Source organism: Oncorhynchus masou, unplaced genomic scaffold (assembly GCF_036934945.1).
Source record: "Oncorhynchus masou masou isolate Uvic2021 unplaced genomic scaffold, UVic_Omas_1.1 unplaced_scaffold_1586, whole genome shotgun sequence".
NCBI lineage: Eukaryota > Metazoa > Chordata > Actinopteri > Salmoniformes > Salmonidae > Oncorhynchus > Oncorhynchus masou.
The window spans coordinates 44,662-116,750 of NW_027005935.1; the positions used below are offsets into that span (position 1 = coordinate 44,662).

At 41.7% G+C, this 72,089-nt stretch overlaps 3 protein-coding genes, 1 long non-coding RNA gene and 1 pseudogene across 5 annotated transcripts in view; 3 read left to right on the plus strand and 2 right to left on the minus strand.

Moving 5' to 3' along the window:
* The first annotated feature begins 9,969 nt into the window (after positions 1-9,969).
* On the plus strand, positions 9,970-12,242 carry LOC135531428 (uncharacterized). Its single transcript, XR_010454003.1, has 3 exons — positions 9,970-10,286; positions 10,844-10,964; positions 11,765-12,242. It is a non-coding gene; the product is annotated as an uncharacterized LOC135531428 (long non-coding RNA).
* A 6,849-nt stretch (positions 12,243-19,091) lies between these two features.
* On the plus strand, positions 19,092-37,809 carry LOC135531431 (uncharacterized). Of its 2 annotated transcripts, none has more exons than XM_064959477.1 (5): positions 19,092-19,304; positions 22,858-23,175; positions 23,738-23,858; positions 24,287-24,389; positions 37,166-37,809. In XM_064959477.1, the coding sequence occupies exons 1-5, from the start codon at positions 19,238-19,240 to the stop codon at positions 37,256-37,258; spliced, it is 702 nt and encodes a 233-aa protein (XP_064815549.1). In that variant the 5' UTR covers positions 19,092-19,237; the 3' UTR covers positions 37,259-37,809. The 2 variants fall into 2 exon arrangements, with proteins under 2 accessions (XP_064815549.1, XP_064815550.1); XM_064959478.1 differs by having other exon boundaries at positions 24,287-24,323.
* Positions 37,810-37,832: 23 nt separating this feature from the next.
* On the minus strand, positions 37,833-42,896 carry LOC135531432 (OX-2 membrane glycoprotein-like). Its single transcript, XM_064959479.1, has 10 exons — positions 42,772-42,896; positions 41,228-41,563; positions 40,641-40,925; positions 40,516-40,548; positions 40,239-40,344; positions 40,069-40,134; positions 39,746-39,853; positions 39,577-39,594; positions 39,390-39,421; positions 37,833-39,138 (listed from the first exon to the last, which is right to left on the minus strand). Exons 1-9 carry the CDS (start codon positions 42,824-42,826, stop codon positions 39,394-39,396), a joined length of 1,035 nt encoding a protein of 344 aa, XP_064815551.1. The 5' UTR covers positions 42,827-42,896; the 3' UTR covers positions 37,833-39,138; positions 39,390-39,393.
* Positions 42,897-50,119: 7,223 nt separating this feature from the next.
* Positions 50,120-62,192, plus strand: LOC135531430 (zinc finger protein 665-like; annotated as a pseudogene).
* A 5,829-nt stretch (positions 62,193-68,021) lies between these two features.
* Positions 68,022-72,089, minus strand: part of LOC135531433 (OX-2 membrane glycoprotein-like) — a 12,862-nt gene continuing 8,794 nt past the window's right edge. The window contains exon 6 of the mRNA XM_064959480.1: positions 68,022-70,284. The gene's annotated coding sequence lies outside the window, so the exon portion shown is untranslated. The remainder of the gene's footprint in view (positions 70,285-72,089) is intronic.

The following is a 72,089-nucleotide window of genomic DNA, read 5'->3' on the forward strand; positions in this document are numbered from 1 at the left end:
TAAGGACACTGCATTGTAAAGATAACCACATTGTTCACTACAGTTTTAATGTAGTTAGTCAATAGGAATAAACTTTACTTCACTAGCTACTCATGCACTGTATTGTAAAGTGTAATTGCTAACTACAGTTTTAATGCAGTTACTCAACAAGAATAAACTTTAATTTTTACTTCACTACCACTAGCTACATTTACATTTACATTTAAGTCATTTAGCAGACGCTCTTATCCAGAGCGACTTACAAATTGGTGAATTCACCTTCTGACATCCAGTGGAACAGCCACTTTACAATAGTGCATCTAAATCATTAAGGGGGGGGGTGAGAAGGATTACTTATCCTATCCTAGGTATTCCACTCATCTTATGTTTTATCACAAGCAACACAAAAACAAAATGGCAACTATCCAAATCATTCTTTAAGATGGTCAACATAACATTTCCAAATTCTATTAAATATGTATGGTTTAATGTGTATGGTTTAATGTGTATGGTTTAATATGTATTTTTAATGTGTATGGTTTAATGTGTATGGTTTAATATGTATGGTTTAATATGTATGGTTTAATATGCATGGTTTAATGTGTATGGTTTAATGTGTATGGTTTAATGTGTATGGTTTAATATGTATGGTTTAATGTGTATGGTTTAATGTGTATGGTTTAATATGTATGGTTTAATATGCATGGTTTAATATGCATGGTTTAATGTGTATGGTTTAATGTGTATGGTTTAATGTGTATGGTTTAATATGTATGGTTTAATATGTATGGTTTATTGTGTATGGTTTAATATGTATGGTTTAATGTGTATGGTTTAATATGTATGGTTTAATGTGTATGGTTTAATGTGTATGGTTTAATGTGTATGGTTTAATGTGTATGGTTTAATGTGTATGGTTTAATGTGTATGGTTTAATATGTATGGTTTAATGTGTATGGTTTAATGTGTATGGTTTAATGTGTATGGTTTAATATGTATGGTTTAATGTGTATGGTTTAATGTGTATGGTTTAATGTGTATGGTTTAATGTGTATGGTTTAATATGTATGGTTTAATGTGTATGGTTTAATGTGTATGGTTTAATGTGTATGGTTTAATATGCATGGTTTAATATGCATGGTTTAATGTGTATGGTTTAATGTGTATGGTTTAATGTGTATGGTTTAATATGTATGGTTTAATATGTATGGTTTATTGTGTATGGTTTAATATGTATGGTTTAATGTGTATGGTTTAATATGTATGGTTTAATGTGTATGGTTTAATGTGTATGGTTTAATGTGTATGGTTTAATATGTATTTTTAATGTGTATGGTTTAATGTGTATGGTTTAATGTGTATGGTTTAATATGTATGGTTTAATATGTATGGTTTAATATGCATGGTTTAATGTGTATGGTTTAATGTGTATGGTTTAATGTGTATGGTTTAATGTGTATGGTTTAATGTGTATGGTTTAATATGTATGGTTTAATGTGTATGGTTTAATGTGTATGGTTTAATGTGTATGGTTTAATATGTATGGTTTAATGTGCATGGTTTAATGTGTATGGTTTAATGTGTATGGTTTAATGTGTATGGTTTAATATGTATGGTTTAATATGTATGGTTTATTGTGTATGGTTTAATATGTATGGTTTAATGTGTATGGTTTAATATGTATGGTTTAATGTGTATGGTTTAATGTGTATGGTTTAATGTGTATGGTTTAATGTGTATGGTTTAATGTGTATGATTTAATGTGTATGGTTTAATATGTATGGTTTAATGTGTATGGTTTAATGTGTATGGTTTAATGTGTATGGTTTAATGTGTATGGTTTAATATGTATGGTTTAATGTGTATGGTTTAATGTGTATGGTTTAATGTGTATGGTTTAATATGTATGGTTTAATGTGTATGGTTTAATGTGTATGGTTTAATATGCATGGTTTAATATGCATGGTTTAATGTGTATGGTTTAATGTGTATGGTTTAATGTGTATGGTTTAATGTGTATGGTTTAATATGTATGGTTTAATATGTATGGTTTATTGTGTATGGTTTAATGTCATGTCTTGTTATGTCTGTTCCTGTCCTTTCTCTTCATTCTCTCTCTCTGCTGGTCTTTTTAGGTTACCTTCTCTGTCTCTCATTCCTCAGCTGTTCTACATCTGCCCTAACTAGCTCATTCTCTCTTTCCCCACCTGTTCTCTCTTCCCCCTCTGATTAGGTCTCTATTTCTTTCTCTGTTCCTGCTACTTTCAGTGTCTGATTCTTGTTTGTGTTTTTTGATGCCAGAAGCAAGCTGTCGTCTCGTTTGCTTCCACCTTGTCCTGTCCTGTCGGAGTCTGCATGCATGGCAGGTGCAACCTGCATTATACTACGTTCTTTGGTTCCATTGACTACGTTGGAAGAGGATTTATGCCATTCCTGTTTTTTATTAAAGAACTCTGTTTTCTGTTAAAACCGCGTTTGGGTCTTCACTCAAGTTCCTAACAGAAGAATCAGACCAAGAATGGACCCAGCGGCTCCGGACCCTTTTCACTCCGCCGTCGAGATCCAGGGAGCGATGCTAGGCAGACACGAGGAGGAATTGTCTGCTGCTCAACATGCCGTTGAGACCCTGGCCGTCCAAGTCTCCGACCTCACAAGACGGGTTCACCAACTCCACCTCGATCCACCGCCCACTTCCAGGGTTTCCGAGTCTCCGGAGCCCAGGATCAACAACCCGCCGTGTTACTCTGGGGAGCCCACTGAGTGCCGCTCATTCCTCACTCAGTGTGATGTGGTGTTCTCTCTCCAGCCCAACACTTACTCCAGGAGCGCAGCCCGCATCGCCTACGTCATTTCTCTCCTTACCGGACGGGCGCGTGAGTGGGGCACGGCAGTCTGGGAGGCGAGGGCTGAGTGTATTAACCAGTATCAGGACTTTAAGGAGGAGATGATACGGGTTTTTGACCGTTCTGTTTTTGGCGAGGAGGCTTCCAGGGCCCTGTCTTCCCTATGTCAGGGGAATAGATCCATAACGGATTATTCTATTGAGTTTCGCACTCTCGCTGCCTCTAGTGACTGGAACGAGCCGGCTTTGCTCGCTCGTTTTCTGGAGGGTCTCCACGTCGAGGTTAAGGATGAGATCCTCTCCCGGGAGGTTCCTTCCAGTCTGGACTCCTTAATAGCTCTCGCTATTCGCATAGAGCGACGGTTTGATCTTCGTCGCCGAGCTCGTGGAAAGGAGCTCACGTTCTCCGTTGCTCCCCTCTCCACATCACTGCCACCTGCCGCATCACTGCCACCCTCCCCCGCCGGCTCGGATGCTGAGCCTATGCAGCTGGGGGTATTCGCATCTCGGCCAAGGAGAGGGAACGGAGAATCACCAATCGCCTCTGTCTCTACTGCGGCTCCGCTGGTCATTTTGTCACCTCATGTCCAGTAAAAGGCCAGAGCTCATCAGTAAGAGGAGGGCTACTGGTGAGCGCAACTACTCAGGCCTCTCCTTCTGGATCACGCACTACCTTTCCGGTCCATCTCCGCTGGCCCGGTTCATCTGCTTCCTGCAGTGCCTTGATAGACTCTGGGGCGGAGGGCTGTTTTATGGACGAGACCTGGGCTCGGGAACATGACATTCCTCTCAGACAGTTAGGGAGCCCAGGGCCTTGTTCGCTTTAGATGGTAGTTCTCTCCCCAAGATTCAGCGTGAGACGCTGCCTTTAACCCTCACTGTCTCTGGTAATCATAGCGAAACCATTTCTTTTTTAATTTTTCGTTCACCTTTTACACCTGTTGTTTTGGGTCATCCCTGGCTAGTGCGCCATAACCCTTCTATTAATTGGTCTAGTAATACTATCCTATCCTGGAATGTTTCTTGTCATGTAACCTGTTTAATGTCTGCTATCCCTCCTGTTTCCTCTGTCTCTTCTTCACAGGAGGAGCCTGGCGATTTGACAGGGGTGCCGGAGGAGTATCACGATCTGCGCACGGTGTTCAGTCGTTCCAAGGCCACTTCTCTCCCTCCACACCGGTCGTATGACTGTAGTATTGATCTCCTTCCGGGAACTACTCCCCCCCGGGGTAGATTATACTCTCTGTCGGCTCCCGAACGTAAGGCTCTCGAGGATTATTTGTCGGTTTCGCTCGACGCCGGTACCATAGTCTCCTCCTCCTCCCCCGCCGGCGCGGGGTTCTTTTTGTTCAGAAGAAGGACGGGTCCCTGCGCCCATGCGTGGATTATCGAGGGCTGAATGACATAACAGTTAAGAATCGTTATCCGCTTCCTCTTATGTCTTCAGCCTTCGAGATCCTGCAGGGAGCCAAGTTTTTCACCAAATTGGACCTTCGTAACGCCTACCATCTCGTGCGCATCAGGGAGGGGACGAGTGGAAGACGGCGTTTAACACTCCGTTAGGGCACTTTGAATACCGGGTTCTTCCTTTCGGCCTCGTTAACGCTCCAGCTGTCTTTCAGGCACTAGTTAACGACGTCCTGAGAGACATGCTGAACATTTTTGTTTTCGTTTACATGGATGATATCCTGATTTTTTCACCGTCTCTCTCGATTCATGTTCAGCACGTGCGCGCGTCCTCCAGCGCCTTTTGGAGAACTGTCTTTATGTTAAGGCTGAGAAGTGCACTTTTCATGCCGCCTCTGTCCCTTTTCTCGGTTCCGTTATTTCCGCTGAGGGCATTAAGATGGATCCCGCTAAGGTCCAGGCTGTCATTGATTGGCCCGTTCCTAAGTCACGCGTCGAGCTGCAGCGCTTTCTGGGCTTCGCTAATTTCTACCGTCGTTTCATCCGTAATTTCGGTCAGGTGGCAGCTCCTCTCACAGCCCTTACTTCTGTTAAGACGTGCTTTAAGTGGTCCGTTTCCGCCCAGGGAGCTTTTGATCTTCTTAAGAATCGTTTTACATCCGCACCTATTCTTGTTACACCTGACATCTCTAGACAGTTTGTTGTTGAGGTTGACGCGTCAGAGGTGGGCGTGGGAGCCATTCTTTCTCAGCGCTCTCTCTCTGACGGCAAGGTCCATCCTTGCGCGTTTTCTCTCATCGCTTATCGCCGTCAGAACGTAACTATGATGTTGGTAATCGCGAACTGCTCGCCATCCGCTTAGCCCTAGGCGAATGGCGACAGTGGTTGGGGGGCGACCGTTCCTTTTGTCGTTTGGACTGACCATAGGAACCTTGAGTACATCCGTTCAGCCAAACGACTTAATGCGCGTCAGGCTCGTTGGGCTCTGTTTTTCGCTCGTTTCGAGTTTGTTATTTCTTATCGTCCGGGCTCAAAAAACACCAAGCCTGATGCTTTATCTCGTCTCTTCAGTTCTTCTGAGGTCTCCACCGACCCCGAGGGATTCTCCCTGAGGGGCGTGTTGTCGGGTTGACTGTCTGGGGAATTGAGAGGCAGGTAAAGCAAGCACTCGCTCACACTCCGTCGCCGCGAGCTTGTCCTAGGAACCTTCTGTTCGTTCCCGTTCCTACTCGTCCGGCCGTTCTTCAGTGGGCCCACTCTGCCAAGTTAGCCGGCCACCCCGGCCTTCGGGTACGCTCGCTTCCATTCGCCAGCGTTTCTGGTGGCCCACTCGGGAACGTGACGCGTCGATTTGTCGCCGCTTGTTCGGTCTGCGCGCAGACTAAATCTGGGAACTCTCCTCCTGCCGGCCGTCTCAGACCGCTTCCCATTCCCTCTCGACCGTGGTCTCACATCGCTTTAGATTTTATCACCGGACTGCCTTCATCAGCGGGGAAGACAGTTATTCTTACGGTTGTCGATAGATTCTCTAAGGCGGCTCATTTCATTCCTCTCGATAAGCTCCCTTCTGCTAAGGAGACGGCTCAGATCATTATCGAGAATGTTTTCCGAATTCATGGCCTTCCGTCTGACGTCGTTTCCGACAGAGGCCCGCAGTTCACGTCTCAATTTTGGAGGGAGTTTTGCCGTTTGATTGGGGCTTCCGTCAGTCTCTCGTCCGGCTTTCATCCCCAGTCTAACGGTCAAGCCGAACGGGCCAATCAGACTGTTGGTCGCATTTTACGCAGTCTTTCTTTTCGTAACCCTGCGTCTTGGTCAGAACAGCTCCCCTGGGCAGAGTACGCCCACAACTCGCTTCCCTCGTCTGCTACCGGTCTATCCCCTTTTCAGTGTAGCCTCGGGTACCAGCCTCCGCTGTTCTCATCTCAGCTCGCCGAGTCCTGCGTCCCCTCCGCTCAGGCTTTTGTCCAGCGTTGCGAGCGCACCTGGAAGGGGGTCAGGTCGGCACTTTGCCGTAATAGGCGCAGACTGTGAGGGCCGCTAATAAGCGTAGGACCAAGAGTCCTAGATATTGTTGCGGTCAGAGAGTATGGCTCTCCACTCTGAACCTTCCCCTTAAGACAGCTTCTCGCAAGTTGGCCCCGCGGTTCATTGGTCCGTTCCGTATTTCCCAGGTCATTAATCCTGTCGCAGTGCGACTTCTTCTCCCGCGCTATCTTCGTCGCGTTCACCCGGTCTTCCATGTCTCCTGTGTTAAGCCCGTTCTTCGCGCCCCCGCTCGTCCCTCCCCCCATCCTTGTCGGCGCACCCATCTACAGGGTTCGTAAGATTTTGGACATGCGCCCTCGGGGCCGTGGTCATCAGTATCTAGTGGATTGGGAGGGGTACGGTCCTGAGGAGAGGAGTTGGGTTCCCTCTCGGGACGTGCTGGACCGTTCGCTGATCGATGATTTCCTCCGTTGCCGCCAGGTTTCCTCCTCGAGTGCGCCAGGAGGCGCTCGGTGAGTGGGGGGTACTGTCATGTCTTGTTATGTCTGTTCCTGTCCTTTCTCTTCATTCTCTCTCTCTGCTGGTCTTTTTAGGTTACCTTCTCTGTCTCTCATTCCTCAGCTGTTCTACATCTGCCCTAACTAGCTCATTCTCTCTTTCCCCACCTGTTCTCTCTTCCCCCTCTGATTAGGTCTCTATTTCTTTCTCTGTTCCTGCTACTTTCAGTGTCTGATTCTTGTTTGTGTTTTTTGATGCCAGAAGCAAGCTGTCGTCTCGTTTGCTTCCACCTTGTCCTGTCCTGTCGGAGTCTGCATGCATGGCAGGTGCAACCTGCATTATACTACGTTCTTTGGTTCCATTGACTACGTTGGAAGAGGATTTATGCCATTCCTGTTTTTTATTAAAGAACTCTGTTTTCTGTTAAAACCGCGTTTGGGTCTTCACTCAAGTTCCTAACAGTTTAATATGTATGGTTTAATGTGTATGGTTTAATGTGTATGGTTTAATGTGTATGGTTTAATGTGTATGGTTTAATGTGTATGGTTTAATGTGTATGGTTTAATGTGTATGGTTTAATGTGTATGGTTTAATGTGTATGGTTTAATGTGTATGGTTTAATGTGTATGGTTTAATGTGTATGGTTTAATGTGTATGGTTTAATGTGTATGGTTTAATGTGTATGGTTTAATGTGTATGGTTTAATGTGTATGGTTTAATGTGTATGGTTTAATGTGTATGGTTTAATGTGTATGGTTTAATGTGTATGGTTTAATGTGTATGGTTTAATGTGTATGGTTTAATGTGTATGGTTTAATGTGTATGGTTTAATGTGTATGGTTTAATGTGTATGGTTTAATGTGTATGGTTTAATGTGTATGGTTTAATGTGTATGGTTTAATGTGTATGGTTTAATTCCAGTTTGTTATTGAGGGTGGATATGGAGCTTTCCAATTGATGGCTTTATTTTTTATTGCAGCAAGTCGATCTAGATCACCAATATTTACATTTCCCAACAAACATAATCGTGGAGATGAATGGATATAAATTCCTAGACCTAATGAAATGGTAGCACATACATTATCCCAGAATGGTGTCAGTTTGTCACAGGACCGCAGCATATGTAATAGAGTTCCTTTGTGCTTTTTGGGTGACATTACACACATTCTGGCAGGAGTATAGTAAGTCCTATGAATGATCTTACATTGCATTAGTTCATGTCTTTGTAGGAGCAGGTATGAACATTTTAACATATCTGTGACCAATGGTTCCCCTTAAATTCTTCATTTAGATCTGTTTACCATTTGTTCATTATAGGTTCTGAACCATCAGGTAAAGTTTCAATCAGCCCTTGATATAACTTGGCAATCAACTTATTTGTCGTAGCAGCTTCTTTCAGTATTTAATCTATGCTAGATGCCTTAGGTTCATCCAGATTCTGTTGAAGTGACTGAATATGATTTCTGAGTTGTAAGAACTGAAAGAAATCGGCCTTGGATAATGTAATTGATTGAATGACAGTATAGATCCATCATAGTAAACATGTTAAATGAATGATGCCCCTTTGGAACACGACTTAAAGACGTCATCACTAAATGCTGGAGGTAAGGTGGGGTTATAACATAGAAGGGTGCCTGGCAATGTTGTTTCTTTCCACCTCATGAATTTGATGGTGGTATGATAGATTACACTGAAAAAACTGTGGCGATTGTCTGGACATCCTTTTTCTTATAAACCCTGTTTGATCTGAGTGAATTAACTTTTACATGACTGTTTCTATGCCAATGAAAAGCCAATACTTCAGCAATGATTTTTGTAATCTACATTCAAAAGTTATCCTGGGCAGAAGGATCCACATGTGGATCATTATCTTTCTTTTGAAGTAGGGTGATTGTAGCCAAACATGGTGACTGGGGAAGTTCATTTTTCTCTAGAGCTGCTGTGAGCATATAGGCCTTAGTAATTTGGAATGAAGGTGTCTATAACATTCCACTGGGAATCCATTATTACTAGGAGATTTCCCAATATGTAGATTATAGATGCCCTTCAACAGTTCACCTGGGGTGATGTTTTTTCCATACTCCTTTTCTCTGGTTCATTTATAATTGGTCAAATGGCCTTATTGGAAAATGTTTATATATTCCTTGCAACTTTTGTTTTGGGATTGATACAGGTTGTCATAAAATGTTTTAAAGACTGAGCTAATTTCAAAGGAACCATTGAAAAATTAGACCATCTGGTGTTTGAATACTATGGATGGTACATTACTCTTTCTTAATTTACCAAGCAAGCATTTCCCCTGCACTTTCACCATGCTCAACATATTGTTGCTTGGATTTTATGGCAGCAATCTCTGCAGATCGAGAGTTTATTGTGTTATATTCAAGCTTAAAAGTGTTCAACTGTTGAAGGGTGTCAACATTTCTATCTAAACTGTGTTTTCTTTCTAAGTCGTGGATTTTCTGTTCTATTATTTCTGATTCTTTATTGGTCTAATTTTTCTAATGTGAAGAGTAAGACATGATACAACCTCTCATGTATCGATTTAAGACCTTCCCAGACTACAGTTGGGCACACTTCATTGCCTACATTTATTTCCAAAAACATGTCTATCTGTGTGTTGAGGTAATCTCCTTATCTCCAAGAAACATTGTGTTGGATCGCTATGTCTCTGCTATTGGCATGGGAGGTTTGAGCTTAAACGTGAAAGACAATGGGCTATTGTCCGTTATTATTATAGGAAGCTATTTACATTCAGAAACACAGTCAATTAAAGCCAAGTTTACAATGAAAAAGTAACTTCTTGAATATGAGTTTTGGAGGTGAGAGTAATAGGAGTATTGTCTTTCAGTTGAATGTTTCTATCCCCACAGTTCACACAGACCCATCTCTTTGATATTGTGGTTTAATACCTTAGACATGTTAGGAAGAGGATTTAGTTTAGTTGATGACTTGTCTAGAGTTGCATCCCGTACACAGTTAAACCCCCATATCATTGTCCTGTTACGTTGAGATAGTTTTACTATACGGTCATGAATTCACTTTGGGTCGTCTTCATTTGGACATTAACAGTTCAGTAAAGTGTATTTTTCTTGTGCCAGGTTTCTTTCTACCATTGTAAAACGTCCATTTGGGTCTATAGTAATTTCTGTAGACTGAAATGGGACTTTTTATTAATGAGAACTACTCATGCTCAATCAAACCGATCTCATGAAATAATATACTCACAATCTGTTTCTCTTCCTGTTTACAGTGACTCAAGAGAAAACATTGGAGACCGGAGGAGCAGATTCCACTCTTCTCTGCCCAAACCAAACACTCACTGACATCAGTACTGTAGTATGTCACAAAAATAGAGTTACACATGAGGGTCAAGAGTGTATAGTTTCACACGACGTTGAGACAAATCATACCAACAGCACTTGTGACCCCAGAGTCACACTGCAGACAGAGAATGACAGAGTGTTTCTACACATCACCAACATACAACCATCTGATGAAGGGAACTACACCTGTGATTGTACATATTATGAAGGCAATTCTGATATAAACATACATATTTCGGTCAATGGTAAGTGTTTTGGTCTGATGGGATTGTTCACAATCATTTTAAAATGAACCCCAGCATATCTTATCATCACATATTTAGTGGAATGCCTGTCATGTGGTAATGTAACGGATGTGAAACAGCTAGCTTAGTTAGCGGTGGTGCGCGCTAAATAGCGTTTCAATCGGTGACGTCGCTTGCGCTGAGACTTTGAAGTAGTAGTTCCCCTTGCTCTGCAAGGGCTGAGGCTTTTGTGGAGCGATGGGTAACGATGCTTCGTGGGTGTCAGTTGTTGATGTGTGCAGAGGGTCCCTGGTATGGGCGAGGGGACGGTCTAAAGTTATTCTGTTACACTTACCTTGATGTTCTGTCAGTGTTTTGTGTTCTTGTTTTGTAACGTCTGTCATAGACGTTACATCTGACAGAACTGAGCATTTCTGTAGTCACAATATTGGATTTTGTCATCAGTTCATGTAATAAAGTCTTAAAATGTAGATACTGTCAACAACACGTTGGCTTAATGTAAATGAACAAGATGGCAGAAGAGAAACATATAAGATATATATTTTCCCCTTGCTCAGGACACCAAGTGCAACAGGCCACAGACAACCGTCTCTTCTATTGGGGGATGATAACAGGCGTTGCAGCATGTGTAGCTGTCCTGGTGTTTGGTGGCGTAATCATGAGGAAAATTCATCTCAGGTCAGATGATATTAATACATTGGTCAAAGAGTTGCTGTAATGAGTGTTTGACAGATTTATGGTATTTGAATAATTACTTGGAAGCACCGTAGTAAAAATGGTGCATTCTCAAATACATATTAGATCTACAACGAGGATAGAGTACAACAATGATGAAAAGCATGAAAAGGCTTACCAAGAAAAACATCCAAAAGGACTAATTTGAGGCAGAAAGTAATTGGAGCACTCAACAAGGAAGGCAGAGATGGATTTATTTTAGCTCAGTGTAATTCATTGTATAGGATGATAACAGTTGATTGTTCCAACTCCTTTCTGTCTCGAATTAGTCCTTCTGGAAATGTTTCTATGTAAGCCCTTTACACGCAATGCTCTATATCAAACTGACACATTTTTAAATACCCAAACACCATGTATAAAATACAGGCTACTTGACCTACTTTAAGTCTGATTCAATGAGTTTGTACTGATCACTACCCACGGAGAAAAAACTGGTTGAATTAATGTTGTTTCCACTTAATTTCAACACACAAATGCAATGTTGAATTCACGTTAGTTGACAACTCAACCAAAATGTAAATCGAAACTAGGCTAGATGTTCAACTGACATCTGTGACCAGTGAGTAGTTTCCAATAGCTGCACTGTTGTGGCTTCTCACGTCTCATTTCCTGTCAAAAACGAGTGTGGGGAAAAAACCAGATACGCTGCACACAATCATTGTGCTCTGGGAAGTGTCTTGTGTAAAACATGTTTCAGTTGGTGCTATATGTTAATTCAATCTTGTTCTTTTTTTGCTCAACAGAACACAGCTACAAGTGTCTGGAACCGTCAACGAGGTGCCACAACACTGCTTGCTGTTGCCTGTTAGTCAGATGACAGCAGCTGGGTCCCCATTTGCAACAGTTGCGTACATTTCACAATAAATATCTGCGCGCTCCATACCTGAAAAGACCGCACACGTACAATCACATTGAGATTCATCAACTTGGGCGGATGCAATACGTATGCATGTTTCCGCTATAAATCAGACCCGTCCTGAACCTGTGCGCGCCTGAGTGAGAATCTGCCTGAAAAATGGCCTTCATTCACCATTTATAGTGAGAATAACGCCTTTTTTCACTGTATACTTTGGAAGTATTGTAATTATACCATGGTAGTTTCCAAATAGAAATGGTAAGCTTGATCAAATGTCTCTGGAGGTGTTGGCAGAATGTTTAAATCTTTTACAGTGACATTTGCAGTATCTGACCATTTCTGAAATAAAAAACTATTGCAAATGGTTGTAGAAATGTAAACAGATTGTTTGATTTCAATTACCTTTTAATATGCTGCACTGACCTCAAATTCTGAAACATTTGGAAACAAATGACAACATATTTGGAAACAAATGACAACAACAGTACAGGCCTACTTATGCTGGTAGCCTACCCAGTTGGCAAAACCTGGTTGAAAAGACGTCATTATGACATCTTTGTATGACATTTTACTCTGTTGCAAAGTGGTTGACAAATGATGTTTTTTTAATGTCGTTTTACTGACCAGAATATCATGTATTTTTCTAACCCCCATATGACCAGTGGGCAAAACCTGGTTGAAAATAAGTATTTTCATGACATCTTATTCTGGTCACAAACTGGTTGAAAAATTACATTCTTTTACTGACCAGAATATGATGTATTTTTCTGCCCGCCAGCGACCAGTTGGTCATAATTGTGACCTCTATCTGACCAGCTGGTCATAATTCTGACCACTATATTATGTGCTATATTATGGAGCCTCCTGGTCATAGTTCAGACCTCATCATCACCTGGTAATGACCAGCTGACTACAGCTTATTGCTTAGACTCTTAGAAAAAAGGAATCCAGAAGGGTTCTTCAGCTGTCCCGATAGAATAACCCTTTTTGGTTCTAGGGAGAAGCCGTTTTAGTTTCACGTAGAACCCTCTGTGGAAAGGGTTCAACATAGAACCCAAAAGGGTTCTACCTGAAACCAAACAGGGTTCTTCAAAGGTTCTCCAATGGGGACAGCCAAATAACACATTTTCCCCCCTGAGAGTGTACTGTAATAAGTATTGCAGAGGATAAAGTTGGATATTGAAAACATTTTTCCTTACATGTTTCCAGAGTCATCAGTGAAAGATAAACAAATATTTGGGAGTACTTTTTACCCATTTCTCTCCCTAATTTCGTGATATCCAATTAGTTGTTAGTCTCGTACCATTGCTGCAACTCCAGTACGGACTCGGGAGAGGTGAAGGTCGAAAGCCGTACGTCCTCCAAAGCACGACTCCTTCAAGCCGCACTGCTTCTTGACTCACTGCTCGCTTAACCAGGAAGCCAGCCGCACCAACCCGTACAGCTGGCGACCAAATTCAGCATGCATGCGCCCGGCCGTCACAAGGAGTCGCGAGATCGAACAAGGACATCCAGGCCGGCCAAACCCTCCCCGAACACGGACGATGCTGGGCCAATTGTGCACCTCCTCATGTCTCCCTGTCACGGCCAGCTGAGACACAGTCCAGGAACAAACCCTGATCTGTAGTGACGCCTCTAGCACTGTGATGCAGAGCCTTAGACCGCTGCGCCATTCGGGAGGCCCATCAATTAAAGTTAATCTGCAACATATTCTTACGTTTAAAATAGATCAAGCAATGGCAAAACAAATATACATAACAATTTTTCATACATCTGCATAAAATAATTGTTTCATAATTCACCCACAGAAATCTCATGCATAGAAATAAAGGCCAATTGTTTTATTTGATTGATTATTAATAAGAGCTGTGTGATGGGCGAGATCCTCATCAGGGACATCTGAGCACAGAAGGCAATCTGGAGCATAGTGGTCCTCTTGAAGAGCTGTGTGATGGGCGAGATCCTCATCAGGGATCTCTGAGCACAGAAGGCAATCTGGAGCATAGTGGTCCTCTTGAAGAGCTGTGTGATGGTCGAGATCCTCATCAGGGATCTCTGAGCACAGAAGGCAATCTGGAGCATAGTGGTCCTCTTGAAGAGCTGTGTGATGGGCGAGATCCTCATCAGGGACCTCTGAGCACAGAAGGCAATCTGGAGCATAGTGGTCCTCTTGAAGAGCTGTGTGATGGTCGAGATCCTCATCAGGGACCTCTGAGCACAGAAGGCAATCTGGAGCATAGTGGTCCTCTTGAAGAGCTGTGTGATGGTCAGATCCTCATCAGGGACCTTTGAAGAGTGGTGTGATGGGTCAGATCTGGAGCATAGTGGTCCTCTTGAAGAGTGGTGTGATGGGTCAGATCTGGAGCAGAGTTGTCCTCTTGAAGAGTGGTGTGATTTGTCAGATCTGGAGCATAGTGGTCCTCTTGAAGAGTGGTGTGATGGGTCAGATCTGGAGCAGAGTGGTTCTTTTGAAGAGTGGTGTGATGGGTCAGATCTGGAGCAGAGTGGTTCTTTTGAAGAGTGGTGTGATGGGTCAGATCTGGAGCAGAGTGGTTCTTTTGAAGAGTGGTGTGATGGGTCAGATGTGGAGCGTAATGATCCTCTTGAAGAGTGGTGTGATGGGTCAGATCTGGAGCATAGTGGTCCTCTTGAAGAGTGGTGTGATGGGTCAGATGTGGAGCGTAGTGATCCTCTTGAAGAGTGGTGTGATGGGTCAGATCTGGAGCATAGTTGTCCTCTTGAAGAGTGGTGTGATTTGTCAGATCTGGAGCATAGTGGTCCTCTTGAAGAGTGGTGTGATGGGTCAGATGTGGAGCGTAGTGATCCTCTTGAAGAGTGGTGTGATGGGTCAGATCTGGAGCATAGTGGTCCTCTTGAAGAGTGGTGTGATGGGTCAGATCTGGAGCATAGTGATCCTCTTGAAGAGTTGTGTGATGGGTCAGATGTGGAGCGTAGTGGTCCTCTTGAAGAGTTGTGTGATGGGTCAGATCTGGAGCGTAGTGATCCTCTTGAAGAGTGGTGTGATGGGTCAGATCTGGAGTGTAGTGATCCTCTTGAAGAGTGGTGTGATGGGTCAGATGAAGTGAAGACAATCAGCACATTACAACTTTATCAAGTTTATATTTATAAGCAAACTAGAAGAGGAAACTCTTGAAAAAACGTTGTACTCAGCTGGCTAAAAGTATTTCCATGGTACTAGTTGAATAATGTTGTGGCAGTTACAGCTTAGAGACGTCTTTAAAAAAGAGCAACTTGATCATATACATACTTTGCGTCCTTCTCCAACACGGCTCAGGGACATATTTTAGGACTTTCCAAAAGGCACCAAACACATCAACCTCCTGACTCTTCTGGCTTTTCATGACACTTTCTGTAAGCATCAAATATATGTTTTCCATAATGTGGGCTTGTAGGATATAACAGTAACACACAGGCAAATATATTTAACAGTCAGAATCTACTAAAAGTGGTAGCAAAGGCATGTTTGAAGTGGGACATTAATTCATTGCTCATCAATCTGAAGCATTTTAAGAAAGAGGTGATCTGAACTCCTCTTTAAATGGTCAAGTTTAGCTTAATCCTAATACACATTGTAATATTCAAACAACTTATTATAAGCACAGAGGTACCCCAATATAGGACAGCTTGGCAGTCTTAAAAAAATAATGCAAAAATTTAAGTATGTGTAAAGATACAATAAAACATTATATTGTTCAAAAGTTATGCGTCTCTCATATCATTCCTGCAACAAACAGTGTTAGAAATGGGTGTAACTGCACGTGTGTGAGTCTGACTGAGCAACAGAGAGAATGAGCAAGAGAGAAATGGAAGAGATTTACATGACTCACCAGGGGAGGTGTCTGTTGAATCAGGAAACTTTACATGACTCACCAGGGGAGGTGTCTGTTGAATCAGGAAACTTTACATGACTCACCAGGGGAGGTGTCTGTTGAATCAGGACACAAGGCTCTTACAAAGTTGGTTCGTAGGAATCAATACACATTGAAAATCTCAGTACCAAACAACATTTTTCACACATCTTACTGTCAATGACTATGGATTTAAGGAGGGGTGGTTCAGCACTCTCCATTCCCTGGGATGTGGCAGAATAGGTCACTGGTAACTGAGTGGGTGGCCATAGACATGTTTCAGGAACTGTAAAGACAGAGATGAATCAAGGTCTTCACTAAGTTAGGCTTGGCCTAGCAGGTACATTGACTATGTGGCCTGTTAGCAATATGTAAGCCATTTTCTATAAGAAATCCTCTCCAGAAATAAAAGCTTCTCCCAAGTGGGTGTGACACCTTCTCACGTTGCCTGCTGATATCTGCTTTGGTGATTGCTGCTCTCGTAAAAGCCTGGGTTTTCAGCTCGTTAACACTAGAAGCTTATTACCTAAAATGGATCAATTGAAAGTGTGGGTTCACCTTAAATCCAGATGGTTGGTCATTCCTGTGATTATAAATACTGATGTTAACCTTTCTTTATAAACTTTTTCGTCAAGACAGATCTTCCAAAGGTGGGGGAGTGGCAATCTTTTCCAAGGATCACCTTCAGTGCTCAACCAAGACTGTCCCCAAACAATTTGAGTTGCTGGATTTTATCGTTAAACTTTCAAATAGCTCTTTGTTGACTGTTGCTGGGTGCTATCGTCCTCCATAAGCACTGGCCTGTACCCTACATGGCCTAAGCTCTCTCCTGGCCCCCTTACACTAAGTCTGAATATCCTGCTAGGTGACCTAAACTGGGACATGCCTAAACCACCTGACCAAGTCCTAAAGCAATGGGACTCCCTAAATATTTCTCAGATTATTAACAATCCCACAAAGTATGACTCCAAACACCCAGAAAAGGATACTTTGCTCAATGTTATCCTCACAAATAATCCCGAGAGGTATCAGTCTGGTGTTTTCAGTAAGGACCTTAGTGATCACTGTTTTACAGCCTGTGTTCGTAATGGCTGTTCAGTGAAACGTCCTGTCATGATTTGTCATAGACGCTTGGTAAAAAAACTTTAATGAGCAAGTCTTCCTTCATGACGTGGCCTCTGTAAATTGGTATAGAATCAGCTTGATCCCCTCTGTCGAAGACACTTGGACCTTCTTTTTTTTATATGTCAGTGGTATTGCTAACAAACACACGCCCCCATAAAGAACATTAGAATTAAAAACAGGTTCAGCCCCTGGTTCGACCGTGATCTTGCGGAGTTACCCCACCTCAAGAATTGCATTTGGCGAAAGGCTTGGCACACATGTGCTCAGGTTGACTGGCTCTCGTTCAGGCAAATGAGAAATAAGTGCACTCAGGCTATCCGGAAGGCCAAAGTTAGTTACTATAAGGAGCAGTTCTCTCTCTGTGGGTCTAACCCCAAGACGTTCTGTAAACAGTTAAAGACCTGAAGAATAAACCCTCCTACTCACAGCTGCCCATGTCCCTTAAAGTTGATGATGTGGTTGTTACTGTCATGAAGCACATGGCTGAGCTCTATAATCACCACTTCATTAAGTTGGGATTCCTATTTGACTCAGCCATGCCTCCTCGCCCGTCCAACATTTCCTAATCTCTCACCTTTTCTAATGCGACTAGCCCCTCTTTTTTCCTATCCCCACTACAAAGTTTCTCCCTGCAGGCGGTCACTGAGTCCGAGGTGCTAGAGGAGCTCCTTAAACTTGACCCCCAAAAACTTCTGGGTCAGAGGGTTTAGACCCTTTCTTTTTTAAGGTTGCTGCCCCTATTATCGCCAAGCCCATCTCTGACCTTTTAACCTGTCTCTGCTCTCTGGAGAGGTTCCCATTGCTTGGAAGGCAGCCACGGTTTGTCCTTTATTTAAAGGGGAGATCAAGCTGATCCTAACTGTTACAGGCCTATTCCTATTTCACCCTATTCCGGCTTTCTTGATGCCTATAGTATTCTCTCTGGTATGCAAACTGGTTTCCACTCAGGTTATGGATGTGTCATTGCAACCTTAAAGGTCCTCAATGATGTCACCATTGCCCTTGATTCTAAGCAATGTTGTGCTGCAATTTTTATTGACTTGGCCAAAGCTTTTGATACGGTAGACCATTCCATTCTTGTGGGCCGGCTAAGGAGTATTGGTGTCTCTTTGCTAACTACCTCTCTCAAAGAGTGCAGTGTATAAAGTCAGAACATCTGCTGTCTCAGCCACTGCCTGTCACCAAGGGTGTACCCTAAGGCTCGATCCTAGGCCCCCCGCTCTTCTCAATTTACATAAACAACATAGCTCCAGCAGTAGGAAGCTCTCTTATCCATTTATATGCAGATGATACAATTTTATACTCAGCTGGCCCCTCCCCGAATGTTGTGTTAAACACTCTACAACAAAGCTTTCTTAGTGTCCAACAAGCTTTCTCTTCCCTTAACCTTGTTCTGAACTCCTCCAAAACAAAGGCTATGTGGTTTGGTAAGAGAAATGCCCCTCTCGCCACAGGTGTGATTACTACTGAGGGTTTAGAGCTTGAGGTAGTCACATCATACAAGTACATGGGAGTATGGCTGGATGGTACACTGTCCTTCTCTCAACACATATCAAAGCTGCAGGTTAAAGTTAATCGTAATCGCTCCTCTTTCACCCCAGCTACCAAACTAACCATGATTCAGATGACCATCCTACTCATGCTAGATTACGGAGACGTAATGTATAGATCTGCAGGTAATGCTACCATGTGTTTTCATGTTGTATTGCTAACATGCTGTGTTGTCATGTGTTGCTGCCATGCTATGTTGTTGTCTTAGGTCTATCTTTATGTAGTGTTGTGTTGTCTCTCTTGTCGTGATGTGTGTTTTGTCTTATATTTTATTTTATTTATTAATATTTTTAATCCCAGCCCCCAACCCCACAGGAGGCCTTTTGGTAGGCCGTCATTGTAAATAAGAGTTTGTTCTTAACTGACTTGCCTAATTAAATAAAGTGAAATAAAAAATAAATTTAAAAATCAGTTATAAAGCACCCTTCAGCCTTGTGGTGGTGCAAAATCTATACTTTTTTGTGTCTAAAGAAGGAAGTGGACCTGTTGATGTGTCTGTGGTTGATCATAAGACCTCTCTGTGGTGCTCTACAAAGACCCCAGTCACAAAACTAGTTTATTGCACTATAACAGACAGGTGCCATTGTTTCTGCATAGGAGTTAACACGAATACAAGCTAGACACAGCAGAACTTCTTACACTCAGCTCTGAGGGCCCATTATAACCAAATCAACTAAGTAAAAGGAGCATCACTTTGGTTTGATTTAGTTTTATTTTGTTCCTCTACTGAGTAAATAACGTTGCATTGACGTCACATCTGTAGTCGGTCTGAGCAGGCAGTGTTGGGTCAACGTTTGGTTCTGCAGTTGGTCAGTATGTGTGGAGGCGTATCCAGACTTGCTCTGCTTCTGGTGCTGTGGGGTCTATGCACAGCTGTTAACGGTAAGAGATCCCATTATGTATTTAATTTGTACACTAACCCTGAACCTAACAGGACTACTTACAGGGTTAGACCTACACAGTAATAAGGACACTGCATTGTAAAGATAACCACATTGTTCACTACAGTTTTAATGTAGTTAGTCAATAGGAATAAACTTTACTTCACTAGCTACTCATGCACTGTATTGTAAAGTGTAATTGCTAACTACAGTTTTAATGCAGTTACTCAACAAGAATAAACTTTAATTTTTACTTCACTACCACTAGCTACATTTACATTTACATTTAAGTCATTTAGCAGATTTAGCTCTTATCCAGTTCGACTTACAAATTGGTGAATTCACCTTCTGACATCCAGTGGAACAGCCACTTTACAATAGTGCATCTAAATCATTGGTGAGAAGGATTACTTATCCTATCCTAGGTATTCCACTCATCTTATGTTTTATCACAAGCAACACAAAAACAAAATGGCAACTATACAAATCATTCTTTAAGATGGTCAACATAACATTTCCAAATTCTATTAAATATGTATGGTTTAATGTGTATGGTTTAATGTGTATGGTTTAATATGTATTTTTAATGTGTATGGTTTAATGTGTATGGTTTAATATGTATGGTTTAATATGTATGGTTTAATATGCATGGTTTAATGTGTATGGTTTAATGTGTATGGTTTAATGTGTATGGTTTAATGTGTATGGTTTAATATGTATGGTTTAATGTGTATGGTTTAATGTGTATGGTTTAATATGTATGGTTTAATATGCATGGTTTAATATGCATGGTTTAATGTGTATGGTTTAATGTGTATGGTTTAATGTGTATGGTTTAATATGTATGGTTTAATATGTATGGTTTAATATGTATGGTTTAATGTGTATGGTTTAATATGTATGGTTTAATATGTATGGTTTAATGTGTATGGTTTAATATGTATGGTTTAATATGTATGGTTTAATGTGTATGGTTTAATGTGTATGGTTTAATGTGTATGATTTAATGTGTATGGTTTAATATGTATGGTTTAATGTGTATGGTTTAATGTGTATGGTTTAATGTGTATGGTTTAATGTGTATGGTTTAATATGTATGGTTTAATATGTATGGTTTAATATGTATGGTTTATTGTGTATGGTTTAATATGTATGGTTTAATATGTATGGTTTAATATGTATGGTTTAATATGTATGGTTTAATATGTATGGTTTAATTCCAGTTTGTTATTGAGGGTGGATATGGAGCTTTCCAATTGATGGCTTTATTTTTTATTGCAGCAAGTCGATCTAGATCACCAATATTTACATTTCCCAACAAACATAATCATGGAGATGAATGGATATAAATTCCTAGACCTAATGAAATGGTAGCACATACATTATCCCAGAATGGTGTCAGTTTGTCACAGGACCGCAGCATATGTAATAGAGTTCCTTTGTGCTTTTTGGGTGACATTACACACATTCTGGCAGGAGTATAGTAAGTCCTATGAATGATCTTACATTGCATTAGTTCATGTCTTTGTAGGAGCAGGTATGAACATTTTAACATATCTGTGACCAATGGTTCCCTTAATTTCTTCATTTAGATCTGTTTACCATTTGTTCATTATAGGTTCTGAACCATCAGGTAAAGTTTCAATCAGCCCTTGATATAACTTGGCAATCAACTTATTTGTCGTAGCAGCTTCTTTCAGTATTTAATCTATGCTAGATGCCTTAGGTTCATCCAGATTCTGTTGAAGTGACTGAATATGATTTCTGAGTTGTAAGAATGAAAGAAATCGGCCTTGGATAATGTAATTGATTGAATGACAGTATAGATCCATCATAGTAAACATGTTAAATGAATGATGCCCCTTTGGAACACGACTTAAAGATGTCATCACTAAATGCTGGAGGTAAGGTGGGGTTATAACATATAAGGGTGCCTGGCAATGTTGTGTCTTTCCACCTCATGAATTTGATGGTGGTATGATAGATTACACTGAAAAAACTGTGGAGATTGTCTGGACATCCTTTTTCTTATAAACCCTGTTTGATCTGAGTGAATTAACTTTTACATGACTGTTTCTATGCCAATGAAAAGCCAATACTTCAGCAATGATTTTTGTGATCTACATTCAAAAGTTATCCTGGGCAGAAGGATCCACATGTGGATCATTATCTTTCTTTTGAAGTAGGGTGATTGTAGCCAAACATGGTGACTGGGGAAGTTCATTTTTCTCTAGAGCTGCTGTGAGCATATAGGCCTTAGTAATTTGGAATGAAGGTGTCTATAACATTCCACTGGGAATCCATCATTACTAGGAGATTTCCCAATATGTAGATTATAGATGCCCTTCAACAGTTCACCTGGGGTGATGTTTTTTCCATACTCCTTTTCTCTGGTTCATTTATAATTGGTCAAATGGCCTTATTGAGGAAAATGTTTATATATTCCTTGCAACTTTTGTTTTGGGATTGATACAGGTTGTCATAAAATGTTTTAAATACTGAGCTAATTTCAAAGGAACCATTGAAAAATTAGACCATCTGGGGTTTGAATGCTATGGATGGTACATTACTCTTTCTTAAATTACCAAGCAAGCATTTCCCCTGCACTTTCACCATGCTCAACATATTGTTGCTTGGATATCATGGGCAGCAATCTCTGCAGATCGAGAGTTTGTTTTATATTCAAGATTAAAAGTGTTCAACTTTTGAAGGGTGTCAACATTTCTATCTAAACTGTGTTTTCTTTCTATGTCGTGGATTTTCTGTTCTATTATTTCTGATTCTTTATTGGTCTTATTTTTCTTATGTGAAGAGTAAGACATGATACAACCTCTCATGTATCGATTTAAGACCTTCCCAGACTACAGTTGGGAACACTTCATTGCCTACATTTATTTCCAAAAACATGTCTATCTGTGTGTTGAGGTAATCTCCTTATCTCCAATAAACATTGTGTTGGATCGCTATGTCTCTGCTATTGGCATGGGAGGTTTGAGCTTAAACGTGAAAGACAATGGGCTATTGTCCGTTATTATTCTAGGAAGCTATTTACATTCAGAAACACAGTCAATTAAAGCCAAGTTTACAATGAAAAAGTAACTTCTTGAATATGAGTTTTGGAGGTGAGAGTAATAGGAGTATTTTCTTTCAGTTGAATGTTTCTCTCTCCACAGTTCACACAGACCCATCTCTTTGATATTGTGGTTTAATACCTTAGACATGTTAGGAAGAGGATTTAGTTTAGTTGATGACTTGTCTAGAGTTGCATCCCGTACACAGTTAAACCCCCCATATCATTGTCCTGTTACGTTGAGATAGTTTTACTATACGGTTATGAATTCACTTTGGGTCGTCTTCATTTGGACATTAACAGTTCAGTAAAGTGTATTTTTCTTGTGCCAGGTTTCTTTCTACCATTGTAAAACGTCCATTTGGGTCTATAGTCATTTCTGTAGACTGAAATGGGACTTTTTATTAATGAGAACTACTCATGCTCAATCAAACAGATCTCATGAAATAATATATTCACAATCTGTTTCTCTTCCTGTTTACAGTGACTCAAGAGAAAACATTGGAGACCGGAGGAGCAGATTCCACTCTTCTCTGCCCAAACCAAACTCTCACTGACATCAGTACTGTAGTATGTCACAAAAATAGAGTTATACATGAGGGTCACGAGTGTAGAGTTTCACACGACGTTGAGACAAATCATACCAACAGCACTTGTGACCCCAGAGTCACACTGCAGACAGAGAATGACAGAGTGTTTCTACACATCACCAACATACAACCATCTGATGAAGGGAACTACACCTGTGATTGTACATATTATGAAGGCAATTCTGATATAAACATACATATTTCGGTCAATGGTAAGTGTTTGGTCTGATGGGATTGTTCACAATCATTTTAAAATGAACCACAGCATATCTTATCATCACATATTTAGTGGAATGCCTGTCATGTGGTAATGTAACGGATGTGAAACAGCTAGCTTAGTTAGCGGTGGTGCGCGCTAAATAGCGTTTCAATCGGTGACGTCGCTTGCGCTGAGACTTTGAAGTAGTAGTTCCCCTTGCTCTGCAAGGGCCGAGGCTTTTGTGGAGCGATGGGTAACGATGCTTCGTGGGTGTCAGTTGTTGATGTGTGCAGAGGGTCCCTGGTATGGGCGAGGGGACGGTCTAAAGTTATTCTGTTACACTTACCTTAATGTTCTGTCAGTGTTTTGTGTTCTTGTTTTGTAACGTCTGTCATAGACGTTACATCTGACAGAACTGAGCATTTCTGTAGTCACAATATTGGATTTTGTCATCAGTTCATGTAATAATGTCTTAAAATGTAGATACTGTCAACAACACGTTGCCTTAATGAAAATTAACAAGATGGCAGAAGAGAAACAAATAAGATCTTAATATATATTTTCCCCTTGCTCAGGGGCCCAAGTGCGAAAGGCCACAGACAACCATCTCTTCTATTGGGGGATGATAACAGGTGTTGCAGCATGTGTAGCTGTCCTCGTGTTTGGTGGTGTAATCATGAGGAAAATTCATCTCAGGTAAGATGATATTAATACATTGTTAAAAGAGTTGCTGTAATGAGTGTTTGACAGATTTTTGGTATTTGAATAATTACTTGGATGCACTGTTGTAGAAATGATGCATTCTCAAATACATTTTAGTTCTACAATGAGGATATAGTACTGAATTGGTGTCAGAAATACATGCAATGCTATGAGTTCATGGGGGCTTCAACCAAAATGTAAATCGAAACTAGGCTAGATGTTCAACTGACATGTGACCAGTGAGTAGTTTCCAATAGCTGCACTGTTGTGGCTTCTCACGTCTCATTTCCTGTCAAAAACGAGTGTGGTGGGAAAAAAACACAAACACTGCTCACAATAATTTTACTCTGGAAAATGTGCGGTGTAAAACATGTTTCAGTTGGTGCTATGTTAATTCAATCTTGTTCTGTTTTGCTCAACAGGAGAACACAGCTACAAGTGTCTGGAACCGTCAACGAGGTGCCACAACACTGCTTGCTGTTACCTGTTAGTCAGATGAAGGCAGCTGAGTCTTCATTTGCAACAGTTGCGTACATTTCACAATACATATCTGCGCGCAGCATTTCTGAAAAGACCGCACACATAGACTGCGCACTTATATTGAGATTCATCAGCTTGGCGGATGCATACACACGTTTCCTGTTATAGATCAGACCCATCCTGAATTCGTTCGCTTGTGAATGATCATTCAAATCAGCCTGAAAAGCCTCTTATGGTGACAGTAACGCCCCTTTTCGCTGTGTACTGAAGTGAAACCATTGCCGTTTCTAAATAGCAGTTCGCGAGCTTGATAAAATGTCTCTGAAGGTGTTGGCAGAATCTTTTAAACTTTTACAGTGACATTTGCTGAAAAAAAACTATTGCAAATTGTTGTGGACCTGTAAACATATTGTAACTTTTTAATATGCTCCACTGGCCGTGAATTCTGAAACGTTGTCTACTCGGAAAGTAATGACAACTACAGTACTTACAGTGGTAGCCTACTCACTTCAATACAAAAGATCAACTGTCTGTTCTTCTGTTAAAGTCAGCTGTTATAAACCACACTCCCTTTCACATGTTATTATAGCTTAATAGGCTCAATTAAATTGCCATTTATATTATGTTCATATATTAAATATTGTCTTTGAGAAATTTGTCAGGACAGTATTCAGACGTAGCCTACAAACGTCAATGGAAAAGGTGAACCTTCTGTTCTTCTGTTAAACTGTTCTTCGGATCGTATAGAGCAAAGTAGCTTATCCATTTAGTACTGTGAAGTGGGTCTAATTATATTTACGATTCAGTCATTTAGCAGAGGCTCTTATCCAGAGCGATTTGTGAGAATCGAACCCACAACCCTGGTGTTACGTCCGTCGTCAGATGAATGAGACCAAAGTGCAGCGTGGAAAGTATTCATGATTTTTAATATTGACCTCCAACAAACTACAACCCAACCGTAAAGTTCTGCAGGCTACACAGCACCTATACAAAATCAAGATCCCACAACTCAAGGTGGGAAAACGGGCTGCCTAAGTATGATCCCCAATCAGAGACAATGATAAACAGCTGCCTCTGATTGGGAACCATACATGCCCAACAAAGAAATAGAAACATAGATTTGCCCACCCAAGTCACACCCTGACCTAACCAAATAGAGAATAAACAAGGCTCTAAGGTCAAGGCGTGACACCTGGCCATGCTCTACCAACTGAGATACATGTGACTTAAATAACAGATGCGATGAATGGTAGCCTATCCTAACTTGTTGTAAGCCTCTAGGCAATGAAACCATCACAGTTTGAAAAGGTGAGGAAATTATTCTGCAATGATCATGGAAATGAAATAAATAGTAAAAATATACCTATTTCTAACTAGAAAATGGCATTTACTGAAGTAAATGTGATGTGTTTGCTAGTCTTGAAATACGTATGGTTGTGAAATAGTAGTAGTAGTAGTAGTGAAGGCAGTAGTAATGTTATTTATTTATTTATTTTTATTTACCGTTATTTGACCAGGTAAATTGACTGAGAACACATTCTCATTTGCAGCAACAATCTGGGGAATAGTTACAGGGGAGAGGAGGGGGATGAATGAGCCAGTGGTTGTGTGGTTGTGGTCAGTAGTTGTGGTCAGTAGTGGTGGGGTTCAGTGGTTGTGTGGTCAGCAGTTGTGTGGTTGTGGTCAGTAGTTGTGTGGTCAGTATTCTGTGTTTCTGGTCAGTACTTTTGTGGTTGTGTTGTTGTGGTCAGTAATTGTGTTCAGTAGTTGTGTGGTTCAGTGGTTGTGTGATTGTGGTCAATAGTTGTGTGGTCAATAGTTGTGCGGTTGTGGTCAGTAGTTGTGTCGTTGTGGTTAGTAGTTGTGGTCAGTAGTTGTGTGGTCAGTATTCTGTGGTCAGTCGTTTTGTGGTTGTGTGGTTGCGATCAATTGTTGTGTTCATTAGCTGTGTGGTTGTGGTCAGACATTTTGTGGTTGTGGTCAGTAGGTGTGTGGTTGTGTGATTGTGGTCAGTTGGTGTGTGGTTCAGTAGTTGTGGTCAGTAGGTGTGGGGTTGTGGTCAGTAGTTGTGTGATTGTGGTCAGTCGTTTTGTGCTTGTGGTCAGTAGTTGTGGTCAGTACTACTCAGTAGTTGTGGTCAGTACTTTTGTGGTTGAGATCAGTAGCTGTGGTCAGTAGTTGTGTGGTCAGTAGTTGTGTGGTCAGTATTCTGTGGTCAGTCATTTTGTGGTTGTGTGGTTGCGATCAATTGTTGTGTTCAGTAGCTGTGTGGTTGTGGTCAGACATTTTGTGGTTGTGGTCAGTAGGTGTGTGGTTGTGTGATTGTGGTCAGTTGGTGTGTGGTTCAGTAGTTGTGGTCAGTAGGTGTGGGGTTGTGGTCAGTAGTTGTGTTATTGTGGTCAGTCTTTTTGTGCTTGTGGTCAGTAGTTGTGGTCAGTACTACTCAGTAGTTGTGGTCAGTACTTTTGTGGTTGAGATCAGTAGCTGTGGTCAGTAGTTGTGTGGTCAGTAGTTGTGTGATTGTGGTCAGTAATTGTGGTTCAGTAGTTGTTAGTAGTTTTGTGGTTGAGGTCAGTAGCTGTGGTCAGTAATTGTGGTCAGTAGTTGTGTGGTTGTGGTCAGTAGTTATGGTTAGTAGTTGTGGTCAGTAGTTGTGGTTAGTAGTTGTGGTCAGTAGCTATGTGGTTGTGATCAATAGTTGTGGTCAAATCGATTGATTGATAGAATAGGATAGCCTGAACATGTGAAAGTTTGTTTAGTGTTTCTAGCTTGAATGGTTCAAGAGTTACAGTTGTTGAGTAGTTTATGCTAATTTATGTAAATGCATATCGTTGATTTAAATGAATTAGAAGTTAGGATAGCCTGAATGTTTTAAAGTTAGTCTTTTAGCTTACTTTTATTTTTATTTTTTTCACCTTTATTTAACCAGGTAATCTAGTTGAGAACAAGTTCTCATTTACAACTGCGACCGGGCCAAGATAAAGCAAAGCAGTGCAACACAAACAACAACACAGAGTTACACATGGAATAAACAAGCGTACCGTCAATACCACAATAGAAAAAAAGAACGTCTTATATATAGTGTGTGCAAATGGCGTGAGGAGTTAAGGCAATAAATAGGCCATAGTAGCGAAGTAATTACAATTTAGCAGATTAACACTGGAGTGATAGATGAGCAGATGATGATGTGCAAGTAGTGATACTGGTGTGCAAAAGAGCAGAAAAGTAAATAAAAATAAAATGGGGATGATGTAGGAGGATTGGGTGGGCTATTTACAGATGGACTATGTACAGCTGCAGCGATCGGTTAGCTGCTCAGATAGCTGATGTTTAAAGTTAGTGAGGGAAATGTAAGTCTCCAGCTTCAGCGATTTTTGCAATTTGTTCCAGTCACTGGCAGCAGAGAACTGGAAGGACAGGCGGCCAAAGGAGGTGCTGGCTTTGGGGATGACCAGTGAGATATACCTGCTGGAGCACGTGCTACGGGTGGGTATTGTTATCGTGACCAGTGAGCTGAGTTAAGGCGGAGCTTTACCTAGCATAGACTTATAGATGAACTGGAGCCAGTGGGTCTGGTGACGAATATGTAGTGAGGGCCAGCCGACATACAGGTCGCAGTGGTGGGTGTTATAAGGGGCTTTGGTAACAAAACGGATGGCACTGTGATAGACTGCCTCCAGTTTGCTGAGTAGAGTGTTGGAAGCTATTTTGTAGATGACATCGCCGAAGTCGAGGATCGGTAGGATAGTCAGTTTTACTAGGGTAAGTTTGGCGGCGTGAGTGAACGGGACTTTGTTGCGAAATAGAAAGCCGATTCTAGATTTGATTTTGGATTGGAGATGTTTGATATGAGTCTGGAAGGAGAGTTTACAGTCTAGCCAGACACCTAGGTATTTGTAGTTGTCCACATATTCTAGATCAGAACCGTCCTGGGTAGTGATGCTAGTTGGGCGGGCGGGGTGGGCAGCAAACAGTTGAAAAGCATGCATTTGGTTTTACTAGTGCCTATGAGCAGTTGGAGGCCACGGAAGGAGTGTTGTATGGCATTGAAGCTTGTTTGGAGGTTAGTTAACACAGTGTCCAAAGAAGGGCCAGATGTATACAGAATGGTGTCGTCTGCGTAGAGGTGGATCAGGAAATCACCCGCAGCAAGAGCGGCATCATTGATGTATACAGAGAAAAGAGTCGGCCCGAGAATTGAACCATGTGGTACCACCCCCATAGAGACTGGCAGAGGTCCGGACAACAGGCCCTCCGATTTGACGCACTGAACTCTGTCTGCGAAGTAGTTAGTGAACCAGGCAAGACAGTCATTTGAGAAACCAAGGCTATTGAGTCTGCCGATAAGAATACGGTGATTGACAGAGTCGAAAGAAAGCCTTGGCCAGGTCGATGAAGATGGCTGCACAGTACTGTCTTTTATCGATGGCAGTTATGATATCGTTTAGTACCTTGAGCGTGGCTGAGGTGCACCCGTGACCAGCTCTGAAACCGGATTACACAACGGGGAAGGTACAGTGGGATTCGAAATGGTCAGTGATCTGTTTATTAACTTGGCTTTCGAAGACTTTAGAAAGGTAGGGCAGGATGGATATAGGTCTATAACAGTTTGGGTCTAGAGTGTCACCCCCTTTGAAGAGGGGGATGACCATGGCAGCTTTCCAATCTTTAGGGATCTCAGACGATACAAAAGAGAGGTTGAACAGGCTGGTAATAGGGGTTGCAACAATGGCGGCGGATAATTTTAGAAAGAGAGGATCCAGATTGTCTAGTCCAGCTGATTTGTACAGGTCCAGGTTTTGCTGCTCTTTCAGAACATTTGGTATCTGGATTTGGGTGAAGGAGATGCTGATTCCAAGAACACAGGATGAGATGTTACTATCCTTTGTGCAAGCACTTCCAAGAGTTAATGAACAGTAAGCGTGGTGAAATTTGGGGAGCGCATCGTCAGTAGTGTACCTTTGGTTCCTAGGGTGTTTCGGCCTTTCACACTATACACCCTCCCCAAAGGCGGCCAGCGACAGGGTGATCAATCCTACGCTTGCGTCCCATTCCCAATTAGTCATAGGACTTGCCTTGTTGTTGATAGCCAACATCCCATGGGACTATGCATGGCAGGGGCGTCCTCCTCCCTGAGTCAAGCATTGTTGACCGCATACCTCCTGGCCCTCTCACTTCGGGGCCCAGCTGGGGTCTTTCCTCTTCATCCAGAGCCACTGACTGCTGCCTTCTGCCGCCTCTGATACAGTTTTGATTGCCGAACGCTGGCTCTGGCCCTTAATTCCCAGGTCTCTAAGCAGTCTGGTTGTAGATGTTGCCACAAAACCTCTGCAGCCCACCTCCACTGGTCGGACTTCTGTGTTCCAGTCATGATGCCGTGCTTCGGCAGCTAGATCAGCATAGCGCAGATGTTTTCGCTCATAAGCCTCTTCTACTGAGTTTTCCCAGGGTACTGTGAGCTCAATGATGAAGACCTTACTGAGTGAACGGGACCAGAGCACCATGTCAGGTCTTAGGGTGGTGGTTGCGGTCTCCGGAGGAAACACAAGTTGCCGGCCAATGTCAGCTAGCATTTTCCAGTCGCGGGCCAAGCGCAGCTGGTCTCGCTCTAATGGTGTAGAGCCGCTCTTCGGTGGTTTAGCCCCTTCGCGGACAAAGTTTGTCCGTAAGGAGTGTGATGCTGCTGTGGGTGGTAGGGAGTTGGTGGCAGCTCGCTTGTCCTCCAGGGCGGACGCAAGGTTTTTAAGGACTTGGTTGTGACGCCAAGTGTAGCGTCCTTGGGTGAGGCTTGTTTTACACCCTGTGAGAATGTGCCTGAGGTTGGCTGGCATGGAACAGAGGGCACAGTCCGGATCTTCACCATACCATTGGTGAAGATTAAATGGTGTTGGAAGGACGTCATATGTTGCTCTGATTGAAAAGCTCAACCGCCTCGCTTCCATGGCCCACAGATCCTTCCAGCTGATCTTCCTCTTCTCCACACTGTCCCATCGAGTCCACTGTCCCTGTTTGGCAAGAGAGACTGCCTTGGCCCACCTTGCAGCCTCCTCCTGATGGCGTACTTCCTGCACTACCATCTTCCGCCGCTCTGGTGCAGTGGCCTTACTCCAAGCAGCACGGCTAGTTAGCCCAAGGCCTCCTCTCCCTTGCTGAACATGACCCACAATGTCAGCATGTCTGAGGGCTGCTGTTGCCTCCTGGACTGCTTTTCCTGGCCTCCATTTGCGCCCAGTTGCCAAGGTCGGCGCGTTGTTGCTCACCACTGGGTCTCGAGATTCATTCAGTGTCATCTGGAGCCTGGTTTTTGCACACTTGAATTCCTCTGTTAGACTGGTGAGGGGCAGCTTGAGGACACCATCTCCATAGAGGCCTATGGTGGTAAGGCATCGTGGAACTCCGAGCCAATTCTTTAAGTAGCCTGTGACTCCTCTTTCCATCTTCTCCACTGTTGAGATTGGAACCTCATACAGTGCTAAGGGCCACAACACCCGGGGTAGGAGACCAAACTGCAGACACCAGGCCTTTAACTTTCCAGGTAGCTGGGTGTTGTCGATGGACTCTAGGCTACTACTGATGTCTTTGCGCAGCTGTTGCACCTGGTCTTTGTCCTTCAGGCTTGCATCATACCACCTTCCAAGGCTTTTTACCGGCTGCTCAGACACTGTTGGGATTTGGTCATCTCCGATGAAGAATTTCAGGTCAGAGAATACTCCCTTCACAATCGAGATGCTGCGTAACTTGGATGGTTTAATCTTCATACGGGCCCAGCTGATGTTCTCCTCGAGTTTTCTGAGCAGTCTCCTGGTGCATGGGACAGTGGTGGTCAATGTTGTAATGTCGTCCATGTAGGCTCTGAGTGGAGGGAGGCGGAAACCAGAGTCGACTCACTGTCCACCAGCAACCCATTTTGAGGATCTGATGATAACCTCCATTGCCATTGTGAATTCCAACGGAGAAATGGTACATCCCGCCATTATACCTACATTCAGGCACTGCCATGAGGTGGTGAACTCTGAGGTGGTGAAGCAGAACTGCAGATCCTGGAAGTACGACTTCACCAGGTTTGTGATGATGTCCGGTATGTGGAAAAATCTGAAGGCAGACCACAGGAGTTCATGGGGCACAGAGCCAAGTGCATTGGCGAGGTCGAGGAAGACTACATGGAGGTCCCTTTTCTCCACCTTGGCCATTTGGATCTGGTGCCAGATCATGCTGGAATGTTCCAAGCAGCCAGAGAACCCTGATATTCCTGCCTTCTGTACAGATGTATCGACGTACGCATTCCTTTGCAGGTACTCGGCCATCCTCTGGGCAATGACCCTAAAGAAGATTTTACCCTCGACATTCAGTAAGGAGATTGGGCGGAATTGGCTGATGTTCGCTGCATCCTTCTCCTTAGGGATCAGGACCCCGCCTGCCCTATGCCACACTTTGGGTATTATCTTCTTCTGCCAAGCTGTTCTCATAAGCCTCCAGAGGAACCTCAGGACGTCTGGTGCGTTCTTATACACTTTGTACGGGACTCCATTTGGCCCCGGGGCTGATGCTGTTCTTGACCGTCGAACTGTGTTCTCCACCTCTTTCCATGTCGGAGGGCTGATCTCAATATGATGTTCCGGGGGTTCAATGGGTGGAATATCTGATGGGATGGCCAGATGTTCATGTCGCTTTGAGTCAAAGTTTGTTGTTCTCAGGTGCTCCTCTAGGTCTTTATTTGTTGTTTTTAGAGCTCCACTTTTTTCCTTTGTGAAGAGACTTTTAAGGAACTTGAAGGGATCTTTATAGAATCGAGTTCTAGTTTGTTCTTTCTTCCTTCTGCGTTTCCGTAGGTTCTCTGCTCTACGGAGGGATGCCAACCGGGTTTTGATGTCAGCCTGAAGTGCCTCTATGCCCTCCTTTTCCACTTCCGAGGCCTTCTTCCACTGTTTCTTAAGCTGCCGCCTTTCTTGAACGAGGCGCTTGATTTCTTGTTGCCTCCTGGAAACTGGTGGGGCTGGAACCTTTCTCCCGCCTTTTGCCTCTTCCACTCCAAATCTTTCTGTCCCGTACTCATAGATGATGTCCCCCATCCTCTCCAACTTTTTCTCCACTGTGCCTCGAAGTTTCTCGAGGGTCAAGGTAAGGTCAGTATTCACTGTTTCCCACAACTTCTTGTCACTGGCGCCAGGCCACTTCACATACGGTCTGTGCCCTGGTAGTCTCCTCTTGACTGCAGGTCTGGGAGGCTGGGTGAGTTCCACTCCTGTTGTTGGTTCCACCTCAGTTGCTACTTCGGTGCTTGAGTTTACGTCCTCCATGACAGTGGTACTGATGCACTGCAAACTATGGTTTGCGTCCAGTTGCTGTGCTTCATTCGACTGATTTGATCGCTTTCGCAGAAAGTAATCAATGCGAGTTCTCTGTCTCTCTTTACCCAAACACCCCTTCTTCCCCTGGTGGATCCTCAGCCCATGGTGTGATGTAACTTTCCTCCAACCACAGACACATACCTGCATCTGTTTGTGGCCCACTGTTGCATCAGAACTTGTGACAGTTGCTGTGGTGTTCTCTTGTGCTGTGCTCTCATTACTCATAGTCGTTTCCAGTCCAGTCGTTACCATGTTGTCAGCCGATGAGTCATCTTCCGCCCCCGCTCTCGCAGACTCTAGGGGTATTCTCGTATGTTGACTTTCTGTAGCTAAAGCGGGTGTTTCCAACATACTGCGAAGCATGGGAAACTACAGGAATGGGAAGCTACCCCATGACTGTCCCAGTGGGGTCTATTCCCTCCTGTCAGCCGTCTCTCCGTGCCGCCACAAGGACTTTCCCCTGTTGTCAGCTGATCTTTCTCAGCAGTCACTGGACAAGTGCAGATATTCAGATTCCAAGAACACAGGATGAGATGTTACTATCCTTTGTGCAAGCACTTCCAAGAGTTAATAAACAGTGAGCGTGGTGAAATTTGGGGAGCGCATCGTCAGGAGGCTCGGGCAAGAAGCTGCGGGGGGTGCGTAGCTATTGGCCCGGGGTTGGGGTAGCCAGGAGGAAAGCATAGCCAGCCATAGAGAAATGCTTTTGAAATGTTTGATTAACATGGACTTATCGGTGGTGACCGTGCTACCTAGCCTCAGTGCAGTGGGCAGATGGGAGGAGGTGCTCTGGTTCTCCATGGACTTTACAGTGTCCCAAAACTAACTGGAGTCAGGGTGCAAATGTCTGTTTGAAAAAGCGAGCCTTTGATTTCCTGACTGACTGCGTTTATTGGTTCCTGACTTCCCTGAACAGTTGCATATCGCAGGGACTATTCGATGCTATTGCAGTCCGCCACAGGATGTTTTTGTGCTGGTCAAGGGCAGTCAGGTCTAGGTTGAACCAAGGGCTATATCTGTTCTTAGTTCTACATTTTTTTTGAAAGGGGCATGCTTATTTAAGACGGTGAAGAAATTACTTTTAAAGAACTACCAGGCATCCTCGACTGACGGGATGAGGCCAATATCCTTCCAGGATACCCGGGCCAGGTCATTTAGAAAGGCCTGCTCTCAGAAGTGTTTTAGGGAGCGTTTGACAGTGATGAGGGGTGATCGTTTGACTGTGGACCCATAGCGGATGCAGGCAATGAGGCAGTGATTGCTGAGATCCTGATTAAAAACAGCAGAGGTGTATTTGGAGGGCAAGTTGGTCAGGATGATATCTATGAGAGTGCCCATGTTTATGGATTTTGGGTTGTACCTGGTGGTTTCCTTGATAATTTGTGTGAGATTGAGGGCATCTAGCTTAGATTGTAGGACTGCTGGGGTGTTAAGCATATCCCAGTATAGGTCACCTAACAGAACAAACTCTGAAGATAGATGGGGGGGGAAATCAATTCACATATGGTGTCCAGGGCACAGCTGGAAGCTGATGGGGGTCTATAACAGGTGGCAACAGTGAGAGACTTATTTCTGGAGATATTATTATTTTTAATTAGAAGCTCGGACTGTATAACAGAATTTTGCAAGCTATTTCTGCAGTATATTGCAGTAAATCTCAGAATTTTTGGTGGCCTTCCTAAGACAGGATTCAGACACAGCAAGGACATCAGGTTTAGCGGAGTGTGCTAAAGCAGTGAGTAAAACAAATTTAGGGAGGAGGCTTCTGATGTTCACATGCATGAAACCAAGGCTTTTTCGATTACAGAAGTCAACAAATGAGATTGCCTGGAGACACGCAGGGCCTGGGCTAACCTCCACATCAACCGAGGAACAGAGGAGGAGTAGGATGAGGGTACGGCTAAAGGCTGGCAAAACTGGTCGTCTAGTGCGTTGGGGACAGATAATAAAAGGAGCAGATTTCTGGGCGTGGTAGAATAGATTCAGGGCATAATGTGCAGACAGGGGTATGGTGGGGTGCGGGTACAGTGGAGATAAACCCAGGCACTGAGTGATGATAAGAGAGGTTGCATCTCTGGACACGCTGGCCAAGAAGCAGGATCATTTTTAATAGCTACTGTAATAATAATTCTGTAATAATGCCCAAATTACACGAGTGGGAATTTATTGCCCTCCCTCAACATGTGCTCTTAGCCAATTGTCTGACTTGCTGTCTAACTATACTAACTCTGAATTATTAATTTGGGGGTGATCTTAATCTGGATTGTTTGATGCCAGCTTCTGATAACTTTCAGCCTATCTTTATTGATCTAAATATAACTCAGCTGAACCAAACCGCCCCAACTTTAAACACCCGGAAAAATCTACACTTTCAGGTATTATTTTGACAAATGCTCCTCATAAGTATACAGACAATTTTTCTAGTGAGTTCAGTGACTATTGTCCCATTGCCTGCATAAGAGCTGCAAATCTACCTAAATCTTGCCCTCGCTTTATTACAAAGAGAAATTATGGGAATTTCAATTAGCAACAATTCTTGTTGAAAGGGGGGTTGTGTCCGATACCTCTGACTCAGATCAGGCCCTAAATTATTTTACTTCTTTGCTCAACTCTATTGCAGATACGCCTGCTCTGTTCAAGAAACTAAGGGTAAGAGATAGAGCTAATCCCTGGTTCACGCATGAACTATCAGAGAAACTTCAGGAGAGAAATTTAGTGTGGACTACGGCTAGGCTGATTCTACGTATGACTGGCAGTCCTTCAGACACATGAGAAATAGATGTTTATCCATGATTAGAAAAGCGAAATCAACATACTTCTTGAACTGTGCATCTGAGAATGGTGGGAATTCAGCTGCTGTCTGGAAGGTAGTGAAATCTCTGAAACAAAACTCCATCCCTCATTACCCCAGCAGGTTATAACAGCCTCTCCATAACAGATAAGATGGACATTTGTAGTGCTTTTAATAACCAATTTGCCTCAGCGGGCCACCTATTTCATAAAATAGCTTCTGAAAACTAGAATTTAGAATGTTTTTTATTAACTTCTCATTCTATTCTTAATGGACACCAATCTGGTTTTAGACGTGGACAAAGCATTGTTTCAGCAGCAACACTTAGATGATGTGCTACATTGTTTAGACCATAACATCATTGTGCTGCCTTATGTTTTGACTTGTCGAAGGCATTTGATACAGTTGACCATTTCTTACTTACTCTAAGGTTGTCTGAAATGGGCCTAGATCAGGCATTTTGCAATTGGTTCAAGAACTATCTAACAGACAGGACCCATTGTTTGCTTACTGACGCTATCAAATCTAGTTTCCTCAATATTACGAAAGGTGTGCCACAGGGGTAAATTTTTGGTCCCTGTTCTCTTCACTATTTTCATACACATCACTGCATTTTGTATAGTTTTCTTAGCTGGGAGTCTCTGACAACCAGAAGAGCCCAGAATTGGCTATTTTTTTGTATATAAAGCGGTTCTTCAGAGACTCCCCCATCACCTCGGCTCATGTATTGACTGGAGATCCAGCAATTTTCAGACCCGCTCTCTGGACTGGCTGGTTCTAGAGGACCCGTGGGTCTCCACTGACCTGGGGACAAATTATTTTAGTTTTTATGCCTCAGCTCATGGAATATCCTTCAGGCAACTTTGAAATTAGTGTTTGTTTTGATTGATCTTGTTGTATTTACTGTACTAATATTATGTATGTTCATGTTCACAGGGCTCCCTTACAAAAGAGACCCTGGTCTCAATACTGACCCACCCTGTATAAATAAAAGTAATAAATAACAAATATATTTATTCCTATGATTCTCATTCAAACCCGTGTTAATTTAAGAACATTTTAAATGGCTATAGCTCAAAAAATAGACACAGCATCAAAAATCTTTTGACAAGCAATCTAAACTGGAGCAATCTGGACATTTGGAAGTTGGTTTCTATTTTAAAAGCTTAAATCTTTTAAACTTTAGAGTGAGCAGAATAAATATAATAATTATAGGAAGAAGAAATCTAGAGTTGCTCTTTGCTTAGCAAGGACACCTAATTATTTTAGAATGCAAATATAAAATAAATAGATTTTTTGCACTTCTCACTAACCGCGAATGATTGCATGATATTTAGCTACCGGTTTTACCGTTCTGAATAAGTGTGTTATCATATATTCCTGCACAATGCTACTACTAGGCTACGTATGCCTTCTTGCACTGCAATACTTCACCACTTGAACTCGTGGTCTAAAGTTAGCATGAGGATAAGCACATTCTCATGTCAAGTTCAGTTTTTATAAATGACAACTTTTGCGTGGAAACGGGCGCAGGCACGTTATGGGGGATATTTTGTGCGTACGCAGCGTTTATTCATGAGGCCCCTGCAGACTACGCTCTTTCACATTTTCAATAGAATTTTACACAGCCCCATATGTTATTCTACAGTGTAATATGGTGACTATTGTTAATGTCTTTGTAGGAGGAGCCACAGGACAATGAGCCCTACAACACGTTCACAAGGAGAGACAATGGGATTTACTCAACTCTGCAGCTGCCGCATCCTAACCCCTGACCTCTGGCACCGTTGACCAATGGCGACATGGCATTAGACACCTTCTCGTAACATACAGCTAGCTATACAGCTATATGGTAGAGTGGTAGATATGCATTTACTGTGAATATTTTGATTAGTGAAAATGCATTTTCCCTTGTCTGACTTGCCATATATCAGCCTCTCCTTCACTGTAGATGTTCTGTGGTTGTTGTAAATATCAACACATACTGTCTGCAGGCTGCACATCTGTTATGGAAATACAAGTGTTACATGTCTAAAAAAGTATAGCTGTTGTGTTTGCAGATAGAACAAAGTATGTTTCTGTGGAGATCACCTGATCCCAAAGTCATTATCTTTTCCACCAGGTGTCAGTGTACTGTTGTAAAATACTAACATTGTCCTGTCATGGACATGAATGGAGAAATCAGTAAAAGTCCCAACTGCCACTGTATTCAAACTGTAACTTTAAAATACAGAATATTAATGTAGACCTGTGTTGTAGTTTTCTGTTTCCTATATAGGCCTGGCTACATGAATTAGTCGACATGTTTAAGTGCATATGTTAATTAAAAAAAACACACACAACAACGAGTAACGAGCTGGATATGATTTATTACAACTGTTTTTCCCACAAAATGTATGTATTCTGTAGCCTATGTACTTCTGTGGATGCAAGGCCAGTCTATTTAAAGCATGAGATAGTTGTTTCATGGTGGCCGGTCTGTCGTTTCCTTCCTGCACATCAGTTAGCCTGACTACCAAACCACATCTCTCCGGCCAAACACCACGCCCACTAGCGTTTCTTCTCCACCATGAGTCTGGATTTGCTTTCTTTCCCAACATCTTAAGAATGTGAAAACATTCCCACCATTCTGATTGGTCCCAGAAACTGATGGTTTGAGCAAGAGTTGGCTTACATGAATCATGTAATTTGCTTTGATACTCTGATTGGTTAAACTTCTAATTGCTGGTTAATTTATTTTGATGTCAGCACAAATTATTTCTAGTATGGAAACTTTTGTCATTTATACTTGAATAACTTTGAAAAACTGTATTCACATATATCTATGTCCTTATTGTCCATTAATCTCTAGTGGATAGGCCATAAGGTTCAAGAGAAAATTGTCTAATGAAAAATCATCTAATCAACAATAACATTATTTTTTATTAACTCTAATTGTATATATGTTACATGTGATAAGGCCACACAGAGGGCCAAAGATAATTAGACATGTGATAATCTGAAGTGATAATCTGAAAAAAACTCACTAAATTTTATAAAATTCACCCCCAAAACTTGAAAGTTGCCAAAATTCTGGTAGTTTAAGGGTAATATACCCTCCCTTTGAAACCTTAAATTGAATAGATTAAATTTAACATTATCCATAAGGAACATAAATTGTGGCACGTCACACAAGATAAAGAAACAGCAACACACATGACAGATGCACATGCTTACAAGGTATATACAAGATAAACATTTAAAGCTGTACTGATGCCGTCTCTTGGTTTTAAGAGGTCAAAACATGAGTGTTACCTAATGGCAGAACTGCATATTGATTGTTCAGTGGAAGTGTCCAATACGATTGATGTTCCCCTCTTACATGTGTGGTCTTTGTAAATGTCTCAGAGAGATTTTTGGTTTCTCCCTACAACCTTGAAACTGACCTGCACAACTCTCCCTAGGCCCTAGGGTATCATGACCCGAGACAAACCAGGCAACGAAGATAACTGTTATAACAGGCTCAGTACAATATCTTTAAAAAGGACTGTTTTTAAAAAATGGATTGATTGTCACAGACTTTTAAAGATAAAATAACATGAACCAGATGAGTCAGTAATGATCAGGTGTGTGTGGCAATGTGAATACAGTCACTCAGTAGTCATCGAAAAGGGTCCTGAGAAAGAAAAGAGGGGGAAAGAAAATCATAATATTTCAATTGGATGAAAACACAGGTCATTGTGAGGTAATAAGATGGTCTGACAGCCATTGTGACAAACATTACAGAACAGATATTAACATGCAGCTGAGTGCATGATGCTGTCACCATGACTACTCTATGACCACCACAAAATGACATCATTTCAGAGCTTCTTCCTCAAGAGAGAGACGACAGCAGACTGTGAGAGAGTGAAGGTGTAAACCTACCTCTTTACAGCCTCCTGAGCTTGGCAGACGAGCTGAGGGATTTTATCCAGAAACAAGAGGACATATTTGAATTATGTTTTGATTTTTGGGTTGCTGTAATTTATACTAAAAGTTTTGTAACATTCTCAATATTGTCTGTTTCACACTTTCTATCGGGATAATCAAATGAAGTTGTAAAAATACTCACATTTGTGACGGACTGGAGCTTGGTGTGAAAAAGATCAAAATAGACAATGTAGCGGCAGGAAACATACACCACAGAAATACATTTCCAAGTTTCATTCCCAAGTTTCTTGCTAAATGAGAGAGATTACAGAAGACGTTAAGACTATGAAAGTATGAGAAGGTAAAACTACTTCTTAGTCATCCTCCGCTTGGTTGTTGAGTTGTTTGGTGAGCTGGTTGTTGAGTTGTTTGGTGTGCTAGTTGTTGAGTTGTTTGGTGTGCTAGTTGACGATTGTGACCTGAAAAAACAAAAGGTAATAAAATTATTACTTATCTTAAATAGCTGTTAAAAGTGTTGAAGAGATAATCACATGTGTGATGAACTGGAGGTTGGTGTGACACTGAAATAAATCAACATCAACACTGTACTGACAAGAACCACATCATCTGATTCATTATTATTTTATAACAATTATTTAATGATGAAGAATGATCTTTAGAATGAGCATCTTACTGTTTGGATGTTGGTGGTGTCTTTAAGGGAGTTCTGCTGATTTCAGGGTCAGGAACTGGGGGTTTTCTACATTAAGTTAGAGATCAACTAGTAAACAACTGGCAGTCAAATCACATTCAATTCAGAATAGCTGTTTTCAGTATCAAGGAAGGAAATGGTTTTTCATCTACCTGGAAGAGGTGTCTTTTCTCCTCTTTTGCCGCCATATTACACAGAATACAGCAATGAGACACATTAAACACAACACTGCACCCATCACTCCACCAACCACTGTACCTGTGAATGACAGAGATGTCAAGAGAAGACAGAGGTCAACTTCCCAGGTACACTACACCAAAGCCTCATACATGTAAATATGGCTCTGCACCACACCTGAAAGTTGAATAGGAAAAGAGCCAGTCAATAGGTTGATTATGACCTGTCATTATTAGAATAACAACCACTTACCACTGATCCTGTCATCAGAGACCTGAGATTGACCTAGCACAGAAATACACAGGCAGCACTTCATCATGACATCATGTTCCTGATCATGTCAATATATTACACATTGATCTATAGACATTTCTCACCAGTAATTGAAGCTGGAATCACCATGGAAACATTCTTGGTGACATCACTGAAGGACATAGAAGCAACACACCTAACCTCTTTGTCAGTTAGACTGGACACTACCACTGTTACAGTAGTTGTCATAGTGACAGTCCCATTGGGATGGGTGACATCAACCATGGTGGAATGTTCTATCATGATGTCATCCCAGGTTAATATAGGAACAGGTCGTCCAGTAGCAGAACAGGACAGAGTGGTGTGACTGTTGTTGGTTTGTGTGATGAGGAGTGAGGGTCCATACAGCTCTATAGAACAACAACAAACACAGTTTACAGTGAATGTAAATACCATAATGGTTTCATGCACATTATTTACTAAATTATTCCATTTAAATGATTTACTACATGATTCCATTTAAATGATTTACTAAATTATTCCATTTAAATGATTTATTAAATGATTCCATTTAAATGATTTACTAAATGATCACATTTTGATGAATGGTTTCAAGACATTGGAAATATGAGCTGTTAAAATGGCTGCCTGAAGTTCTGGAGAAGTTGTTCTGGGTCAGTCATTTACAGCACATTATGTTGTCACATTTTACCATTGACTTTGAGGCAGGTCCTTCCGCTGATAGGTCCATCTGGAAAGGTGTTAAACAGACACTTGTAGCAGGACTCGTCTCCTCTTGACAATCCTCTGATGACAATAGAGCAGCTCTGCAGTCCCTCGTCTTCAAACTCCACTTTCCTCTGAAAAGGTGGGTTGACATGGGGACCGCGTTTGCTGTAAGTGGCCACATTTTCATTCACCCCAGTTGTCTCTTTTTGCCAGGTGACTTGCCGCACGTCTTTGAGTGTCATGAGCTCACAGGTTAAGACTGCATCTTCTCCCAGGGTTGCTGTGACAAACTGCTGTGTTCTTACCAACTGAGAGAGCCCTGCATGAAGACAGTTACAATAGTTCTTCGACACTAGTAGTACTCAGAATGGTCAGAAGGGGGACTACAGTGGTAAGGGCAGTCTAGGCGGGAGGAAGTTATGGCACCTGTTGTAAAACTATCCATTTCTATCAATTTCAGGATAGAATATACATGATATGTGCCTAAGGCCACAGCATACCTCACCATTAAAGGACCCATTAGAGCGACATCAATCATTCCATACAGTAAGAGCATGGAGCTGCAGGTGAAATCATGCATTTACTATAGTCAAATGAACTGGTTTGTCAACAGTTAACACACATTACGCATGTGTAACCGGTGTGAAATGGCGAGCTCGTTAGCGTTTCAATCGGTGACGTCACTCGCTCTGAGACCTTGTAAGTCGTTGTTTTTCTTGCAGTTGGGGTTCAAGATAGAGGTTGTCAGTTGTTAACGTGCGCAGAGGGTCCCTGGTTCGAGCACAAGGAAATGGCGAGGAGAGGGATGGAAGCAGAACTATTACACAGCGGCAGAAGGGGAGGGTGATGGATGGGACAACTTTTATAAATAAAAAACATAAGACCAGGTGATGTTTTGAAGCCACTGCGCCACCATTTTTGTACTCCTCCACCACTGTTTAAAACGTTTTGGAACATACAAAAACGCATGTATAAATGTCCAGATTTGTTTTCAGACACCTCTGTGTATAGCTCAGCTCAAAATGTTCGTTTATTAACCTTTATTTAACTAGGCAAGTCAGTTAAGAAATGTTTTTCACAATGAGGGCCATTAGTCAACTTTACAGATCAAATATGATCAAACACTGTATAGCCTCAAAAAACGTATTTTGATATCATGGATGGTCAATCCTTGCATCCATATATCTATGAATTTGGGAGCGGTTACATTAATCTCATAGTTTAGTAGCACCCTCTAGTAGCTTAAAGCCTCATGTATCTTGTCCTAGTTCTGTGAAACCAAAACTACTTTTTGCTAATAAATACGAATGATTTAACAATTCAGAGTTGGAGGCTATTTACTCATGCAACAAGAAGATTGAGCTACAGCTTCAATATGACATGTATTTCGTGTTGTGAAATTAACAGGCTTGTCAATAGTTATGAAAGCACACCATTAGATCACGACATTGGCACTAACAATATCGCGCCACTTTCAAAGTGGTAGTCAAATACGGTATTATCATGCATAAAACCGATATAACTCACCAGTATGGAGGGATATGAGCAGAATAAACAGAGAGTTGCAGAGTACAGGAGACATGGTGAAAATGTAATTTACTACTACAGTACAGTAATAAAATCTGAGAAAAAGAGCGGGAAATTCCTTCTTCCCGTATGGAGCAGGTGTTGGGCACTTGGGACAAGGAAACCTGCATAAAAGTGAAAGTAAACTTGTTCTCTGTATTCTGTCTACAGTCACAGTTAAACTCAACCCATTTAGTATTGTGTATATCTGCTGGGGAAATTTGCTCAGGCTTTAAATTCTTCAGAAGCAGGAAAATATTTCAATTGTTCAATTAACTGTGGAATCTAACACAACAAGCATCTGGAAAGTCTGTATTTACATAATAAAATAAATTACGATATGAACTCAAACTCGACACACTTCAATCTAATGAAAATAGGATATCAAACAATCGTCCTCAACATGACATGAAAGCGGTACCGATGCACCAAGACTGGACCCTGAACAGCTTCTACTCCCAAGCCATAAGACTGCTAAATAATTAGTTATATAGTTAACCAATAGCTACCGGACTATCTGCAATGACTATTTTTACACTAACTAATTTGACTCGTCACGTACGCTGCTGTCACTGTTTATTATCTATCCTGTTGCAGTCACTTTATTCCTAGTTAAATGTAAATATCTACCTCAATTACCTTGTACCCCTGCACATTGACTCGATACCCCGTGTATATAGCCATATTATCGTTACTCAATGTGCATTCCACTGACAGAGGAATCATAGATGAGATCTGACAAAAATGTAACTCAATAATACATGACGTAGGACAAGTTTATTAAAATGCATTGGAGAGACGGAGCACATGAGAACATACACGATATCTGAAGACGGTGGGCCTGGCTTCAGCTTTTGTATCTGTGGTGTAGGGTAAAGCAACAATGTTGTCATGGCAACATTTTCAGATGACGATGTTGTTTCTCAAGGGCTACGGGACGTTCCGAACTTTGGCGCAGCCTAGGCACTAATGACGCCAAAAGCATTACTTTACTTATGTAATTATTACTAGTACTTAATTGATACCCAATATTTACTCAACCAAACACACATCATAAGTCTTTTTTTTTTACTAAGACAAGAACTCTTACACCTTATATCAATAAAAGTTCAACACGTGCTATCATTTTGAAATGGAATGAGGTTAAATAAATGAAGGATAAAATATTGCAGACAAAGAAAATAAAAGGACTAATGTTATATTTTGTGTGTGAAGTGAACATTATCTACGCTCCTTTTCTCTTTGGTGTTTCAATAAGTAAACAAACAGCAGGTGGTGCTGCTGTCTTGATATAACCCCAATCTGGAGTTTGTGTTGCAGCCAAATGATAGCCACATTAGCTGAGGGATGGGGATGGAGAAAGGTAACATTACAAGCATGGATACTGCAATAATACCATAAAATGAAGAATATATGTGTGGTTATGATGTGGTAAGACAGTTGGGTAACATAGTAATGACAGCTATTAGGACATACACTGCATGACCAAAAGTATGTGGACACCTGCTCATCGAGCATCTCATTCCAAAATCATGGGCATTAATATTGAGTTGGTCCCCCCTTTGCTGCTATAACAGCCTCCACTCTTCTGGGAAGGCTTTCCACTAGATGTTGGAACATTGCTGCTGGGACTTGCTTCCATTCAGCCACAAGAGCATTAGTGATGTTGGGCACAGATGTTGGGCGATTAGGCCTGGCTCACAGTTGGCATTCCAATTCATCCTAAAGGTGTTCAATGGGGTTGAGGTCAGGGCTCTGTGCAGGACAGTCAAGTTCTTCCACACCGATCTCGACAAATCATTTCTGTGTGGAGCTCGCTTTGTGCACGGGGGGATTGTCATGCTGAAACAGGAAAGGGCCTTCCCCAAACTATTGCCACAAAGTACAGAATCGTCTAGAATGTCATTGTATGCTGTATCATTAAGCATTCCCTTCACTGGAACTAAGGAGCCTAGCCTGAACCATGAAAAACAGCCCCAGACCATTATTCCTCTTCCACCAAACTTTACAGTTGGCACTATGCATTGGGTCAGGTAGTGTTCTCCTGGCATCCGCCAAACACAGATTTGTCCGTCGAACTGCCAGATGATGAAGCGTGATTCATCACTTCAGAAAAGGCATTTTCCCTTCTTCAGAGTCCAATGGTGGCGAGCTTTACACCCCTCCAGCTGACGCTTGGCATTGTGCATGGTGATCTTAGACTTGTGTGCGGCTGCTCGGCCATGGAAACCCATTTCATGAAGCTCCCCACAAAATGTTATTGTGCTGATGTTGCTTCCAGAGGCAGTTTGGAACTCAGTAGTGAGTGTCGCACTAATTTGAAGGGGTGTTCACATGCGTTTGTATATGATGTGTGATGACATAACAGTTAATGACACTTGCCAACTTACACAAAAATTGCTTCTCCTTTCGGGGTTTCTTCTATAGAACTACAGCGTGTACACATTGGCCGTTTCAGGGTTGATTGAAACTAGCCAAAATCTGCATCAGTTCTACGCTTGATAAAAAGCACCCTTCAGCCTTATGGTGGTGCAGAATCTGTCATTGTTTGTGTCTAAAGAAGGAAGTGGACCTGTTGATGTGTCTGTGGTTTAGCATAAGACCTCTTTGTGGTGAGTTCTCAGCAAAGACTCCACTCACAGAGACCAAGATGCCTTAGCGGAGTTGCAAGTGTTTCTGCACAGGAGTAACACAAATACAAGCTAGGCAACAGCAGCACTTCCTCCTCTCAGCTCTCAAGGTCCATTATAAGTCAACCCAGTCAAAGGAGCGTCACTTTGGTTTGATTAAGAGTTATTGTGTTCCTCTACTGAGTAAATACTTTATATCTACAGTCGGTTTGAGCAGGCAGTGTTGGGTCAACGTTTGGTTCTGCAGTTGGTCAGTATGGGGTGGCAGGGTAGCCTAGTGGTTAGAGGGTTGGACTAGTAACCGGATGGTTGCAAGTTCAAACCTCTGAGCTGACAAGGTACAAATCTGTTGTTCTGCCCCTGAACAGGCAGTTAACCGACTATTCCTTGGCCTTCATTGAAAATAAGAATTTGTTCTTAACTGACTTGCCTAGTTAAATAAAGGTAAAGTGAAATAAATAAAAATGTGTGGAAGTGTATCCAGACAGCTGTTCACAGGACCTGCTACTGATAGCTCCATCTGGATAGGTGTTAAACAGACTTGTAGCAGGACTCGTCTCCTCTTGACACTCCTCTGACGACAATAGAGCAGTTCTGCAGTCCCTCGTCTTCAAACTCCACATTCCTCTGAAAAGGTGGGTTGACTACTGGTCCAAATCGTTTGTTGTAGGTGGCCACATTTTCAATCACCCCTGGTGTCACTTTCTGCCAGCTGACTTGAAGCTCGTCTTTGAGTAACATGAGCCTGCAGCTGAAGTGAGGTTCCTCTCCGGGGTTGCTATGACAACCTGCTTCAGGCTGTTTAGTACACACATCTAATACAGCACTATCTGCAGTGCACACTGTGAAGGAACTAACCAACTGCATAAATACAGTGCCTTTGGAAAGTATTCAGATCCCTTGACTTTCCACATTTTGTTACCTTACAGCCTTATTCTAAAATGGACTAAATGGAGAGAAAAAAAATCCTCAGCTATCTACACACAATTCCCCATAATGACAAAGTGAAAACAGTTTTGGGGATTTTTTGGCAAAAAACTGAAATACCTTATTTACATAAGTATTCAGACCCTTTGCTATGAGACTCGAAATTGAGCTCAGGTGCGTCCTGTTTCCACTGATCATCCTTGAGATATTTCTACAACTTGATTGGAGTCCACCTGTGGTAAATTCAATTGATTTGACATGATTTGGAAAGGCACACACTGTCCCACTGTTGACAGTGCATGTCAAAGCAAAAACCAGGCCATGAGGTGGAAGGACTTGTCCGTAGAGCTCTGAGACAGGATTGTGCCGAGGCACAAATCTGGGTAAGGGTACCAAAAAATGTCTGCAGCATTGAAGCTCCCCAAGAACACAGTGGCCTCCAACATTTTTAAATAGAAGAAGTTTGGAACCACAAAGACTCTTCCAAGAGCTGGCCGCCCGGCCAAACTGAGTCATCGGGGAAGAAGGGCCTTTGTCAGGGAGGCGACCAAGAACCCGATGGTCACTCTGACAGAGCTCCAGAGTTCCTCTGTGGAGACGGGAGAACCTTCCAGAAGGACAACCATCTCTGCAGCACTCCACCAATCAGGCAGTTATGGTAGTGGCCAGACGAAAGCCACTCCTCAGTAAAAGGCACATGACAGACCGCTGGGAGTTTGGCAAAAGGCACCTAAAGACTTTCAGACCATGAGAAACAAGATTCTCTGGCCTGAATGTCAAGAGTCCCGTCTGGAGGAAACCTGGCACACTCCCTACGGTGGAGCATGGTGGTGGCAACATCATAATGTGGGGATGTTTTTCAGCGGCAGGGACTGGGAAACTAGTCATGATCGTGGAAAATATGAACAGAGCAAAGTACAGAGAGATCCTTGATGAAAACCTGCTCCAGAGCACTCAGGACTTCAGACTGTGGCGACGGTTCACCTTCCAACAAACAGGACAATGACCCTAAGCACACTGCCAAGACACGGCAGGAGTGGCTACAGGACAAGTCTCTGAATGTCCTTGAGAGGCCCTGCTTGTCCGGACTTGAACCTGATCGAACATCTCTGGAGAGACCTGAAAATAGCTCTGCAGCAATGAATGCTGCAATATGCAACATTTTGGACGACCCGTCCAAATTCACATAGAAATTATAGATCTGTCATTCTCATTGAAATCAAGTCTAAGAAGTGGTAGATCTGTTCTATGTGTGTTATTTCTATGCTTCACATGTTTTGTAGCTCAAAATACAATGTTTTTGGTTATGGGAAATAAATATTCATGCAGTTTAGATGGTAGAATGATTCCTTACACTAAGCATTGCTTGTTTTGTCACAAAAACTAAAATTTTAGAAACCAGGAAATGGCGGAGTGATTTCTGCGAGAACCACACTGTAAAAACAAAATATCAAGGTGGCCCAACTCAAGATCTTTTAGTAACTAGTCCCACAGCCTAGTCAGCGTTGCATAAGCTTCACATTTTAAGATAAACATTTCTAAATCAATTAAACAAGTTGCCAAAAACTTTGTTCCAACTTCACTAGACAAGTTGGGTTGAAGTTCAATCAACTTTAAATCATGTGTTTGGTAGATGTTGGTATGGAAATTATTTTGCAGGTTGTTATATTTGTATTAAGTTTGAGACACATATGTTAATGTTGTACTTAGAGTCCCCCTTGACTCCTTTCTAGTTTCAGTTATTATCCAATTAACTGACTGGACAGTGTTTTTTCCTGTCCTGACAACAAGTCCACTTGATTGCTATAGCTGATGTAATGCATCATATGTCATCTACTGAAATATATATTTTAATTGTAATCTGGTCCCTGACAAATACAACATTTATTCAGGGTCAAATTAGGATCATATAATGTTGAGCGGACCGGAAGATGTCTGTGTAAAACAAGCCAATTAAAATCTTTCAGTCTGTTGTCTAAACCTTTTAATTGTGTCCCTAGCCAGGTGGCTAAAAAGACATAGGCCAATAACAATAGCCTGTCGTTTTTTAAATCTTTCTGTAGAGCCATGTATGATAAAGCCATTGTGAGGCGTCCTTCATAAAGTTGCCCTGCTGACTTACTAGAGGCCAAACTTCAAAGCTGTCCATGGCACTGGACTGCAATAAGAGCTCGGCCTACATTGCGACCTACAGTACTGCGTACTGAGCAGTCCTGGCATTTGTTCCTGACTGCCTCAATTTTTCCTCCACATAATAAACTGTACAAACATGCCACTTTTGAGTCTTACTTTTACAATTAGGCTTACTCAATCACTACAACAAACTTCATATCGTGGACATAAAATGCCTTTAGGCCTAATGAAGATACCGTATCTATAACTTACAAGGTTGGTGTCTTGTGAATCAACCTGTATGCGCATTATTCTCCCAGGTAAAGCAATATTTTCCACCAAAACCGGAAGTATCATTCAAAAGCATCATAAAGCATATAAATGTCTGGATTTGATTAGAGCTTTGATCAGCTTGAACATTCAAACCTGATGCTACCTGAGCGTGATGAGACATATATGAAATACATTTAATGAAGCCCTACATTAACCACATTTAATGAAGCCCTACATTAACCACATTTAATGAGCCCTACATTAACCACATTTAATGAGCCTACATTAACCACATTTAATGAGCCCTACATTAACCACATTTAATGAGCCCTACATTAACCACATTTAATGAGCCCTACATTAACCACATTTAATGAAGCCCTACAATAACCACATTTAATGAAGCCCTACATTAACCACATTTAATGAGCCCTACATTAACCACATTTAATGAGCCCTACATTAACCACATTTAATGAGCCCTACATTAACCACATTTAATGAAGCCCTACATTAACCACATTTAATGAGCCCTACAGAAAAGACATTTAATGTGCCCTACATTAACCACATTTTATGAGCCTTACAGAAAAGACATTTAATGTGCCCTACATTAACCACATTTAATGAGCCTTACATTAAAGACATTTAATGAGCCCTACATTAACCACATTTAATGAGCCCTACATTAACCACATTTAATGAGCCCTACATTAACCACATTTAATGAGCCCTACATTAACCACATTTAATGAGCCCTAGCCCCCAAGTGATTGTGCTGTTATCCAATAGGTCCACCAGGTCCTCAATGTAGTGCAGTGGGTGTGGTTAGAGTAGTGCAGGGGGTGTGGTATGCTGAAGCAGTGAAGAAAGTAGAGGAGGATGGGTCAAGGGGGAGGGATCCTGAGAGGACCTGTGTGAGATGGGATAGGCCAACGAGTCAGATGGTTGGCTTCTTAGCGTTCATAGCAATGGTTATCAACTGTACTGCAGAGATGGAACGTAAATCACAGAATATAGATGTTGTGGTGGCAGCCGCAGTGAAGTATTTGGGTATACAAGATCTGATTTAATTCCAGAAGAGTTACAGGGTGTGTTGAGGGGTGGTGTCCCGCCCTCCGAGCCCATTGGAATGGTGCAGGAGCAGATAGGATCACAGTAGTGGAATGGGGTAGTGGGTTTTTAATGAGTGTAGAGTTAGTTGGAATGGTATTTTTGGGTGGTATAGAACATTTATTTGATGTTTTTTCCATTTTAAAAGACAAAGTATAATGGGTATATATTATCATCCAGTTGGGGGCGGTAATGCCACATTTTTGATCCCAACCACCGTAAAAATCCAGAGGAGAAGAAGAAGTTCGTTCCGGGTAGGCGTGGACCATTCTTCAGAATAACGAAAGCGTTAGAACTGTGCTGTCAAGACGATAACCGTTGTATGTATTACTACAGGTATGTCTTTGCACGTTTGTACTTTCTAATATCGAAAGGACATGTCATAACATGGTAGGTAACAAATCCGTAACAGAGGTTGTCATTTTTTTTGTGTGTCAAACCGAGTGAGAGAAGAACGTGAACAAATATTTTACATGTCACATAGCTGGAGATTTGGGGTTTGTCTTTTTGAATGTACTGTACGTTATTTCAAAGTAATTTAATAAAGAATCAATTTAATTGAGATGTTGTTTTTTTTGTTAAAAAAGGCTCACGAGCATGTAAAATGGCGGTGACCATTCTGCCTGTGTTTAGTGTTATGACACAGTAAAAACATCACATCAATCAAATTGTAGTCAGTCAAGAAAAACACCTGTGAAAATGTTTATCTTAGACGAAAATCTGTGCTTTTCTCCTAAACAACTGCCATTAACACAACTTTCTAATGATGATTGAGAAAAATGTAGGATATTCTGTCACCATTATTTTGTAAGGATTGATCATCTGAAATCAGAATAGAAATACCTTTTTATCAGTAAAATCACTGTGGAAGCCCTAAACATATTATAACCTATGTAATAATTGCATTGTTTGCACTATAATCTGTTAATATGCCTTGTCCCTGTCGTATATTGGCTTAAGGCCTAGACAATAAGACGCAGTGACAGAATAAATTCAACCACACCTTTGTTTCATTACAATACCAGAGAGCAACATCTGTCCAGTGAAGTCTATAAAACATATTGCCTGTAACAAACAGTTATATGACCGACAGCATGGTCAAGCAAAGTAATGTTTCATACATTTTTGGACGACTAAACAACTATTGATTTAGAACCATGGAGAGTTACAGCAAGTCAAAGAAAACAGGAGCTGCCTCCACTAGTCCAGCACCATTTCAACTTCAACATTTCTACATCTAATCACCTAACCTTAGTCTAATAAAGTGATAACTAAAAGATACCCAAAACTATTTAGTCCAATCAACGTAAGCTAAACATGTTGTGGCTGTCCATGGCACTGGTTTGTGTGTGTGTGTGTGTGTGTGTGTGTGTGTGTGTGTGTGTGTGTGTGTGTGTGTGTGTGTGTGTGTGTGTGTGTGTGCGCGCACGCAAGTAGAAAAAACATGTTGACTCACCCTACTTGTAGAGAAACGCCAATGCTATCCAACTCTTTCATGTTTCCTAAACAGTCTAGAACTCTGTCATACAGTATACACTTTAAGTTTTTGATGTCCTAGGCTACCTGGCTAAAATGCTTGCTCACTAGGCTTTCATGGGCAACAATGCACCAGGCCATCTAGATAACATTAGCATACTTCAGTGGATTCGGAAAGTATTCAGACCCCTTGACTTTTTCCACATTTTATTATGTTACAGCTGTAAAAAAAAGTGATCTACACGAAATACCCCATAATAACAAAGCAAAAATAGTTGATTTTGAATTTTAGTTAATTTATTTAATAAGGTTTATAAAAACCTTATTTACATAAATCATCAGACCCTTTACTCAGTACTTTATTGAAACACCTTTGGCAGCGATTACACTATTGAGTCTTGTTGGGTATGACGCTACAAGCTTGGCACATCTGTATTTGGGGAGTTTCTCCCATTGTTCTCTGCAGATCCTCTCAAGCTCTGTCAGGTTGGATGTAGGGTGTGGCTGCACAGCTATTTTCAGGTTCCTCACGAGATGTTCGATCGTGTTCAAATCTGGGTTCTGCTTTGGCCACTCAAGGACATTGAGACTTGCCCCGAAGCCACTCCTGCGTTGTGTTGGCTGTGTGCTTCGGGTCGTTGTCCTGTTGTAATGAGAACGTCACTCTAATCTGAGGTCCAGAGTGGTCTGGAACAGGTTTTCATCAAGGATCTCTCTGTACTTTGCATTGTTAATCTTTTCCTCGATCCTGACTAGTCTCCCAGTCCCTGCTGCTGAAAAACATGCCCACAGCATGATGCTTCACCGTAGGGATGGTGCCAGGTGTCCTCCAGATATGATGCCAGATCAGCTTCAATGCTCCTTGGCATAGATTCTACAAGTTTCTGGAACTTCCTGTGTGGAAGCACTTCATGCTTTCAATATACTTTGTATCCCTCATGTATTCAAAATGTTTCCTTTATTACATATAAAATGGACAGAGTTATTGCTTGAGTTGCAAAACAAAATGGAAAATAAAGTTGCGGATAAAGTTTGGAATGACACAATTTCATGCGTACAACATCTAAAGACCTGTATCCCTATACTTAGCGCTTTGTAGTCTCTAAAAGGACGAATTTGGGTGTTTTTGTGCCGCCTTTGTTGATGTGTTTTCCATGGCCCCATACTGCTAAACTGCTATATCGTCCAATTCACATGTTGTCATTCCTACTGGCTCTGATCTGGCAGACCCACTAAACACCCTAAACACTCACTAAACAGAAATGCATTTTTCAATGATATCTTAGTGTTGGAGTGTGCCCCCGGCTATCCATAAATAAAAAACTGGAAAATCATGCCATCTGGTTTGTTTAAAGTTTCGCCTTTGCAGAAATCCCTGGTTGCAAAAATGTGAATAGTTCACCTAATTTCAGTTTGTGGCAAAACAAGCAGCCATTGTGTAGAGAATCATTGTACCATCTAAACCGCTGTGAAATATATTTTCCATAACCAAAAATAATGTATATTCAGTTGTTTGACGCTGGTGTACAGTACAAGACCGAAAGTAAAGGACTCAAAAACTAAACTTCAGAATGGAAAGCACAGAAATGGCACACACAGAATGTATCTACCGCTTCTTAGACTTGCTTTCAATGAGACTGAAAGATCTATTACACACATTTGTGCATTTGGTCGGATTGCCCAAAAAGTTACATATTGTTGCTTTGATATAAGGAATTTGATGTATAGCATTTAAGTTTGACAATTTAGTTATTTTTCCACCACTGACGATTTGGTTTTTGAGAGTGAAAATATACAATGAAGACAAGGTTATTCAGTAAAATAGTACATAGTACTGCCTGAAACAAACTGCAACCTTGTACTAAATGTTTTTTTGAGTCAGTTATGCATTTATATTCATTTATTTAATCTACTATAGGTTACATGTATTTATTTTGTCATTTAAAGTGTGCACTTTGTCTAATGTAAATGAATGAATGTTTTGTTGTCAATGTTTAGCTGCCTGATATATTGAAATTAGAAAAGTGATTAAGAAGTGTTAGGTTCTAAATAAACAGTGTAAAAACCTAACAGACAACTAGTCAAAGCTCCAACCAAACATATTCACCCACTGGGTCAAACAGCTGCATAAGACAGACATGTTTACACAAACCGCTTGCCCATCTAGACAGACATGTTTACACAAACCGCTTGCCCATCTAGACAGACATGTTTACACAAACCGCTTGCCCATCTAGACAGACATGTTTACACAAACCGCTTGCCCATCTAGACAGACATGTTTACACAAACCGCTTGCCCATCTAGACAGACATGTTTACACAAACCGCTTGCCCATCTAGACAGACATGTTTACACAAACCGCTTGCCCATCTAGACAGACATGTTTACACAAACCGCTTGCCCATCTAGACAGACATGTTTACACAAACCGCTTGCCCATCTAGACAGACATGTTTACACAAACCGCTTGCCCATCTAGACAGACATGTTTACACAAACCGCTTGCCCATCTAGACAGACATGTTTACACAAACCGCTTGCCCATCTAGACAGACATGTTTACACAAACCGCTTGCCCATCTAGACAGACATGTTTACACAAACCGCAAACCGCTTGCCCATCTAGACAGACATGTTTACACAAACCGCTTGCCCATCTAGACAGACATGTTTACACAAACCGCTTGCCCATCTAGACAGACATGTTTACACAAACCGCTTGCCCATCTAGACAGACATGTTTACACAAACTCCTTGCCCATTTAGACAGACATGTTTACACAAACTTTTTGCCCATCTAGACAGACATGTTTACACAAACTTTTTGCCCATCTAGACAGACATGTTTACACAAACTGCTTGCCCATCTAGACAGACATGTTTACACAAACTCCTTGCCCATCTAGACAGACATGTTTACACAAACTCCTTGCCCATTTAGACAGACATGTTTACACAAACTCCTTGCCCATCTAGACAGACATGTTTACACAAACTTTTTGCCCATCTAGACAGACATGTTTACACAAACTGCTTGCCCATCTAGACAGACATGTTTACACAAACTCCTTGCCCATCTAGACAGACAATACATCTCTGTTGCAAGGCAGAAACTTAAGTGGTTCCTCTCATTGGTGTAGTCATGACCCTGCCTCCTATGTGTGTATGTCATAGGAGTGTTCCTTCATCTGACCTGACCTCGGCCCACATTCCTCACTCCTCCCTAATCCACGGCTATACAACCTTATCAGTGACTTAAACTAGACCGTTGCCCTTCTCCTCTCCATATGATACATGAGATTTAACCATAACATGTTCTGACAGAATGTAAACCTTCTGCACTCCCCTTTCTCCCTCAGTAATTTGCATACACCCAGTTCTAATATGTTAATATGAATGAGGATATTTCAAGTTAGAACCCAACCCAAGACCAATAACTTTTTGTGTCGGTTTCTCTTTATTACTACAGCCCGACTCAGATTAAGTCCGAGGCCAGTAACATCAACAGTGAGGACAAACCCAGCCTGCCTCTCTCCTTTCACACTGAGTCCAAACGTACAGTCACTGGGTCCTGATTGTGACAGTGGAGCCCAGTTTGCACTGCAGGATCCAGAGATGGCATCAGTGAAGCTGGACGACTGCAGTCAAACACTGGAGCTGAATGTCAACATTAAAGATGAAGAAGAGGAGGAGAAGATTGGGACATCTGTTATTCATGGTAAGAGCAGGTTCTGTCTAGAAGGTATCTTCAGAAGTTAGACCTCCACAAGTTATGACCCAGTCTGTTGCTAGGTTGAATTCTGTAATTCAACATCACACATCCCTGAACAACTGGTCTGTCTGGAGTGTTCAGAGAGTAGACTAAAGAAGTGAAGTAGACAAACTGACAGTGTTTTGAAGTTGTATGTAATGAGTCTGTGTAGTCACTAGGCTTGGGTGGTATACTGTATACCAGGGTATTTGGAAAACGCCACGGGAAGGTTTTTCAATATCGTTGAAACTATTTATTTGATTTAAAAAAAGCTAATATTTGTATAAAGGCTTCAAGGTCAACCTTGGAGCCTTTTTCCTCGCTAGATTTTTTCCTAGGTTCCTCCCTTCTAGGGCGTTTTTTCCTAGAAACTGTGCTTCTACATCTGCGTTGCTTGCTGTTTGGGGTCTTAGGCTGGGTTCCTGTAAATGTAAAAAAGGGCTCCTTAAAATACATTTGATTGATATGTACAGTTGAAGTTGGAAGTTTACATACACCTTAGTCAAATACATTTAAACTCAGTTTCACAATTCCTGACAATTAATCCTAGTACAATTAATCCTAGTACAAATTCCCTTCCCAATCATGAAGTGGAACGACATTTATTGGATATTTCAAACTTTTTTAACAAATCAAAAACTGAAAAATTGGGCGTGCAAAATTATTCAGCCCCCTTAAGTTAATACTTTGTAGCGCCACCTTTTGCTGCGATTACAGCTGTAAGTCGCTTGGGGTATGTCTCTATCAGTTTTGCACATCAAGAGACTGACATTTTTTCCCATTCCTCCTTGCAAAACAGCTCGAGCTCAGTGAGGTTGGATGGAGAGCATTTGTGAACAGCAGTTTTCAGTTCTTTCCACGTTTGAAGCCTGAAATGTGGCAAAAGGTCGCAAAGTTCAAGGGGGCCGAATACTTTCACAAGGCACTGTATGTAGCATGGACTCTAGGGCTGACACCATTTAGTCGATTATTTGGTCGATAGGCTGTTGGTCCACCAAGATTTCTTTAGTCGAGCAGTAGCAAATATCAAAAAAAAAAAATTGTGGTGTACAAGACACCTGTTTTATTCACGACTGTCCGAATGTACTAATGGACTACAGTTATTGCTTGTTTTTCCTGTTTGACTGTTTGTTTAATAGCCTACTGATTCCATGAGCACCGAGCCTCACGCAACCACATGGTGGATAAACAATTTCACTAATTTGTATGTTTGTTGTCTTCGCTATGCTGTAATAAAGGCTTTACTTTCTCTCTCTGTTTAAATAGCCCCTTTGGTATTATTTATGATTCATTTAGTGTCTGATAATAATAATAATACCCCTCCCTTTTCTTGATCTTTTTTGATTATTACTATTATTATGACCATCATTATGATAATAGGTAATGCCGTTATCATTAGTAGGCTTAGTATAATAATCTTGTATAAGTCTTTGGCCTGAATGTCAAGCGTCACGTCTGGAGGAAACCTGGCACCATCCTTACGGTGAAGCATGATGGTGGCAGCATCATGCTGTAGGGCTGTTTTTCTGCACCATGTACTGGGAGACTAGTCAGGATCGATGGAAAGATGAACAGAGTAATGAACAGAGAGCTCCTTGGTGAGAACCTGCTCAGGACCTCTGACTGGGGAGAAGGTTCACTTTCCAACAGGACAACGACCCTAAGCATACAGTCAAGACAACACAGGAGTGGCTTCGGGACAAGTCCCTCAATGTCCTTGAGTTGCCCAGACAGAGCATGGATCTAAACCCGATCAAAAATCTCTGGAGAGACCTGAAAATAGCTGTCCAACCTGACAGAGCTTGGGAGGATCTGCAAAGAAGAATGGGAGAAACTCCCCAAATACAGGTGTGCCAAGCTTGTAGCGTCATACCGAAGAAGACTTGAGGCTGTAATAGTTGTCAAAGGTGCTTCAACAAAGTTCTGAGTTAAGCGTCTGAATTAGTGACTGCATCTCAGTGCAAGAGTCGTAACAACATTCCCTGGTTCGAATCCAGGCTGTATCACATCCGGCTGCGCACAATTGGCCTTGTGTTGTCTGGGCAGTCATTGTAAATAAGAATTTGTTCTTAACTGACTTGCCTAGTTATATAATGGTTTTACACACACACACACTGACCAAAATGTTATTTTATTGGCATTTAAGTATGTCCCCATGACCAGTAAAACATCATCAAAACCTATTTCTTTCACTTACTTGCTGTGCTGTTTCATTCGCAACAAAGATTTCTATGGAACGCCGTTTGGGTTTTTGCGTGTCAAATAAGATACACATCAAATAACACTATTTGATGTGTCAAATAATCTTGTTGACCAATCAGGACCTGAATATGACTCCACATCACAATAATTTTACTCATTCATAAATGTTTTACATAGTGTAATCAATGTGTAATTACTATCACTCGTATTTCATATGTCACAACGATTCATCAATAGGTATGCTGATAGCTATGATGCTGGTAAAGTTGTCTCGCGCAGGTACAGTGCTGGTCAGAAAAAAAGCCAGCTAGCTCATGGATGCGAACAATGTTCTTCCCCAAAAACATAGCAAAATGACTGTTTCAGTAGCTAAAGTTAGCTAGCTAACTATATATCTAAAATAACCTTAATTTCTAAGACTGTTCTTATTTGATTAATGGTGGTCGGACCCATCTATGTGTAGTTAGCCACAATAAGGATTAGCCACAAAGTGGACTTTGCGGTTAGCCTTCAAAATAAAGGTATGGCATAATTCTACTATTTGTATTAATTTGCATCGCTGTCAATGACATACTTTTATTTTGTAGGCAAACCGCAAAGTTCACTATTGTGCCTAATCCTTATTGTGGCTAGCTTCACAACACATAACCCGGTCCGGTCGAGCCTCACTAGCTAGCTGGCTGCTTATAACGTTAGCTTTGGGCAACAGGGTTAAGTAGCTGGCTAGCTATTTATTTTCATGAACCGAAGTTCAATTTAATAGACAAACCAAAAGTGACAACCTAGCTAATACCTAGCTAGGATTCCTAAATTATTGCTAAGAATAATGAAAAGGACTGCAGTTTCTACTGGTCATTGTTTTCAGGCTGGTTGTATTGGTGCTAACTAGGTACCAAGCTAAAGCTAGCTAGCTACCCCAGAAGTTGCGGTCGAACAAATTATGCTTTATTACCAACGCCGTAATAAACACATCGTTTGTGGCCGGTGTTTGCTTGTTAGCGGTGTTTGCTTGTTAGCGGTGTTTGCTTGTTAGACTTTTTTGTACAGCTTTAACAGTGCTACTGTATCATTTTTGACACGTAAAGACTCAAATGGCGTTCCATAGTATGCATGTCGAGAAGCTAATAGCAGTGACTATTACTGTGTAATTGTGTACCGGTGCTCGACCAGTCGGCGAAAGCCAACATCACCCACGACAGAGAACGATTGATTGTCAACGGCAATGAATTCCATTATCTTGGCTTTAATGGATTTCGCCTTTGAGTTGTCTCACTGAAATGTTCTTACTCTTTCAAATGACTGCTCGACTTGTTGACCGCTCGATCCACACAGCAGACATTGTGTGGGCTAGGTTAAGAATGCGATGTCGCAAGTGTAGCTTAATTTTACGTGGCGTCATTACGTAGGTATGCACGGTAGCTTTGACATTGCTTTTTAACATCGGCGTTAAACTACACATCAGGCCGATACTGATGTTGGCATTTTTCGCTAATATCAACAGATTCCGATATGTTCACCGATATATTGTGCATCCCTAGTCTGAATACTTATATAAATGTGATGTTTCTGTTTTTTATTATTAATACATTTCTAAAAAACTGTTTTTGCTTTGTCATGGGGTAATATGTGTAGATTGATGAGAAATAACAAACAATGTCATCCATTTTAGAATAAGGCTGTTACGTAACTAAATGTGGAAAAAGTCTAGGAGTCTCAATAATTTCCGAATGCACTGGAGACATACATGTTTAAACATTTTTGACCAATTGATTAGTTGATAGAACAAACTACTCTTGGTTAACCACATATTTTTGTTGTTGTTGGGGACAGCCCTATTGGACTCTACAAGGTGTCGAAAGCGTTGTACAGGGAGGCTGGCCCATGTTGACTCAAATGCTTCCCACAGTTGTATTAAGTTGGTTGGATGTCCTTTGGGTGGTGGACCATTCTTGATACATAAGTTAAACTGTTCAGCGTCAACCTAGCAGCATTGGAGGTCTTGACACAAACCGGGGCGCCTGGCACCTACTACCATACCCCATTCAATGGCACTTAAATATTTTGTCTTGCCCATTCACCCTCTGAATTGCGCACATACACAATCCATGTCTCAGTTGTTTCCTTATTTAACCTGTCTCCTCCCCTTCATATACACTGATTTTAAAGCGGATTTAACAAGTGATATCAATAAGGGATCATAACTTGCACCTGGTCAGTCTATGTCATGGAATGAGCAGGTGTTCTTAATGTTTTTCCCATTCTGCGTATGTCACAAAAACTTGACTTTTTTTCCTGATGCTGTTCACACAGGTGACGTTGAGACATTCTCTACATCCAGAAAGCAGCAGGAAGATCACAGAGCTAAGAGGTCTCACCACTGCCCACATTGTGAGGAGATTTTCCCAATGCTATCAAAGCTAAAAATACACCTAAAAATACACACAGGAGAGAATCTGTATTCCTGCACTGACTGTGGGAAGAGTTTCACAACATCAAGGGCTCTGACAGTTCATCAGAGATGGCACACGGGATTGAAGTCTTTCCCCTGCTCTGACTGTGGAAAGAGTTTCACAACATCAAGGGCTCTGACAGTTCATCAGAGAGTGCACACAGGAGAGAAGCCTTACTCCTGCTCCGACTGTGAAAAGAGTTTCTCCCGATTGGATAAGTTAAATAGGCACCAACTAATACACACAGGAGAAAAGTCTTACTTCTGCTCTGACTGTGGGAATTATTTCGCCCAATTTAATACCTTAAAATCTCACCAGCGAATGCACACAGGAGAGAAGCCTTACTTCTGCTCTGACTGTGGGAAGAGTTTCTCTCAACTGGGAAGCTTACAAACACACCAACGTATTCATACGGGAGAGAAGCCTTACTTCTGTTCTGACTGTGGGAAGAGCTTTAGAACATCAGGGGCTCTGACAGTTCATCAGAGCGTGCACACTGGAGAGAAGCCTTACTCCTGCTCTGACTGTGGGTGCAGATTCTCTCAACGGAGAAACTTAAACCACCAACATATACACACAGGAGAGAAGCCTTACTCTTGCTCTGACTGTGTAAAATGCTTCACAACATCATATGAGCTAACAGTTCACCGGAGAACACACACAGGAGAGAATCCTTACTTCTGCTCTGACTGTGGGAAGAGTTTCTCCCTATTGGATACCTTAATCAAACATGAACGTATACATACAGGAGAAAAGCCTTACTCCTGCTCTGACTGTGGGAAGAGTTTCTCTCAACAGAGTAACTTAAAAAGACACCAACGTTCACATACAGGAGAAAAGCCTTACTCCTGCTCAGACTGTGAAAAGAGTTTTTCTCAATTGGATAAGTTAAATAGTCACAAGCGAATACATACAGGAGAGAAGCCTTACTCGTGCTCTGACTGTGGGCAAAATTTCTCTCAACACAGCAGCTTTAAGAAACACCAACGTATACACACAGGAGAAAAGCCTTACTTCTGCTCTGACTGTGGAAAAGTCTTCACAACATCATCTGAGCTAACAGTTCACCAGAGAACACACACAGGAGAGAAGCCTTACTTCTGCTCTGACTGTGAAAAATGCTTCAAAACATCATCTGAGGTAACAGTTCACCAGAGAACGCACACAGGAGAAAAGCCTTACTCCTGCGCTGAATGTGGGAAGAGTTTCTCTCAACAGAGCAACTTAAAAAAACACCAATGTTTACATGCAGGAGAAAAGCCTCACTTCTGCTCTGACTGTGGGAATTGTTTTACCCAATTATATACCTTAACATGTCACCAGCGTATACATACAGGAGAGAAGCCTTACTCCTGCTCTGACTGTGGGAAAAAAATTCTCTCAACACAGCAGCTTAAAGAAACACCAACGTATACATAAAGGAGAAAAGCCTCATCAGTTCTCTCAGACCAGCTAAGATTAAAGTCCATCACTTAATTATCATGTCATAAAGTAAGTGGTAACACTGAATTGGATCCTATTGTTTCTCACTGTGAGAACTGTGCAGAGGAAATGGAGAATTAGAGAATGTTAGCCTCCCTTTACTAATCAGTTTACACCTTGTCAGTTTTGGTGTGTTTTGTTAGCTTCTACTGTAAAGATATTGAGATGACCTTGGATTTGTCCTTAAGGTTGAATAACCTCTGTGGTTTCTCCTGTTGAAAATACGGAGTCTGATGGTTGAGCTGGTGGTGCTGCTTCCCTCTGCAGTTTTCTGTGGGAATTAGCTAGTAGACACAACATGTATCAGATAGAGATGGTGTGAGGATCAGTTTTCACCTTTTGTTTGGGTGGATATTTGTGGGAATAAGCTAGTAGACACAACATGTATCAGATAGAGATGGTGTGAGGATCAGTTTTCACCTTTTGTTTGGGTGGATATATTTTTTTTGACTACTAAGGGACTGTAAGGTATTTATAAAAAGGGATACCTGGAGAAAATCATCTCTCTCTGAAATGGGAATGGGTGGCCCTCCCTTCAGTGAAATATATTTTTACCCGACCCTCCCTGAACACTTGACAACAACAAAAACAAGTGACCCTCCCCTATACCCAAAATAATAATTTAAATATGAAGTGGATTGCAGAGAACATGCCTACTGTTTACCCTCACTCCTTGGACAGACCAGAGTCTTGCTGTTTTAGAAACTGTTCTGCGTTTTGTAAGCGTTACATGGCAAAGTAGCCAGAAGGTTGTGGTTTCGCAGAACACCGTGGATAAGGGTAGGGGTGAACATACAGGTCCCTCCACTAATATTGGGACACTTGGTAAATATGAGCAAAACGGGCTGTGAAAAAAATGTGTTTGCTGTTTATCCTCTTGGTGTTTCATTCAAAATATTTACAAAAATCGAACCTTTTAATTAAAGTAAAATGATTGAAAAAAATACATGTGAAATAAAATGTTTTTCTTCAAAACACGTGTTGCAGAATTATTGGCACCCCTAGAAATTATTATGAGTAAAATCTAACTGAAGTATATTCCCATTCATATTTTATGTTCTTAAGTTCACCTGAGCGATTAGGAACACTTAAGTGGTAAGCAATGACTTCCTGTTTCACTGGGGTGTAAATATATGGTGACACACAGGTCAAGGTCCGATAGTCATCCCTCACTATTGGAAAGATGTGATAATGTGCGACAAAAGGTTGTTGAGCTGCACATTTCCACTATCAGGGCAATAATTAAGAAATGTAAAGTTACCGGAGATGTTAACAATGGGCCTGGAAGAGGACATGTGTCTATATTGACTCCACGCACAGTGAGGAGGATGGTTCGAGTGGCAAAAAAAATCTCCAAGGATCACAGCTGGAGAATTGCAGACGTTAGTTGGGTCTTGGGGTCAGAAAATCTAAAAAACTACGATCAGACGCCACCTATATAACCACAAGTTGTTTGGGAGGGTTGCCATAAAAACACCTTTGCTATCATCAAACAACAAACTCAAGCGCCTACAGTTTGCCAAACGTTACTGGATCTTTCAATGGGACCAGGTTCTATGGTCAGATGAGACCAAAATAGAGCTTTTTGGAAACCAACACCAGAGGTGGGTTTGGTGTAGACAGAAAGATATCCATACAGAAAGTACCTCATCCCCACTGTGAAGTCTGGTGATGGATCTTTGATGTTGTGGGGCCGTTTTTCTTCCAAAGGCCCTGGACCACTTGTGAGGATACATGGTATCATGGACTCCATCAAGTACCAGCAGATATTAAATCTAAACCGGACTGCCTCTGTTAGGAAGCTTAAACTGTGACGTGGTTGGATCTTCCAGCAGGACAATGATCCAAAGCACATCTCAAAATCAACACAAAAAAATGGTTTACTGACCACAGAATCACCTCACCTGAACCCCATTTAAAACCCATAGGAAGAGCTGAAGAGGAGAGTCCACAAGCGTAGACCTGGGAATCTGGAGAGATTCTGTATGGAGATTCTGTATGGAGGATCCCTTGCCATGTGTTCTACAACCTCATTACACATTATAGGAGAAGACTCAGAGCTGTTATCTTGGCAAAGGAAGGTTGCACAAAGTATTGAATGAAGGTGTCAATAATTGTGGCACACATACACTATCGTTGAAAAGTTTGGGGTCACCTTGAAACGTCCTTGTTTTTGGAAGAAAAGCACATTTATTGCCCATTTAAAATAACATAAAATTGCCTACCTCTTATTTCTTAAATTGGAAGAAATATTCTCCAACACAAAGCGCTCTTGTTGTTAGTAGCCTAAAGCCATTTTCATTTGAAGACCGTTTAAATGAATTAGACCTTCTCCAATTAGTCCACTTTCAGCACTCATCCGTTGTCCATCTGTAATGTAAATTACTCTAATATGGTTTATGGAGATCAATAACTCTAAAGAAATAGCTTCATTATATGCAATGAAACATATTGTTTTAATTCAAATCAATTATAATCGTAGCTCTAGTTTTCCTCGTCTTCATGTTCTTCCTCTCCAACTGAACAGGACATCAGTAGGCCTAGTCCGCGCACACAGATTATTATTATTTTTTTCAAATCAAATGTTATGTCACATGCGCTGAATAAAACAGTGAAATTCTTACTTACAAGCCCTTAACCAACAATGCAGTTAAGAAAGTGCCACCGTACACAGCACAGTCATTTGTAGGTAGCACTGAAGGGTTTACCTCAGCAAGAACAGGGCAGGCCGGGGCTCATGATTACATGTTTATTTGATTTAACTCGGCAAATCAGTTAAATAGCATGCTCTAGAGGTAATGTATGTTATTGCTGTATAAGTGAGTTAGCATGTTTTAGATGTAATGTATGTTATTGCTGTATAAGTGAATTAGCTAGCATGCTATAGAGGCAATGTATGGTATTGCTGTATAAGTGAGTTAGCTAGCATGCTTTATTTGTAATGTATGTTATTGCTTTATAAGTGAGTTAGCGAGCATGCTCTAGAGGCAATGTATGGTATTGCTATATAAGTGAGTTAGCTAGCATGCGCTAGATGTAATGGCCGCATTAGCTAATACACCATTGTTGTTACAGATTCATGCTATCGACAGCCATCAACATCATTGAGCCATCAACATCATTGAGCCCTGCACATCTGTGTAAGAGTGGCAGGTAGCCTAGCGGTTAGAGCGTTGGGCCAGTGAAACCAAAAGTGAAAAATCTGTCGAAGTGCCCTTGAGTAAGGCACTTAAGACCAATTGATTATTTAAAACCCAGACGACCCTGGGCCAATTGTGCGCCACCCTATGGGACTCCCAATCACAGCCGGATGTGATGCAGCCTGGATTGGGAACGCCTATCCATTGCAGTGCAGCCAAGTTTTATATATACACTGCTCAAAAAAATAAAGGGAACACTAAAATAACATTTTACATTTACATTTAAGTCATTTAGCAGATGCATAACACATCCTAGATCTGAATGAATGAAATATTCTTATGAAATACTTTTTTCTTTACATAGTTGAATGTGCTGACATCAAAATCACACAAAAATTATCAATGGAAATCAAATGTATCAACCCATGGAGGTCTGGATTTGGAGTCACACTCAAAATTAAAGTGGAAAACCACACTACAGGCTGATCCAACTTTGATGTAATGTCCTTAAAACAAGTAAAAATGAGGCTCAGTAGTGTGTGTGGCCTCCACGTGCCTGTATGACCTCCCTACAACGCCTGGGCATGCTCCTGATGAGGTGGCGGATGGTCTCTTGAGGGATCTCCTCCCAGACCTGGACTAAAGCATCCGCCAACTCCTGGACAGTCTGTGGTGCAACGTGGCGTTGGTGGATGGAGCGAGACATGATGTCCCAGTTGTGCTCAATTGGATTCAGGTCTGGGGAACGGGCGGGCCAGTCCATAGCATCAATGCCTTCCTCTTGCAGAAACTGCTGACACACTCCAGCCACATGAGGTTTAGCATTGACTTGCATTAGGAGGAACCCAGGGCCAACCGCACCAGCATATGGTCTCACAAGGGGTCTGAGGATCTCATCTCGGTACCTAATGGCAGTCAGGCTACCTCTGTGCGGCCCCCCAAAGAAATTCCACCCCACACCATGACTGACCCACCGCCAAACCGCTCATGCTGGAGGATGTTGCAGGCAGCAGAACGTTCTCCACGACGTCTCCAGACTGTCATGTCTGTCACATGTGCTCAGTGTGAACCTGCTTTCATCTGTGAAGAGCACAGGGCGCCAGTGGCAAATTTGCCAATCTTGGTGTTCTCTGGCAAATGCCAAACGTCCTGCACGGTGTTGGGCTGTAAGCACAACCCCCACCTGTGGATGTCAGGCCCTCATACCACCCTCATGGAGTCTGTTTCTGACCGTTTGAGCAGACAAATGCACATTTGTGGCCTGCTGGAGCTCATTTTGCAGGGCTCTGGCAGTGCTCCTCCTTGCACAAAGGCGGAGGTAGCGGTCCTGCTGCTGGGTTGTTGCCCTCCTACGGCCTCCTCCACGTCTCCTGATGTACTGGCCTGTCTCCTGGTAGGGCCTCCATGCTCTGGACACTAAGCTGACAGACACAGCAAACCTTCTTGTCACAGCTCACATTGATGTGTCATCCTGGATGAGCTGCACTAACTGAGCCACTTGTGTGAGTTTGTAGACTCCGTCTCATGCTACCACTAGAGTGAAAGCACCGCCAGCATTCAAAAGTGACCAAAACATCAGCCAGGAAGCATAGGAACTGAGAAGTGGTCTGTGGTTACCACCTGCAGAACCACTCCTTTATTGGAGGTGTCTTGCTAATTGCCTATAATTTCCACCTGTTGTCTATTCCATTTGCACAACAGCATGTGAAATTTGTCAATCAGTGTTGCTTCCTAAGTGGACAGTTTGATTTCACAGAAGTGTGATTGACTTGGAGTTACATTGTGTTGTTTAAGTGTTCCCTTTATTTTTTTGAGCAGTGTACCATTCTAGCAGCGCAAAAACTAGGGAAGGAAGTCCATTTTCTTAGAAATATAACTTTGCACTGTGCTTCTCCCTGCATGGTCTTGGTATAATCTAGGCCTATAGTATAGGCTATGGATCATGTTGGATTCTAACTACTTTATTGAACTTTGTATAGGAAAGTTACTGTGAGACGAGTATAGAAGGTGTCTGTCCAGACATGTTTTGTTCTTGCTGTGTATTAATATTTCTAAGGATGGAGGTTAAGAGCAACAGGCTAGTCTCAGTTCCTGATACGTCAGGTTAGTTTCTGTGGAACGAGGGCAAGGAGAGAGGTGGAACTCGAGGTTGAGGACAACAGTTGAAGAGAGAAGAAACCTCTGGGAGGAAGGCGGCAGGGGTCCACCCCAACCACAGTCCCATCTCACACACCTCTCCGCTCACGCTGCTCTGGACTCAGGCAGGGCCATGACAATGTAATAAGTAAGAGGAACAGAGACTGATTGTTTATCTTGGAAGTTGTGAATGGTGACGCCACCTAGTTGGAAGGTATAAATATATGCTTGTGTGACTGAAGCATCCAGTGGGTTGAATAAAGCTGGTTTGTGCTTTTACTAGTTGTCCATCTGCGTTTCTACTCTGTTCGTTCAGAGCTTGATATTGCGGCCCCAGCAGTGAATCAGGGATGAGGGGCATCATGAGATACTAAAATATGCAACTAATTCTCAAACCCTGAGCAATGAGACATTTAATTGATTACAAATTACATGACCCTCCCCTGAATGTAATTAATTAATTAGTTCGTTAAGTTGACTAACCTTGAACGGTAAGACACGTCTGCTTGCGTCTTGATCCACTCGGGTAAACATTGAAGGAACAAATATAGCAGGCTTCTTCTGCCCATGTTACCTTCTTCGTGGTAATAGACGTCGAGTTGAGAGATGCCTCCGTGAAACCCACCTTGCCAGATTCTCCATTGAGTCGTCTTTGAACAGCCTGTGTGATGAGAACTCGATCTGTTGGAATAAATTGATACAAGCGCGTATTTTAAAGAGCGCTCCATAAGCCACGCCCCAGTGGGCAGAATTAGCACGTTGGACCGGGACACGTTTTAATACAATATAAAAAGCCTCTAATTTTACAATGGGTCCGCCATGGCTCTGTTTAGCCTAATTATGCAAATATATTTGAGATCAGTGTATTGCAGTTAATGTCTTATTTGACTTAATAAGCAAAATATATTTCAGTAGTAAACAACGAAACAATAACGAGTCCCAGACAATTCATAATAGAACATACCAGAAAGCTTATACTCCAGATTATTGTGATCACCAGGCACGTGTTTGGAATACATTGACGTCATTATCACGCAGACCTTTGACAATGGTCTGTTTTGTCAACAACCTCAATTTATTCCAAAAACTGGGGTTAACCAAATGATGCCAATAATAATGATGCCAATAATAAGAGAATGGAGACTTTTAATTTGAAAACGTGCAGGATACCTCTTTCCGGTTTCCATGACTTGTTTTGTACTGTGTAATGCTTGTTCGGGTAGCACTCTTCACAGGCCGTTTGGTGTACGCTTTCTTTGTTGGTGAGATGAAACTGCCAAAATTCTGAAAGGTATTATTGTACATCAGAATTGCAACAAGATTTGTATAAGCCTAAAATGTTAGTCCGTAATCGTAACATGTTCACAGATGAAAGTTCACGTTTATGTTTCATGTATTGCTATTCTTACAATCCTAACACTTTAGAATGGATTTTCTTACGATACGTACGTCCAACGTTTTGGAAGATATCTGGCTCCATAGATTTATGACTCATTGTATAACAAGCGATGTCACAACGTACATTACAACATTGTTTAAACATTTTATTTATAAAAGTAGAAAACAAAAAACACAACAAAGTATATTACAACATTGTGTATCTTACAGCATTTGATTAAAAAAAGTGAAGAATTAAAAAAACCAGCCACACCATTAAAGTACCTAACTTTTGATTTATAAACATTTGATTTATAAAAAACCCAGTAAAGAATAAAAACCTCACATAAGTCTAGTGTGGATTCATCTTGTTTCATCATTAACCAACTACAAAATACATTTTCATACAGACTGTATTTAAGTATAAAATAAACAGCAGGCCTGTGTGTCAGCCATTTAGTCCACTATTCAGTACCCACAATGCCTTTGAACCACACAGATGTGTTTGAGACAGTATAGTAGTCACTCAAGTTCTAATTTTTAAACAAAAGTAAAAACGGTCAAGTATTGACAGCTATGGTCTAAAACAAACATAACTGACTAGAGTGTTTGAAATACAGTACCTTTAAAGTGATCATCACACTTTTATTTAATCCATTTTAGAATAGTTCCAAGGGCTGAGCCTAATATAGTGTATAAGAGGTCATACAAGAAGTTTTGTAGTGAGTCATATGTTGATGAGGTAAATAATATTTGCTGGTCTTTGATGTGTAATGAGGAGCAACCAGACACTGCACTTGACACATTTACGAAATTGCTTATTCCAGTTACTAATTAGTATGCACCCATTAAGAAAATGACTGTAAAAACTGTTAAATCCCTGTGGATTGCTGAGGAATTGAAAAATTGTATGGGTGAGAGGGATGAGGCAAAAGGTATGGCAATTAATCTGGCAGCCCAACTGATTGGCAAACGTATTTCAAATTAAGAAATCATGACTAAATGAAATAAAACTACACTATGAAACAAAAATAAATGATATAAAGAATCCTAGTAAAAGGCTTTGGAACACCTTAAATGAAATATTGGGAAAAAAGGCAAACTCAGCTCCATCATTCAATGAATCAGATGGCTCATTCATCCCAAAACCAACTGATATTGCCAACTACTTTAATGACTTTTTCATTGGCAAGAGAAGCAAACTTATGTGTGACAGGCCAGCAGCAAACACTGACACCACACATCCAAGTATATCTGACCACATTATGAAAGACAAGAATAGTACTTTTGAATTCCGTAAAGTCAGTTTGGAAGAGGTGAAAAAATGATTGTCAGACCCTCATTGTTGATAGACAACAATCTGGATGGAAAATGACTGAGGATAATAGCCGATGATAATGCCACATCTTCAATTTAAGCCTATTAGAAAGTGTGTGTCCTCAGGCCTGGAGGGAAGCTAAAGTCATTTCGCTACACAAGAATAGTAAAGCTCCCTTTACTGGCTCAAATAGCCAACCAATCAGCCTGTTACCAACCCTTAGTAAACTTCTGGAAAAATGGTATTTGACCAGATAGAGTGTAAATTCACAGTAAACAAATTGACAACAGACTTTCAGCACGCTTATAGGGAAGGGCACTCAACAAGCACAGCACTGACACAAATGACTGATTGGCTGAGAGAAATTGATGATAAAATGATTGTGGTGGCTGTCTTGTTAGACTTCAGCACAGCTTTTGACATTATCGGTCATAGTCTGCTGCTGGAAAAACATATGTATTATGGCTTTACACCTCCTGTTATAATGTGGATAAAGAGTTACTTGTCTAACAGAACACAGAGGGTGTTATTTAATGGAAACATAATCCAGGTAGAATCAGGAATTCCCCAGGGCAGCTGTTTGAGTAAAGCCAGTGTGTCTATGTATGCGGAATGACTCAACACAACACACTCAACTGCTAGGAGTTACCCTGGATTGTAAACTGTCATGGTCCAAACATATTGATACAACAGTATCAAAATCAAATCAATATATATAGCCCTTCGTACATCAGCTGATATCTCAAAGTGCTGTACAGAAACCCAGCCTAAAACCCCAAACAGCAAGCAATGCAGGTGTAGAAGCACGGTGGCTAGGAAAAACTCCCTAGAAAGGCCAAAACCTAGGAAGAAGCCTAGAGAGGAACCAGGCTATGTGGGGTGGCCAGTCCTCTTCTGGCTGTGCCGGGTGGAGATTATAACAGAACATGGCCAAGATGTTCAAATGTTCATAAATTACCACCATGGTCCAATAATAATAAGGCAGAACAGTTGAAACTGAAGCAGCAGCACGGCCAGGTGGACTGGGGACAGCAAGGAGTCATCATGTCAGGTAGTCCTGAGGCATGGTCCTAGGGCTCAGGTCCTCCGAGAGAAAGAAAGATAGAAAGAGAGAATTAGAGAGAGCACACTTAAATTCACACAGGACACCGAATAGGACAGGAGAAGTACTCCAGATATAACAAACTGACCCTAGCCCCCCGACACATAAACTACTGCAGCATAAATAGTTAAGATGGGGAGAAGTCTGTCCATAATAAAGCACTGCTCTGCCTTTTTCACAACATTATCAACAAGGCAGGTCCTAAAGGCCCTAGTTTCTACCTTCTTAACAACACTATCAACAAGGCAGGTCCTACAGGCACTAGTTTTGTTGCACCTAGACTACTGTTCAGTAGTGTGGCCAGGTGCCACAATTGTAGTTGGCTCAGAACAGGGTAGCACGGCTGGCCCTTAAAAGTACACGGAGAGCTGACATTAATGATATGCATGTCAATCTCTCATGGATCAAAGTGGAGGAGAGATTGACTTCATCACTACTGGTTTTTGTAAGAGGTGTTGACAAGCTGAATGTACCAAGCTGTCTGTTTAAAACACTTGCACACAGCTCGGACACCGATGCATACCCCACAAGACATGCCACCAGAGGTCTCTTTTCACTCCCCAAGTCCAGAACAGACAATGGGAGGTGCACAATACTACATAGAGCCATGACTCCATGGAACTCTATTCCACATCATGTAATACAAGCAGTAGAATCAGATTTTAAAAAGCAGGTAGAAATACACCTTATGGAACAATGGGGACTGTGAAGACACATACAAAGGTACAGACACATGCATATGTAAACATTGTGATATTGTTGTATGGTGGTAGTAAACATGTTGTATTGTAGAGATGTAGTGGTGTAATAATGTTATATGATGTACTGTTTTATATGTAATGTAAGTACTGTAATATGTTTGGACCCAGGAAGAGTAGCAGCTAATGGGGTTCCCTTATAAATACAAAATACAAATAACATACTGGAACAACACTGCAGCAATGCAACTTATTTGCATGTATGCAGTCACCATGACTACCACTCTACCAGGATGATCCAATAAGATCTGGGGCTCCACGCAAGATCTCACCCCGTGGGGACAAAATGATCACAAGAACGGTGAGCAAAAATCCCAGAACCACACGGGGGACCTAGTGAATGACCTGCAGAGAGCTGGGACCAAAGTAACAAAGCCTACCATCAGTAACACACTACGCCGCCAGGGACTCAAATCCTGCAGTGCCAGACGTGTCCCCTGCTTAAGCCAGTACATGTCCAGGCCCGTCTGAAGTTTGCTAGAGAGCATTTGGATGATCCAGAAGAAGATTGGGAGAATGTCATATGGTCAGATGAAACCAAAATAGAACTTTTTGGTAAAAACTCAACTCGTCGTGTTTGGAGGACAAAGAATGCTGAGTTGCATCCAAAGAACACCATGCCTACTGTGAAGCATGGGGGTGGAAACATCATGCTTTGGGGCTGTTTTTCTGCAAAGGGACCAGGATGACTGATCCGTGTAAAGGAAATAATGAATGGGGCCATGTATCGTGAGATTTTGAGTGAAAACCTCCTTCCATCAGCAAGGGCATTGAAGATGAAACGTGGCTGGGTCTTTCAGCATGACAATGATCCAACGAAGGAGTGGCTTCGTAAGAAGCATTTCAAGGTCCTGAAGTGGCCTTGAAATGGCATAGAAAATCTTTGGAGGGAGTTGAAAGTCCGTGTTGCCCAGCAACAGCCCCAAAACATCACTGCTCTAGAGGAGATCTGCATGGAGGAATGGGCCTAAATACCAGCAACAGTGTGTGAAAACCTTGTGAAGACTTACAGAAAACGTTTGACCTCTG

Coding starts and splice junctions, on each gene's coding strand:
- LOC135531431 (XM_064959477.1), top strand. CDS start 19,238: ATGTGTGGAGGCGTATCCAGACTTGCTCTGCTTCTGGTGCTGTGGGGT. Junction 23,176..23,737: donor CATACATATTTCGGTCAATG/GTAAGTGTTTGG, acceptor CCCCTTGCTCAG/GGGCCCAAGTGCGAAAGGCC. Junction 24,390..37,165: donor CTGAGTCTTCATTTGCAACA/GTTGCGTACATT, acceptor ATGTCTTTGTAG/GAGGAGCCACAGGACAATGA.
- LOC135531432 (XM_064959479.1), bottom strand. CDS start 42,826: ATGTCTCCTGTACTCTGCAACTCTCTGTTTATTCTGCTCATATCCCTC. Junction 40,135..40,238: donor AGAAAAGACACCTCTTCCAG/GTAGATGAAAAA, acceptor AACTTAATGTAG/AAAACCCCCAGTTCCTGACC. Junction 39,854..40,068: donor ACACCACCAACATCCAAACA/GTAAGATGCTCA, acceptor TTGTTTTTTCAG/GTCACAATCGTCAACTAGCA.